At 39.4% G+C, this 72,089-nt stretch overlaps 1 protein-coding gene across 1 annotated transcript; it reads right to left on the bottom strand.

Annotated features, from left to right (window-relative positions):
- Positions 1–38,176: 38,176 nt before the first annotated feature.
- On the bottom strand, positions 38,177–45,113 carry FZD1 (frizzled class receptor 1). The gene has a single exon (XM_032252972.1). The coding sequence runs from the start codon at positions 44,637–44,639 to the stop codon at positions 42,687–42,689; it is 1,953 nt and encodes a 650-aa protein (XP_032108863.1). The 5' UTR covers positions 44,640–45,113; the 3' UTR covers positions 38,177–42,686.
- Positions 45,114–72,089: the final 26,976 nt, after the last annotated feature.

Below are 72,089 nucleotides of genomic sequence, written 5' to 3' on the forward strand. Positions count from 1 at the left end.
TTTCAAAGAAGTGTTAATAACACAGAAAAATTTATAATCAAATGTTGAGTGACAAAATATATAGAAATATGTATATATTTCCTGTTCTCTGGTATAGGTTTTATGTCCATGGGCCTAGAATAAAGATTGGAAGGGAATGTACCAAAATGTTAATGATGGATAACTACAGGTTGTGATATTTAAAATGCTTTTTGGCAATTTCAAATCTTCACATAGTGAACTAGTATTACTTTTTTAACCATAAAATAAAATTCAAAATGGTCTCTGTACTTATAAATTATAATAAGCTTTTCAAATGAAAACTTTCACTGTCTTTATAGAAAAATTACTAATTTTCTTAACCTTTGGATAATTATCTATTTTTGATTCTTTTTGTGTTAGGTTTAGTTTACTCTTCTTTGTCTAGTTTCTTAAGGTGGAAGGTAAGTTATCGATTTGAGATCTTTTTTCTCTTTAAATATAGGTTTTAGAGCTACACATTTTCTTTTAAGTACTGACTTAGCTGTATCCCATAATTTTTAATAAAGTGTGCACTTTCTCAAAGTACCTTCTTTTTAAAAAAATTTTCTTTTTCTTTTCTAAATTTATACTTTAAGTTCTGGGATACATGGCAGAATGTACAGGTTTGTTACATAGGTATACACATGCCATGGTGGTTTGCTGCACCCATCAACCCATCATCTACATTAGGTATTTCTCCTAATGCCATCTCTCCCCTACTTTCCAGTCCCCCAGCAGATCCTGGTGTGTGATGTTCCCCTCCCTGTGTCCATATGTTCTCATTGTTCAACTCCCACTTATGAGTGAGAACATGCAGTGTTTGTTTTTCTGTTCCTTTGTTAGTTTGCTGAGAATGACTTTCTAAATTCCTTTGTAATTTCTTGTTTAAAGTATTGGTTATTTGGTAGTGTATGTTTAAAATTTCCCCATAATTGTGAATTTTCAAATTTCCTTCTGGTATTTTAAATTAAATTCCCTTGTGGTCAAAGAATGTGCTCTACATGATTTCAGTCTTCTTAAAAGTCTCAGGACTTGTTTTATGGCTAACATACGGTCTATCTTGGAGACAGTTTCATGTAAATTTGAGAAGAATTTATATTTTGTTGCTGTTAATTGTTCAAAAAGTGTCTGTTAGGTCTATCTGGCTTATTGTATTGGTCAGGTTTTCTATTTCCATGTCGATCTTCTGACTATTCTATCTTTTACTGAAAGTAGGATACTGAATGCTGTTGAATTGCTTATTTCTCTCTAATTCTGTCAGTATTGTTTCACATGTTCAGTTCTGTTGTCAGGTGCATATATGTGTATAATTTCTATGTCTTCTTGATAGATTGATCCCTTTATCATTATAAAATGATCTGTCTATAGTAACAATTTTTGGCCTAAAGTCTGTTTTTTTCTGATATTAGTATAGCAAATCTAGTTATCTTTTGATTATTGCTTGCATGACATTTTTTCCATTATTTTAATTTCAACCTATTTGGATACAGTACTTGAATATAAAGTGTGTCTTTTGTAGATAGCAAATAGTCGAATCATTTTTAAATATCTATCCTGCCAATCTCTGGCTTTTAATTGGAGTGTTTAATCCATTTATATTTAATACTATTACTGATAAAGTAGGATTTACAACTGCCATTTTCTATTTGTTTTCTGTATGTCATGAATTTTTTATTCATTGATGCCTCCATTACTGCCTTTCCTTGTGCTGAATAGATATTTTCTAGTGTATCATTTTAATCTCCTTGTTTTACATTATCTTTTAGAGTTAAATTTTCTTAGTGATTACCCTGAAGATTAGAATATGATACAAAAACTTTGCTCCAATACCATTCCATATCAACTCTCAACCCTTGCCATGTGAGAGCAACATTTGGGATATATTCATTGTGTCAGTTCTCACTAGTAAGCACTGGTTATATCTCACTTTAATTAACAAGTATGTCTTGAAGAATTCCTAATTTCTATTTAGGAGTTAAATGAAGTGGTAAAGCAACCAGGCTAACTATTTAAGCAAGGAATATGGTAGCTCCATTTCACAAAGGAGATTTTGAAGGAGGCACCCCCATTCACTGAGTTTTACCAGTTTTGTTTGGCAGCTCATAAAGTGATTTTATATGCAACTGAAAAAATGTAAAACTGTTTCCCACAGTGCTTTAAACAAGTTATAATGCATTTTTGGATACAAAGGGCTATGAGGAGATTTCCTGACAAGCGTGAATAAAGGTGGAAATTTCATTTTTTGTTGAGATTATTTAAGCACTGACTTTAAGGCAGCAGCAGTAAGCTTATTCTTGCTGGCTATGAGCACACTGAAACTCCTAAGCTGAAGAGAGGTAAATCAACATTCCAGGGTGTGCAAAATGACAAAAATATGTGCACAGTTTGTGTAACACAGAAACAATTATTTTTTAAGTTTTATCCTTGGGAAGTGAAAAAGTCAAATTACCCTTTATATACCATTCACACACACACATTTCTATAATGTATAATATGTCACTTTGCATTGCATTGATTTATTTGACCACAGACTGGAATAAGAAGTAGGGCTAAAATATAGTCATTTCTATAAGATCTTTCCATTTTTTTATTTTCAGTCACTCCTTTATCAGAATATATGTATCGGTTTAGTTAAAAAGAGCATGGCATTGGTGTTAGGCAGATCTGAACTTGAGTCATGATGCTACCACTAGTGTGACTTGGTTCTTAACCTCTCCATCATTTAATCTCTCTAAGCCTCAGTTTCCTCAACTGAAAAGTAGACTTAAATTTGGTATCAACTTTACAGAGCAATTGAGATAATGAATCAATCTGATTAGCTATTACTAATGTAGCTATTGCTAATAATAAAACCATAAATAAAGATAATGTAACAGCAACTATTTTGAGTACTTGCTGCATGCAAATCAATCTACTAGAGCCTGAAGACAAATGGTAAATGAACATATGTTGAGCCCATTTGATTCAAATGTGCTTCAAGAAAAGTCTGAGAAATGAGGAATAATGACATATAAAATGCAATGCAGATCAAAGGAAATTTCAGAGACGTTTTTAGGGTAACTGGGGGTAATGGGATTAAGGTAGAAATGGAATTGGAGTTGCAAAATGTCTGCTTAACAGTTTTCAACATACTAATGAAAATAAAATATTTGGGCTTTTTTGTTTGTATGTACTTTCTTCAATGTCTTGAAAAAATATTATTAGTATTGGTTGGTTCAGCATAGATTAGCTTCATTATTTACAACAGATGTTCCTTGGACGTTACCATCAGCCCTCTTATCCATGGATTCTGCATCTGTGGATTCAATCAACCATGAATTGAATATATTTGAGGGGAAAAAAATGGTTGTGTTTTACCTAAATGTGTAGACCTTTTTCTTGTCCTTATTTCTAAAAAATACAGCATAACAACTATTTATATTGTATTTACACTGTATTAAGTATTATAACTAATATAGAGATGATTAAAGGTATGCAGAAGGATGTGCATAGATTGTATGTAAATACTACCCATTTTATTTCCAAGGCTTGAGGATCCACAGATTTGGGTATCTGCAGGGGGTCCTCTAACCAATCCTCCATGGATACTGAGGGATGACTGTACATGTAAAAATATTTGTAAAGTAAATCATGTTTGAAATTATTCCAAATGAGCTTTGTACTTTCTAGTCATTACATTTTGCTCATTTTACTCCCCACTTAAAGTACTTTCCCTCTCTTCTCTGTCAACTCCAATTCTATCCAATTTTCCTGGGCCACCACCAACACCACTTACTCTCTGAACCTCCTCTAAGGTCTTCCCAGTCCTTGTGGTTTTCCTACTCATGTGAATTACTACAGGATCTGCATTTAATTATATAGAAGCTCAACAAGCAACTGCTGACCAATTACAGAGAGCCAGGCCCTGGAACTTCTACTGGAGACATAAGATGAACAAGATGCAGTCCCTGCCCATTTTTATGGGACGTAGAATCCGGTGGCAGGAGACAGACATACTAAGAGAATCATTATTCCAAATAATATTTTTTTAAATAAAGAGCATATTTATAAAGAAATACTGCATCAAAAAGATCAGAAAGAAAACCAGTCACTCAATAATTTGCCTTTTTGGTAAATCTGGATTTTCATCTGGAACGCAATGTACATCTGGGCTTTAATACGTTTTTCAGAAATAAGGAAGTTGCCCTTTAAAAGTAGTTACAGATGTCCTATCTTCATAGATAGAGGAAAAATTCACCTTTATAAGAAGACTTCTTTTTTTATTATGAGAAAGAATTCTAACATGCATTTTCATTATGCCAAGTTAAAGCTAAAATGCTACTCTAGAATGGAGACAATTGGGACAAGTAGCTAAACTACTTTGCATAAAGATGTAAACATTTGACTTTACTGTGGTAAGAATTACATCTTGCAGAAATTAGCCTTTGCCACAATAGTGTATTACAAACAACTTCAAAATGCAGTGACTGAAAAAAATTATTTTATTTCCCCAGATCGGTGAGTCAGTTGGGCAGGTTTCGCTTCATATTGCATGTCTGCAGGTCTGTGTCTTCCCCACATGTCTTTCAACCTTTTTGGTCCCATTGAGCTATTCAGGGCACATTCTTCTCATGGCAACCGCAAAGGCACACCAAAGGGCAAGCCCAATCACACCAGCACTTTTCAAACTGCTTTTTGCATCACATCTGCTAACATTCTATTAGCCAAAGCAAACCACATGATCCAGCCCAAAGTCAAGAGGCTGGGAAGGACATTCCATCTTTAATAGCAGAAAATGCAAAACTACAAGGCAAAGAATGTAGATATAGGAAATGATAGAGTCAGATACAATAATTCAACCTATCAGACTCCATAAAGATATTGATTGAAATGTGTTTGAAACTGAAGGAAGGATATGGGCTTTGCAATTATTCTCTGTGGACCAGAGAAAGAAGAGATTTGAGGGTTCTCTGGGCAGCAGGCTATGAGATGGAGCAGATTAAACAGGGAGGGCTCTTGAAATCAATACCTGTGGAAAGGAGTGAAAGGAAGCAAAATTGGGCAAAGGGAAAAGTGGAGCTCTGACGTGGTCTCAATAAAGCGTTCAGGCAACTCCGTGGGAAATTTTGGAATTTGGGTGGTCCTTCAGAGTTGTCCCAAGTTGGAACATGGCATGCAGACTTGTATATCTCTGCTCAGTTTTCACAATACCTTTGCTTGATCTGGTCTTGTGTAATTTTGGCCATAGGCAATCTCCAGTGAGGGCTGATAAAAAGCAAAGACCCCGACACTGTGAAATCTAAGTTTGAGATAGGAATGCTGATAATAGACACAGCATAATAAATAAATAAATAATGTAGCTTGTTAGAAGCTTCTTGTACAATGCAAGAAGCGTTTCCATATTTATAATATGGAAATAATTATAAATAATATTTATAATATGGGTTAGAAAGAAGAAAGGTAAGGTAATAGGAAAGCAGGAGGTGTTGCAGTGCAATACAGCAGAGAGTGGCAGAGCAGGCTTATTGAGAAGGTGGTATTAGCATAAAGACTGAAGAGCTTTTCAGGCTAAAGTAACAGCCAATGCAAAGGCCCTGAGAGGGGAGTTTGCCTGGCATGTTTGAGAAGCAACAAGAAGGCCAATGTGGCTAGGGCAGGACAAACTGGGCAAAGAGAAAAAGGATCAGACAGATAACTGGGGTCAGAACACATAGGGCCTAGTAGACTATTGTAAGGACTTTGCTTTTAGTCTGAGTAAACTGGAGAGCCGTTAGAAAATTCTGAGCAGAGAAGCAAGGTATTTTTGTTTTGTTTGTTTGTTTGTTTGAGACTCTGTTGCCCAGATGGAGTGCGGTGGTATAATCCTAGCTCACTGTAGTCTAGAACTCCTGGGCACAGGTGATCCTCCTACCCCAGCCTCCTAACTTGCTGGAACTACAGGTGCACACTACCATGCCTGGCTAATTTTTAATTTTTTTTTGTAGATACAGGGTCTCCCTGTGTTACTCAGGCTGATCTCTAACTCCCGGCTTCGAGCAATCCTCCTGCCTCAGCCTCTGAAACTGTTGAGATTACAGGCATGAGCCACCCCACTGGGTCCATATTTAGGTTTAAAAGGGTCACTCTGGCTTCTGTACTGAGACTAGACGGTGGGTAGAACAAAGATAGAAACAGAAAGGTTAGGAAGCTGATGACGGTGGTGCAGACCAAGGCAGCAGCAGAGGTCGTATTGAGAAATAGTCATGCTGTGGATGTAGGATGAGGGTAGAGTAAGAGATTTTCTGATGAATTGGATGTGGAGCAGGAGAAAAATACGAGTCAAGAATGATGTCAGCGTTGTGACCTGAGCTCTGGGAAGATGGTGTTTCCATTAATTGAGATGGGGGTGCTGGCCAGAAGTACAAATGAGGGGGCCATATCGGGAGTTCTGTTTTTGACATATTCAATTGAGACAACCAAATCAACATGCTACTAGATAACTATATGTGAGTCTGGAGTCAGGAGAGAGGTTTGGGATGAAGAGGTAAATTTAGGAGTCTTAGACATTTAAGTGGTATTTAAAGCCATGGGATTAGATGAAATCACCAAGAAAGGAAGTGGAGATAGAGAATAAAAGAGAACGAAGAACTGAGCACTGGAGATCAACATTCAGAGGGCAGGTAGAAAAAAAAAGAAGCCAGCAAATGAGACAAAGAAGAAGCAACTAGGAAGATAGGAGGAAATTCAAGACAGTGTGTTGTCCCAGAGTCAAATGAAGAAGGGTCAAGTCAAATGAAAAGTGAGAGTTGGCCATTGCAGTTAGCAACATGGAAGTCACTAGTGATCTTTACAAGTGCAGTTTCAGTGAAGGAGTCGAGGGAAGCAAAAGTCTGACTGGGGAAGATTCAGAAGATAACAAAAGGAAGGGAATCAGAAATGGCAACTAGAGACATCCGTTTCAACAAGTTTTGAGGCAAGTAATCCAAAGAAATAGTGTTACAGCTTGCAGGGAAAGATGGGAGAATAACAGCGTGTCTTAAGCTACTGGGAATGATCCAGTAGAGAAGAAACATTTTGATAATATAGAAGTCAGAAAAGATAATTGCTAAAACAGTATCCCTGAGTAGGTAAGGGGGATGGGAAACTAGTCATGGCTGGAGGAACTGGGTTTTAATTAGCAGAATGGAGACCTCATCTATGATAGCAGGTGGGAATGCAGCAGATGAGGGAGATGGATTGAATGTGGAGATGTGATTGTAAGCATCAGGGGAGGCTCTCTTCAAATTGCTTCAGTTTTCTCAGTGAAGTATAATGCAATATCATCAGCTAAGACAATAGAGATGGGAGGAGGAACGTCAGAGAGTAAGAGAAAAAAGAGAGTATCAAATAATCAATGAATGGGTGAACAAATGGACTAGACAGGCATAGGATGGTTAATGGGATCAGGAAGGGTTCACTTGAGTTTGTGCTTATGAATTTAAAGTGAGATCAATCAGTATGGTTGTCTTCTTTTCTTCTCCATCTCCAGTAAGTTATCCAGGTGCAGATACAGAGAATACAGAGTTTAATTTAAAAAGCATTATCGGTTTGTTAAAAAACATTTAAAAAAGGTAGAAAAGCAGCAAGGAAATTGAAGGTGTGTGCAATTGAGAGTGATTATTGAGGATGGAATTCAGCTGGGTATGGAGGGAAGTGAGGATACGAAGTGGGTGAGGAGCAGTGAAAGGGTAGTAGAAGAATTGTAGGTCCCAGTAGGGTCAGAGTATTAGAGGGGGTGATGTGGAAAGTCAGGCGATGTTGGTCAGTGTGTAATATATGACACTGAGAGAATGAAATCACATGGTCTAGCAAGGCCAGCCCATGGGAGTGGGGACTGCAGAGGAGAGGACACACAATGAGGGAAAAAGAGGTTGGGCATCCGAGAACACCAGACACTGGAAAGATGATTCATGCATATTGAGGTCACCAATAAATTAAAACCCCAAATTGTAAATTAAGGAAAACAAAGTTATGGTACAACTGTGCAATGAAATATTATGCCGTCATCAAAAATAGAAGTTTGGGAAAAATATGTAAAGACATGAAAAAAAGACATAAAAAGTGCTAAGGGAGTAGGGAATCCAAGATATTTGATTTTAATTATATATGAAGTACAATTCCATTTTCTTAAATATATCTTTATGCATAGAGAAAAGACTTGAGGAAATAGAATGCCAGTGGTATTTATCTCTGGGTGAAATTTATTGTTTTCTATGTATCGTTTTTATTTTCTAAACTTCCTAAAAAAATAGAAAAAAAATCATTAACAAAAAACAACAAAAGAAAGTAAACATATTATCTCTGGTGCATTAAATTTTGTAAGGGCATTTTTAAAAATAAATAGTCACAACTTCCAGATTTCCCACTGTCTTCTGCATGATAGTTCACTTAGGTAATGTGAAATTTGACACAGTTTTATGGCCAAATTATGAATTTTCTTTCATCTTCAGATGGCATTTTTTCCATAAAACAGTTTTCTTTTCAATCAATTGAAACTCTAGGAAGTTGTGTTTCTGTCCAAAAGTTCTCCAAATGGAGATGTTCAAATTTGAAATAAGCTTTCCTTCTAGAGAGGACACATGTCCTTTACAGAAAATATGGGAAAACATTAGCTACATTTCTAAAGCTTAAGCATCTAGATCTGGTATGGAAAACTAGAATTATTATAACTTAGATTGCTTTAGTAGAGGCTGCTCCCACTCAGGGATAAGTTGGGTGAATAGGCTTCAACTGTGGGGTCTTTCTTTGTCTGTTGGTAAGATACACTGAAGTAAGCATATTTAAAGAGAATGCTAGTTAATTTAAATGTGTAAGTAAGGCTGGTTGAAAGTAAAAGTAAATACACACGCACACACACACACGTGCACACACATCCTTCTCTTCACCCCAGGAACAAAATACATGTTTGCGTTTATGAACCTAGTGGTAGTCTTATGTTTTACTTTTACTTTCAGCTTTTCCTAAAGATTTTTTTTCCCTGACCTATTAAGAGAAACTCTACAGAGGAAAAGACCTCTTCTTCACTCTCGATCAAATAGATTTCTGCCTGTCCTTATCTCTAACACCCTCTGTAGTCTCATGTCGACAATAAAGAACTAGGTTAGGGAAGATAATATAAGAAAAATTTTAAGACTGAATCATATGACATTTGATTTGAAATTGTACAAAATTGTGAAAGCATTAATCTCATACTCACTCGGTCTGAGGACAAAGTCCATTTATCATTTTGGAAAATTTTTATTTTTAAATTAAACCAATTTATAATACAATTGACAAGAGAAAATTAAAAAGAAAATATGGTTGAACTTTAACCATTTAAGTTCCTGCATCTAATCTCAGCAGGAAAGTCTGGAGTAATTTTGAGAGGAAAAAAACATTGTCTAAAAGTTAAAAAATATCATTTTAAGCATGAAATTTCCTAAGTCATGAGAGTCCGATATCACACTGCTATTTCCCTGGCTACTGACTTCAAATCCATGCCACCTTTGTCTGAAAATCTACTGCCTACAACCTGGCCAGAACACAGGGTGGGGATGCTCATCTGTAAAAGTTTGCCCATATCTTGCTTTACTATTGCCCCATCCCTAACCACAAAGCTGAGTGAAAAAAAAAAAGAAAAAAGTCCCCTGTATTTACATCTGATTTGCATTAGACCTTCAATTCAAAAATATAAAGTTTGCAGTGACTAGGAAACTTATAGCCCTTCTTATAATAAGAAACTATTCCACTTTTACAGTAGTATAACTAGCCTGAAGATAGGGAAAAGGCCTGAGAGGTCATCTAGAGCAGTGGTCCTCAACATTTTTGGTACCAGGGACTGGTTTCATGGAAGACAATTTTTCCATGGACTGGAGAGCAGAGGGTGGCAAAGGCGGAGTGGGAAAATGGTTTTGAGATGATTCAAGCACATTCCATTTATTGTACACTTTATGTCTACAATTATTACATTGTAATATATAGTGAAATAATTATACAACTCTCCATAATGTAGAATCAGTGGGACCCCTGAGCTTGTTTTCCTGCAGCTAGATGCTTCCATATGGGAGTGATAGGAGACAGTAACAGATCATCAGGCATTAGATTCTCATAAGGAGCATGTAGCCTAGATCTCTCACATGCACAATTTATAACAGGGTTTGCACTCCTATGAGATTCTAATGCCACTGCTCATCTGATAGGAGGTGGAGCTCAAACAGTAATGTGAGCAATGGGGAGTGCCTGTAAAAACAGATGAATCTTCTCTCACTCGCCACCCCCGCCCCTGCCCTGCTCCCCTCCTGTTGTGTGCCCCCAGGGTTTGGGGACCCCTGATCTAGAGCCTAATCTTGTAACTAGGAAGGTACATGACTCCCCTCAAGATCATGAGGCTGAATAAAAACGCTTAAATGAAGACTTCAAAATTAGATTCTCTTGTGTGCATGCATCTACTGTAGAGTGTCTACACACACACACCTATCTTCACATCACTCTTTCACTAAGAATTTAAAGAAGCAAATTTTCAAAACTTGGCTATAGTTACTGGCTAAATCATTTGCTTACTCTAAACTAGAATTCCTTTTTATTTAAATGTAACATTTCAATTGCAGGAGTTCAAATACATTGCATGCTGAATAATCCTAAAGGTACAAATATTTCAAAATAATACTTTAAATAGAAAAACTTGTCTTTGGTACATTAACACTGAATTTTTCCATTTCTTTCTAAGCCAGCCATGAAATATCTACCCTAAATGAAGTAAGAACTTGGTTGTGTGATTCAAAAATGTCAAGAACCTCTGGCCTACATGATCTAAGATAAATGGAAGTTTGTGCAACTAGCATGATTTTGGTAAAACGTATTTTTTTTAATTAAAAGAGTCATATAATTATATTAAAAAGCTGTTTATGGTAAAATCAAAATCAATACTAGTGATAATAACTAATACTTATGAAGTGATTACTAAGTGTTAGACATTGTGCCTAATGTTTTACTATATTATCATGTTTTATACTTCCAACAATCCCTTTGGGATAGCTATGGTTCTTAGGCTCATTTTACAGTTGGAGGAACTGAGCCCTAAAAAAATTATGGTATTTGATGAGATAATAAGCTAGCAAGTGGCAGAATTAATATTGGAACCCAGGTAGTTTTAACCACTCTGTCAACCAGATCACATAGAACAGTTATTAGCAAATAAGAAAAGAATGGCTTGTGTGAGTTTAGTTTTCAGTTAAATGGTGTGTTTCACGGATGGCTGATGTGATTAGCACTTTATAAACCTTGGAAATGTTGCTCGTCAAGCATGGAAAAGTAAAATAACTGTGCTTGCTTTCTGTTCCCAAGACTAACTTTTTAAAATTCCGTAATATGTTAAGGTAATAATAATGAAAAAATTAATTACATAAACAGGCCATTAGGTTAAAAGCCTACACAAGCATGACCTACCAATTTTCCAAACTGATGGTAGAAATTAGTATGTAGATGGACTTTAACCACAGTGTAAAAATAACCCAACATGCCCTTGTGAATCATTGTCGAACTCCTTACTCATTACAGATTGTACTTCTCATTATCATGCCACATGTAAAATCTTGACCAGATTTGTCTGACATCCAAACAAACTCTTATAACTAACTCAAGCAGCACGTTTCTATGGCATTTCGGCCTGCTGCAGGTGTTTCTCTATCACAATGAATGATTACATTAAACAAAGACAAGAAATATTCTAAAGCTGACAAAACCGCATATCTGAAATCTGTATTTTCTATCTCTCGGGAAATTAAAATCTACAAGTATAGGGGCTTCAGTGCCCATGTCTTGGGGCCATTCCAGGATTATAAAGAAGGATCTTTTTTTTTTTTTTTTTTTGCAAGCCCAAGGATTATGGTAATACAGGAAATTAAACTGTGTTTATAGACTGGACACCAGCATGCCAGCATGCTTTCTTAGCTTTCTTCCCAACAAAAATAAAAACACTAGCAATCAAACGAGTAAGCAAGAAATGACAAGTGTTTTGACAGCTCTAGAATACTTTGAGGTATTTTTAGCATATTTCTGAGTCGTATTAGCTTAACCTGTAATAGAATATAAATGAGCCCATATGGCACAGATGTAATTATGCTCCATGTGAGAAATCCCTGTGGTAGGTTGAGGAGGGGGCTGGGGAGGAAGAATACACCAGCCCCCACCTCCCTCCCCAACCTCTCCCCCTCACCACATGTGCCTTCTGGAGGGCATGATTTACACATCATTTGCATTGAGAAGAATATGAAGAAACACAATGCTAACAACACAGTACTGAAAAGGGCAAGCAAGAGATTGGGGATCCCTAAGGGTGCTGCTCTCTGTGACTGACAACCAGTTAGGAGTAGAGGCAGCTTCCCCTGGGGATCACATTTGATGAAGCAATCTTTGATTATGTGGGCACAGCAATCATAAGGCATAATTATTATTACTGCAAGAGAATGGGCAACAAATCTCAGGGGAAAGCCTCTCTGTCACAGACACTTTGCTGGCGCACACTGGAAGCAAATGTTCTCCCAAGGATCATTTTCATTCCAACCTGATATTTAGCTGAAGCTTCTTTGACTACCAGTCATGAAACATTAAATATAGATTAGAGCCAGAGAGATGTTGAAAGATGAAATTCACCGGAGGTGCATGCTTGTGTCCTTGAGAAACAACCTCGAATGCTGTCCAGATGTTGCAGCAGCAAAGCAGAATGGTCCCAAGCTGCAAGGAGGCTGCAACAGAGGAAAAAAGAGATGTTTAGCATTCCACCAGCCTTCTGTTTGGTTTATTTGTACTACATTAATTTAGCAGAGAATCCTAACAGGCTGTTAGTGGTAGATGTTGCAAACTGTTCACTATCCCGAAAGAATGAAGAAATGCTTTTGTGCCAAGAAGAAGAGTAATTCAAAGCACGTAGTTGATTTTTTACAGTTTCAAACTGTGATAAGACTAAGGTCTAGCAACAGAAACATATGTTAGCAGTTCTGTCTGTTTCTCGATGAATTAAAAAAGGGCACCCCTAAAACAAGTAGATGGTTAACTTACTTTGAACATCTCACTAGATATTAACAGATACGTGCAGTGGAATTTGGAATACCTTGGTTTGATTTGGAATGGTTTGCGGAGGGCAGCTGTGCTGTTGAAAGCAAAATTCGTTGCTCAGGTGTGTGATGGGAATATCTCTCCCATTTCCTCAATGAATTGAGTGCGCTGCATTTACATTCGAGATTCTCTCCTCTCCACTACCCTTATCTCACCCACTTTTGCAGAACATGAATCAGAGGGAGGCTCTCCTGGTATTAGTTAGCATGCAGCATGCTTTATCCAGGGAAGACTCTTGCTCACAATCATTCCCAGCAAACCGGAGATATTAAAGCAGTCACCCTAGAGGCAACTGACCAACTGTTCTTCTTGATAGGAAACAGAGACAGAGATGAGGAGGCGAGTACCAGGTAGGAATAGGAAGTGAGATCTAGAAACTCTTTGCCAATGAGGGCTGACAAATACTGGCGTGGATGGACAAAGACTTTTTATTCCCATAGACCTTTCAAAACAGGAGGTACTGCTTAGTTCCTCAGGTCTTTCTGGAAGCGAAGAGCTGGATTAGATGACATGCTGACCGCCCCCTCTTTTCCAGCTCTCTTTTACCTTGTATCGAACTAGCATACAAAAATTCTGAATCTCTCTCCCACCAAAAAAAAGAAGGAAAACCAAAAGCTGTGTCTGAAGTTGCATCAGTCACTGGGGGTCTCTCGTCATTGTGCTTCAGGGCCTAAGGTGATCATTAACAGTCAGCAAGGCAAGCGCCCTGAGGCTCGTGAGAGCAGGGAGACAGCAGAGTCAACTCTTACCTTTTAAGCATCCCTCCCCAGCTCTTGTTAGAGGCCCCTTCTAGAATGCCAATTCTGTGTTTATACTGATGGTGGAAATAGATATGTAGGGAATAATCCTAAAGTCATGTTAAACAAATACAATTCACCAAAAAGGAAGAGCCAGTCCCTGCCAATTTTCATCAGTCCTTGTTCCACTTATGTAAGAGCCCTGGCAGCCGGGCACAAAAGTAACCTCAAGAAATATCGTCATACTCTATCAATGGATAGTCCTCCCATGATAGGTTTGGAGTGGGGAGTGAAGGGTGAAATGGTAAATGTCTCACCAGGGAGGTGGCCCTTGAGTTGGCTCTTAAAGGATAATAAAGGATTTTGTTGGAGGTTCAGGGTGCTAAGGAGATTCCCGCAGCTGGATGGCACTCTTAAAAGCACAGAGACTTTGAAATTGCAAGCTGTCAGGGAACTGCAAATAGTGGGGTAACGCTAAAGGGTAGTAGGTAAGTGGGGAGAGAAAAATAAGCTAGATGGATAGAAGGTGGCCATCCTAAGTTTTCCTGAATTGAGTAAAGAAAGGATTGAGCAGATGTAGTCAAATCAGTTAGTATTACAGTGGTCCAGGTGTGAGAGGATGAGTTCCTGAACTAGGGCAGTGACAGTGGGGATAGGAACTACAGGATGGATAGGAGAGAAGTTAAGGTGGGATAACCCACTGGACTTAGTAGCTTTCACAATGTGAGGAATGAGGGCAAAAGGGAGCCTGGGATGATTCACAAGTAGAGTGAGCAAACAGAAAATACTGTCTGAATCATTGAATTTCATCTCCAAATTGATTCTTGTGTTACATGAGAAGCAAGTTCGTTTCTGTATTTGATTTTGATTTGATTTGGGGAGGCCTTATTTGGAATTTCCGGGTATCCCCTTTGTGCAGCAGTCCTTAACCTTTTTGGTAACAGGGACTGGTTTTGAGGAAGATAATTTTTCCACAGATTGGGGGTGGGGAGGATGGTTTTGGGACAATTCAAGTGCATTATATTTATTGTGAACTTTATTACTATTACATTGTAATATACAATGAAATATACAACTTATCATAATATAGAATCAATGGGAGCCCTGAACTTGTTTTCCTGCAACTAGATGGTCCCACCTGGGAGAGATGGGGGACATGACAGATCATCAGGCCTTAGATTCTCCTAAGGAGCATACAACCTAAATCCCTCACAGGAACAGTTCAAATAGGGTTCGAACTTCTCTGAGAATCTACTACCACCACTGATCTCATAGGAGGTGGAGCTCAGGTGGTAACGTGAGCAACAGGGAGCAGCTGTAAAAACAAATGAAACTTTGCTCACTTGCCTGCTGTTCTCCTGCTGTGCAGCCCGGTTCCTACCAGGCCACAGACCAGTACTGGTCCGTGCCCCAGGGCTTGGGGACTCCTGCCTTAGTGGACAGCAAAGAGAAAGCACCTGGATGAAGGAGAGGAAAGAAGGCATCTGTGCTGGTAGCCTTCAGATTGTGGACAGTGGAGACAAGGTGATGATGGTCACCAGGAGAACCTTGTGAAAAAGTAATATAACACGTTCTAAAAGCTTTTTAAAAAAATTATTATTTTATTTTTGAGACACAGTCTTGCTCTGCCACCCAGACTGGAGTGCAGTGGCAATCTCGGCTCACTGCACTATCCACTTCCCAGGTTCAAGAGATTCTCCTGCCTCAGCCTCACGAGTAGCTTGGACCACAGGCAGGTCTCACTGCCCCCGGCTAATTTTTGTATTTTTAGTACAGACAGGGTTTCGCCATGTTAGCCAGACTGGTCTCGAACTCCTGACCTCAAGTAATCCACCCTCCTCAGTCTTCCAAAGTGCTGGGATTACAGGCATAAGCCACCACGCCTGGCCCTAAAAGTTTTTTAAAATTATTATTCTGACCCAACAAGTTACACTTTTAGAAATCTATCTTAACAAAATGACCAAACTGCTTTTTTCCATTCAAATAATGTTGCAGTGAACATTAACGTTCACTGCAACATTATTAGAATGGAAAAAATTCTACATGATCAATAATTGAAGCTATCAAATAATTGCTCTAGAAGTAGTAGTTAATATGGTGATATAAGAAAACAAAATAAAAAGAATAAAAATCAGAAAGGAAGAGGCAAAATAGTCATTATTCACAAGTGAGATGGGTGTACCTGTGGAAACCCCAAGAGAATCATCAACTAAAAAATGATTATAAACAACAGAAAAATTCAAAAAATTGGCAGATTAAATGATTTGTAAAAGAAAATCAACAGCTTTCATACATACAATGTAGAATAAGTTTAAAAATAGAATGAAAAATCTTATTTGCCAAGGAAACATAAATGATTGAACAAATGGAAAGGTATATCCTAATTGAAAAAGATTTAAATATTCTATTTTAGGGGAAAAACTGACTCTATATTAAAAAGTCAGCTCCCCCTAAATCAATCTATAAATTTCATGAGTTTCCCAATAATGACACCAGTAGGCTTTTTGTTTGTGATGGTAGTTTTTGACGTTTTTGTTTTGTTTTACTTTGAAATAGGCAACATTATTTTTCCTAGTGGTGGGGTTTAAATTTTATAAGATTTAATGGTGACGAAGGGATACTAATCTTATTGGCCATAATATTTCAGTAAATAAAACCCTTAGGCACTGGTAATTAACTACGTGACTAAATTAATGGAAGAGAATGGCAAGTCCAGAAATAGAACCAAATATTTACTAGAATTTAGCATGTGATAAATAGTGCAACATTGGTCTGGTCTTAAATTCTGAGATGAAATTCCCTTTAGAAGAAAACTGGTAGTATTTCAAGAAATTCCATTTAAAAGAAAACTGGTAGTATTTCAAGATTCAGTGGATTTTGAGTAGGTAATAATTTACTTATTGCAGAATATTATAATTTTGTTCCATTCTTTACAACAGGCCAGGGTGGGTAGTATATTTGTTTCAATGCAATTACTTTTTTTCTCTAATTGATATATATAATTAAAAAGTTATAAATAGTCTCCACAGATACCCAGTGCACACGAATATGTGTGACATTTTTGCTTAATGTAGCATTCATGGGTGTCCAGAGAAACAAAACCATTACATTACCATCTTTTAAGGAGAGGTTGATAGGTGAGGCATTTAAAAGTTCTGGCCAAATAAGGTTTGGGGATTATTAACGGATTTAATTTCTGCAAACCAACTCCACGACACATTACCATTGCTAGCTAAGCATTAACTGGATTTTCCATCCATTTCTCATATTGTTGAGCTCAACCTTAACTTGTCAGCTTGGGCAAATCCCTTAACCCTAACCCCTGTACGCCTCAGTTTCTTCCCCTGTCAAATGAAGGGGTTAGGTGAGTTGATCCCCCCAGGCCTTCTCTCTCAAAGCTTTTGTTATTCTGGTACAGCAGCTCATTGCCACACTCTGTTGCACTAAACATAAGGTAAAACAAAAGGAGAAGTGTGCTTAGCTAAAAACAATGCAGATGTTTTAGATAGTTACCAGTTTGGAACAATGGTTGCCAGGCTTTCTTGAAACTGCAGCTCTGTGCCCGTAAAAAAGTATGCATGTCAGTATTTGTAAATACACTTACTTATAAATTCTGCACATGTATTGCTATATGTGCATATATATATGTATTAAGTTACATTATAATAATGAATTATGTTTATTTTAACACATCCAAAAGTATAAAACTGAAAGTCCTAGTATTTTCTTCCAACGCTTCACTGGGTCATCTTGCATATCTTCTAGAATGACTGGTTTAGAGATAGAATTAGTTTGCTATTCAGTTAGTGTATTTAATAGGGAGCAAATTGGTAGAGCCCAGAAGCTTTTTCAATTAATCTGTGGGTGAGGGGTAAGCATACTTAAGCCAAGTATGCTTAAAAAGAAAAAAACTTTTTTGAATGTGAAGTCAGAAAACCCTGCTCTAATTAGTAGAACACTAACAAAAATGCCATTTCCCACCCCCAGGAGCTTCAACCACTATCCTTGCCTCTTAATTCTTCGTGCCTTATTTTCTTCACATGTTAAATAGAGTTAATACTGCATGTGCTATAAACCTCACAGAGTTATTGTAACAAAAGAGATTTTATATGTAATGTATATAGATTATATATAGTGGCAAAGTAGATGAAATATATATATCTCCATATATAATGTAACCTGTGTATAATATAGGTTATTATCTGTATATAATATATATCATGCATTATACAAATGGGAAGTATAAGAATTATTGTTACCAAATGCACAAACAGTATACAATCCAGCCCAGTTTAACCCTCTACAACTGACCTGATTCTTACCTACATGTAAACCTAACCAAGGAGTACCATATACTGTATCCTAAATTGATTAAGGTTCTAATTAGGAAAAGGAACAAGGCAATTAAGTTGGAAAGCCTTCTGAGAATACTGTTGAGCTTCTCATCTTTGTAACACATTTTATTCCCGGGTAGGCAATAGATATTTTAGGGGGATGGCCCTCCCACCTATTCTGCTCACATCTTGTTCCCCCCGCTGCTCACTCTTAGCCACCCAGCCGCTCTCCTCCAAAGCACCCCACCCTGGCAGGACTGGGCTAGCCCTTCCTGGGCACTGTCCCATGCCCTGATGATCAAAACTTACCTGCTGTGTGACCCACTCTTTCAGAACTTTGCCATCTCCTCACTAAGAGAACAGTACCCATGTGCAGATGGCATAAATGCCATTTACTGATGACAGGTTAATGTATGACCTCTGACCAGGTGTAAGCCTCGGCCCATAAGCAAGGACTACAGCACTACAGCATCATTGGCAACTGTCCTTCCCAATAGTCAAGTAGAACCCAGCAGGAACCAGTTATTGCTTCTTGAACTCAGAAGTGCTCCTGCTTGGATCCTACATTGTTCACCATTCTTCCTGGGTGTCAACCTCTGTACCTTGAAATTGATGGGAGCTGACATTTATTGACCACTTAGTATAGTATGTGTCAGGTTTTATTAAAAGTGCTTTCCATGTTTTTTTTTTTTTTTTTTTTTTTTTTTGAGACGGAGTTTCGCTCTTGTTACCCAGGCTGGAGTGCAATGGCGCGATCTTGGCTCACCGCAACCTCCGCCTCCTGGGTTCAGGCAATTCTCCTGCCTCAGCCTCCTGAGTAGCTGGGATTACAGGCACGCGCCACCATGCCCAGCTAATTTTTTGTATTTTTAGAAGAGACGGGGTTTCACCGTGTTGACCAGGATGGTCTCGATCTCTTGACCTCGTGATCCACCCGCCTCGGCCTCCCAAAGTGCTGGGATTACAGGCTGTCCATGTTTTAATTTATGCAATCATCACAACAATCTTGTGACATTGAAATGATATATCAGAATGGAAATCAGCTGAATATCAGTCCTGGGTGCAGGTACTATTAATATCCCATCTTGATATTTTGAAGATGAAGAAATATTCTTTTATTCCACAAATATTTTTGAGCTCCTACTATATCCCAGGCACTGTTGTAGGCCCTGAGGATACTCCTACAAGCAAAACACAAAAACCCCTGCCTTCATAGAGCTTAGATAACTGTGAGGGTAAATGAAGAAAATTTTTTGGCAGTGATCTTAAATCAGACCAGACAGTCAGCTACTTACCCTGCTGGGCCTTGCCTGTCATGGCTGAAAGCTGCTTCTCAACTTGTGTGGAGCTATCCAAGTTATAGCCATTGGACTGGTAGCCCATCTGCTCTCATAGATGGCTTCAGCTCCAGCTTCATTTGCACCCCTGTGGGCACTGGGAGCTGAGTTGCCGAACTTCTTCTCTCATAAAGGCTCCAAGAAGTAGGCTGGGACAATGCCAGCAGAGTTCATAATTCTGTCTTTACCAGTTCTATGGACAGAAGAAGAGTGCCATTGCCGAAACATTAAAAAAGTTATAAAGTCACTTGGAAAGAGCTTAAAACAAAAGAAGTACACTTTGCAATGGAAATTTCCAGCTAGATGTAAGAATTTACTAAAGACAGAACCTCAATTTAGTTTTAAAAAAAGAAGGCAACTTCCCTTTGTGAATTAGGAACAAAGTAAATTAAGATCTTGATCTCATGGGTCCTCTATTTATAAATAAATATTCTACCATTAGCATTTTGACGGGACTGACCTGGCCAGCTGTGATGAGGAAGCACTGTGTTTGTAAACTTTACCTCCAGGCTTTTGACATTCAAATGTCCCTTTGAACCTTGGAGGGCTACTAGCTCAGAGAGAAAAAAAATCAAATAACTAAGGTGGGGGCACACCAGAACTGCTGGGACAGTATGCCCTTGCTAAGGAAGGTAGGCTGCTCTGGGATTGCCAGTGGATGCTGAATAATTTGCAGATGTAATTTTCTAAACTGTGATGTGGGGTCAGAAGAGGGCTGGAGCAGGAGCGGGAGACTAGAGTCACTTAACAATGTAAACATTATGCTGCTATCTTTGCCCTCATACTCGATTCTTATTTCTTCCTGTAAATTCCAGTATCTTCTATTTTTCTGATTTTAAAACAGTACATGTTTAGAATAAAACTGCAAGCATGGCAAAACTAACAGTTGAGGGTGACAGTCCCTCATAGTGTGACTATGCATTCCAGTTTGTCCAGGGCAGTCATAGTTTATATCTGTTGTCTTGGTGTAATTATTAGTAGCAAACCGTTCATTTTCAAAGGCATCCCTGTTTGTACAATAAATTACATGTTGCTCTGTTCATAACCCACACCCCAGGCTTAACTATGGTTAACTCTTTCAGTCTATTTTCAAAATTCACCCTTGCCTACTAAATTCAGGAGCTATGAAAGGTGTTTCACACATGCTCAGGAGCATAATCTTCACAATTATTGTATGATGCCCCATCTTCCCTTCCCTGAGATTTACTTTGGAAGTGTGCAGCATCTGTGGAGCATCTACGAAGGCACTCCTGCAGCCCCTCTGCTGGCCCTGCTGGCACTGGGCCACCTCCTTTTACTGTCAAAGCCGGTCAGCCCCACCTGCACTGATGATGCAGTAACATGATAGCTCCAGTGAACCAAATCCACACAAATTGCTGCCAATGAGCCAACTCTTTCTGTTCCATGAAGTCATAATGAATTCTCCAATGAAGTAGGGCACTTTTCATGGTGCACTTTGTCAATGCAGTGGCACAGCATGCCAAGGATTTTCATTAAAATAAAAAGTAAAAGAAAAAAGAAAAATCTCTTGCAGATTTTTTTATGAAAACAGCACTTTCAGTGTCACTTCTCAGGCTGCCTTCTTAGTTGGGTTTAAGGGTAGATCCACGGGTACTATTGGTGTACATCCCACTCCTGAATGTTGAACACTGATCTTCCACCAAACTGGGGATTTGACTGTGGCCTAAGGTAAGTTATTCCTCAGGAGATGCGTTGGTCTTCGTTAAAAGATAATTCTGGCAGTATTCTAAATACAAAGGCATGTTTGACTCATAGTGTGACCTCATTTGCTACATGTCATCATTTTTAAAATCTGTTCATATTAATGGTCCACTTTCTCTTTATCTTTTCCCCTCCCTCTTCCACATTTTCTTCACAGTTTTCCAGTCTCTGTGGTATTTTATTAGCGTAATGTTTGTTCATTTTCTTAATTCTTGTACTTTACTGTTTATCGTAGTGAGACAAGAAGGAAAAACATTTCACGCCTAATGGTGTCACTTTTCAACTTGCGACTTCTGGTGAACAAGACTGTGTCATAGCCCAGACGCAATGTCACGTGCCTGTGATCCTTAGTAATTGCTGCTGTGATTCAAAGGGGACAGCTCAGGACTTATAATAAATCCTTCATATTATTACCTTTTTGACAGAACATAAATATAGATGTCAAGATATTTAAAATATTGGGTGGGCTCAGTAAATAGAGACATATTTTATTTTTCATGGCATCCAATAGCTAACCAACAGGAAAGAAGGCAGACAGGCATGGTATTTTTGTCTCTTCAGCATTTGCTAACAGAAAACCTACTTTTCGTTGGAGCTGCTTAAGTGAATGTACATTAAGCAGCAAACTATCTCAGAAAAACTTAAGTGTTGATAATTTTCACTTCTTACATTTTTCTGTCTTGGTGTTCCAGAAGTTTCTCTTGACATTTAGCCAGTAGCTGACTATTACATCTCGGCAATATATTCAAACATAAGAATTCAGTGTAAGGTCAACAAAAAGCCTCTCTCAGATCCGGAGTAAGGGAGTTCTCAAAGCTGCCCACCTTCCTGCACACTACAGTGCCACATTTTCTAAGACCCTGGCTTAGTTTGCCAAATGGGACAAGTTAATTTTTAAGCAGCCCTAAATTGCACTGCAGCATTTTCCATGAAGGAACTGAAATTCTGTGCTAATTAGGAATATTTATATCATGGGGATGTATTGCAGAGTGGAATTTTTAAAAACCAAATTATACTGAAATCTCACCATAACCCTCCCCTTAGACTTCCTGCTGTAGAGCCTTCTTCAGGGTGTGAGTGGCTTCTAATAAGATCTTTTCAGTGCTTCAGGAATGAAACCACTTGCATAGTGCCTAAGATCCCCCAGTTGATTCATCATTGCAGCCTAGAGTTCTAAAGAAGTTTCAGGGCAACAAATACTAATAAACCTTGTAATTATTAAATTAATGCTGTTTATTGATGCATTATTACAGTCTATATTTTGGGAGATTTTAAATTTTGCTAAATGTAAGTCATTATTTGATTAGTGCTGTGGTTTAGTTGTGGCTTGTTTCCATGAAAACTCATGTCGAAATTTGGTGTCTAATGTAGTGATGGCAGGAGCTGGGGCTGATGGGAGAGGTTTGGGTCATGGGGGCAGATCCCTCATGAATGACTGGGGGCTGTTTTTGGGGTGAATTCTCACTTTTTTTTTTTGAGACTCAATTATTTCTCACAGGAATGGATTACTTCCTCAGAAAGTGGGTTGTTATAAAGCCAGGATGTCCCCAGGGTTTTGCCTCTTTGCATGTGTCCATTTCCTCTTTAACTTTCTGCCATGTTGTCATACAGCATAAAAAGCCCTCAACAGAAGCTAGCAGGTGCAGGTGCCGTGCTTCTTGAACTTCCCAGGCTGCAGACTGTGAGCGAAATAAACCTCTTTTCTTTATGAATTAACCAGCCTCAGATATTCCATTACAGCAACACAAAGTGGACTAAGGCAATTAGTTTATGGTAAGCTTGAAATGGCCCTATCAGACAGATAATGTAATCTGCTGACTACCTCAGCTGTCTCTGAAATAATGTCTCTGGCTACTTTGAAATATCAGGATCCCTCTTTTTAGTTGCTGATTCAGTGTTGAACCACACAAAATAAGATAGTATTTATACATATTATACTATTGATCTAAAGTAGATTTGACTCAAATAAAATTTTAACCAGGCAGAGTACTAAGCTTTTGGGATATTGAGTAAAACAGATATAGTAGACTAGAAAGGAGGAGAGACAATTATATAAGCTATTACATAAACTGTGACAAGTTTTATGATAATGAAGGTACAGGATGCTACATGAGTGCATAGAAGGGGCACATAAGAGGCTCTGTGGGGGTAAGAAACGTATCAGGCAGAGACACATATATTTAATGATGACATGTTTTCCCCAAAGCTATCTAAAGAACATCTCCATATATCTTTGGAAATTTTGATGGTGATTGGGAGGACGAATATGATATTTTAGAATCTTGAATTAAGTACAACAAAAATTTCCCAATAAATAGATGTACTGGATATTTTTTCTTTGTTTACTAAACACTTAATAATTACCTTAAGAAGGCAAATGCACATATTTTACATTATCTTTCCATACACAGGTGATATCAAACTGGAAGACAGAGCAGTTATAACAGATGATGGAATTAAAACTAAAATTTACTGTTTTAGTTCAAAAGGATGAAGTTACCTTTTTTAGTGGGAAAGAAGATTAAATGTATCAAGGATACATATGAAGAATTACATTTAGATGAGAAAGTAGAAGCAAAGGAAAATCTGGTCTGACAGTGGTTTGCCTGGGGGCAGGGGGTGCAGGGCAGGAAACGGTATTCAGCAAAGTTTTCTGGGATGCTACAGTGAATGTGTCTATGAACAAAACCCATGTAGCCTGAGAGGACATTAATAGAAATATCTAATTTCCAGAGAAGATGGCTGTTTAGCATAGTGGTGGGCTAACATCTGAAAAATGATTTTTTCTTCTGGGGGTCACTTTTAAAGAGGGACAGTGACAGACCCATGTGTGTTTACAGTAGAGTGAGAAGTCAGGAAGGATTTATTAAGTCAATTTGATGCAACTACCCTTTGTTGAGTATTTGCTTTGTGCTGGCACTGAGGATATAAAAAAAGACAGTTTCCTCCTGTGAAACTGATCAGGGTCTAGTGGGGAAGACGGACACATGAACAAATCACTATGATAAATTCATACTATTGCTGCTTTAAAAGTGCTATGGGAACACAGAAAAAATTAATTCTGCCTGGGAGTATTAAGAACCTACTAAGAAAAGATGACTTATGAATTCGGCCCTTGAAGAGTGGTGTTCAAATTTCCTCAGTGGTAAGGGGACAGGGAATGGAGGAGACAAGGTCTTGCCAGGCAGAATGAACAATGAGTCCAGTGTGCCTGGATTTCATCAGAGGCTGAGGGGACATGGGGCTAGAGAGCCCAGCAGGGGCCAGCAAGTTTGGACCTAAATCTTTAGAAAATTGGGAGCTATCTGATGCTTCTCATATGAAAAGTGAGTGTTCAGCTTGAACACTGGAGAAGCAACAGTTAAGGTTTTACATGTGCTTTACACCTTCAAACAACTTCACTGCTGCTGATAGAAAGTAGGGGAATAAAAGAAATAAAGGGTATTCAATTAGGAAAAGAGGAAGTCAAACTGTCTCTATTTGCAGACAACATGATTGTATATCTAGAAGACCCCATCATTTCAGCCCAAAATCTCAAACTGATAAGCAACTTCAGCAAAGTCTCAGGAAACAAAATCAATGTGTAGAAATCACAAGCATTTCTATATATCAATAGCAGACAAACAGAGAGCCAAATCAAGAGCAAACTCCCATTCACAATTGCTATGAAGAGAATAAAATACCTAGGAATACAACTAACAAAGGATGTAAAGGACCTCTTTGAGGAGAACTACAAACCACTGCTCAACAAAATAAGAGAGGACACAAACAGATGGAAAAACATTCCATGCTCATGGTTAGGAAGAGTCAATATCATGAAAATGGCCATACTGCCCAAAGTAATCTATAGATTCAACACTATCCCCATCAAGCTACCAATGACCATCACAGAACTGGAAAAAACGACTTTAAACTTCATATGGAATCACAAGAGAGCCCACATAGCCAAGAAAATCCTAAGCAAAAAGAACAAAGCCAGAGGCATCACACTGCCAGACTTCAAACTATGCTACAAGGCTACAGTCATCAAAACAGCATGGTACTGGTACCAAAACAGAGACATAGACCAATGGAACAGAACAGAGGCCCCAGAAGCAACACCACACATCTACAACCATCTGATATTTGACAAACCTGACAAAAACAAGCAATGGGGAAAGGACTCCATGTTTAATAAATGGTGTTGGGAAAACTGGCTGGCAATGTGCAGAAAGCAGAAACTGGACCCCTACCTGTCACCTTACACTAAAATTAACTCCAGATGGATTAAAGATTTAAACATAAAACCTAACACCATAAAAACACTAGAAGAAAATGTAGGCAAAACCATCCAGGACATAGGCATAGGCAAGGACTTCATGACTAAAATACCAAAAGTAATGGCAATAAAAGCTAAGATAGACAAATGGGATCTAATTAAAATTCAGAGCTTCTGTACAGCAAAAGAAACCACCATTAGAGTGAACCAGCCACCAACAGAATGGGAAAAAATTGTTGCAATTTACCCATCTGACAAAGGGCTAATATCCAAAATCTACAAAGAACTAAAACAGATATACAAGGAAAAAACAAACAGGCCCATTCAAAATTGGTGAAGGATACGAACAGACACTTTTCAAAAGAAGACAAATATGAGGCCAACAAACATATGAAAAAATGCTCATCACTGGTCATCAGAGAAATGCAAATCAAAACCACATTGAGATTCTATCTCATGCCAGTTAGAATAACAATCATTAAAAAATCTGGAGATAACAGATGCTGGAGAGGATGTGGAGAAACAAGAAAACTCTTACACAGTTGGTGGGAGTGTAAATTAGTTCAACCAATGTGGAAGGCAGTGTGGCAATTTTTCAAGGATCTAGAAATAGAAATTCCATTTGACCCAACAATCCCATTACTGGGTATATACCCAAAGAACTATAAATCATTCTGCTATAAAGACACATGCACTTGTATGTTAATTGCAGCCCTGTGTACAATAGCAAAGACCTGGAACCAACCCAAATGCCCATCAATGATAGACTGGACAAAGAAAATGTAGTACATATACATCATGGAATACTATACAGCCATAAAAAACGATGAGTTCATGTCCTTTATAGGGACTTGGATAAATCTGGAAACCATCATTCTCAACAAACTGACAGAAGAACAGAAAGACAAACACCACATGTTCTCACTTATAGGTTGATGTTGAACAATGAGAACAGGTGGACTCAGGGAGAGGAGCATCACATACTGGGGGCAGTTGGGGGTGTAGGGGAGAGACAGCAGGGGGTGGGGAGGGTGGGGAGAGATAACATGGGGAAAAATTGCAGATATAGTGTGCACCTAAAGTAAAACAAAACAAAACAAAACAAAACAAAAAGTAACAACTTCTTTTGGTGGCATCTCTAAATGGAACTTTTTAAAAATCAAACTACTATAAACCCATGAAAAAAAAAAAAAAAAAAAAAAAAAAAAAGGAAAGTAGGGGAACACATTTATTGAGAAAGGTTCCAAACAGCAGACATGGTACTAATAGACGGATATTTTAACTGGGGTGATTTTAACTCTTCTATCAATCAGAATAGTCAGCAATGGGAAGAGATGTGTCAAGATTCAGAATCCCCTTGATATTGGTGGGATCATGCAAAGAATAGAACAGAAAATGGCTCCACAATAGTCAGCGAGGGATTCTAAGTTATTTTTAATCTTATGAACTCTGTGGATTTTTCAATTTATCATTTCACTTTGGCTCCTAGGAAGTTCAGAGATAAAATTTTAGCCCACCTCTGCCTAGTATACAAAAACCTTATGATATGCCCATTGCATATTACAGGTTACCTTGCCTATATTTTCTACTCTGCTAATACTCTAATGTTTTTCTACAGTTATGTTATACTATGCATTATGATGAACCATATGAACCCTTTTTAATGGAGTGGTATATAAATATATAGGTAAGCTATGAGTCTAATTAATTCTAGAATCACTGCTTTTTCAGTCTATTCAGAGGTATAAAACCATCATGAACTTCCCTCCTTTTCTATCATAGAATCAATTTCAGAATATTGACAAGAAGCAAACTGCAAAGGAAAACCACAGTGAGATACCATTTCCTGCTCATTAAAACAGCAATAATCACAAAGACAGACAATAACAAGCATTGGCAAGGACGTAGAGAAATTGGAGACCTCATACATTGTTGATGGGGAATATAAAAAAACTGAAGCCACTTTGTTAAAACAGTTTAGCAATTCCTCAAAAAATTAAACATAGAGTTACCATATGACCCAGTACCACTCCTAAGTGTATATGTGAGAGAATTAAAAGAATATATTCACACAAAAACTTGTACATAATGTTCATGGCAGCACTATTAATAATAGCTCAAAATGGTAACAATCCAAGTATCTATTAACAAATAAGTAGATAAGCAATGTACTATATTTACACAATGGAGTATTAATTAGCCATAAAAAGGAATGAAGTACTGACACATACTAAAACCTGCATGAGCCTGGCAAACATTCTGATAAGTGAAAGAAGTCAGGCACAAAAACCACATGTATGACTCTCTTTATGTGATATATCCAGAACAGTCACATCCACACTGACAAAAACTACATCAGTAGTTGCCAGAGGCTGGGGGAGGGAGAAATGAGGAATGCTTGCTAATGGCTCAGGGTTCCTTTTTAGTGTGATAAAATATTCTGGAGTTAGGTAGTTGTGACTATTGTACAACTTTTTGGAATACTAAAAACTACTAAATCTTATTTTTAAATTTTATGGTATATGAATTATATCTCAGTATAAAAAATATTTTAAAAAACTAGTTGGGGTAGGTGGAATGTGTGTGGGATGGGTCAATTTTATTTTTTTGAAAAAGGTTTTACTTGATTATCACTTCAACCACCTCTATCTAATTCAAGTGCTGTTTTAGCTTCCTTTAAAAATCTCATTTAAGAATGCATGTGCTTTAGCCTTGAAATTAACATAATTTGCTATTTGGAGGGAATTGCTACTAAATGACCATCTAATAGCTAATGACTTTTTTTTTATTAATCATGAACTGCCCTCCGAATTAAGACTATGTACAAATAATTAATTACATAGTATATTTATCTTTAAAATTCAACATCCATCTTTCATAGACTAATGTTATTAAAATGTTTATATAATACTATGCTATTAAAATGTTTATATAAATATTATATTAAAAAAATCATAAATTGTTATATTTTTTATGTTATCATAAAATGTTAGAGCCTAGCTAGAGTCCCTAGCTAGGCTCTAACATGGCATCCTACATACCTGGAGGAGATATTTCTTTCCAGCATATTCCACAGTACAAAGGAAGGGGCTGCTTGAAACTTTCCAAGCCACAGTAAGTTCTAGAATAAAATTATTTTATTCTAAAAAGATTTGGCTGCCTTTTCCTCTGTGCTGTGATTCTTTCCTATGAAGAATTAACATTCTTTACATTCTTAACGTGCTTAAGACAACATGAGTTTAGATATCTTAGATTTTGTTTTAATCTTGTAAAATCAGTTGGGATATATTTCAGTCCTGTCTTACTCACATTTCCCAGTTATCTGGATTAATTGATGTGAACAACAATGGTGCTTTGAAACTCTCGGGTACAACAGTGGAAATGATCACATTTCTTGGTTAATAAATGAATTGTTCTTTCATAAGGATTTGTTTATGGAAATAAATAGAGTAGTACCTTGATTAGTGAATTCCCTGGGAAGGAAGGGCCTTTTAAGAAGTCAGATGTATTAAAAACCTAAACAAACAAAACACTCAGAAAGGTTGGGAAGCTGAGCTGCCTGAGAAGTCTCCATGCGTAGCTTCTGCAAATGGCAGCCTTACTGAAAGCAAAGAGGCCCACCCTAGGGAATACCAGGAGCCTTTTAAGTCCCTCCTCTGCCTGCCCATCAAGTTGCCACCAGCTGCACTATCTCCCTCTCTGTGGTTGTTGTCAGAAGCCCTATCTAAAGAAAAGAAAACCTGTATCCTTCTCCTTCCCTGTTTAGTGATCAGTTAACTGATTCTACTCTGAAAGTCTTCTTACTAAAGAGATAACTCTAAGTTAATCTCTAGTTGTGGAATTCAACTTCCCCTCTTTTTAAAAAATAATAATTTTAAAAGAATTTTAGAGCTGGGTAAAACGGTCAGTGGCCTTAGACACTTGACTCTTCCTGATTTAGACCTTTAGGGACAAAAGACCATGCGGACAGAACAGGCCTGCTTCTTACTGAGGATTCTGTAAAGCTGGTTCTCATAGCTTCGCTTCACTGGTGAAGTTCCACAACGTGTTTATAACAGCGTGGTTGCTGGTGAGATGAATCACTCACTAGGGGTTTATCCTGAAGTTGTATTTTAATCCAGTGTTTCAAAGAGAACTCAAAAATATCCAGCGTCAGAACCACCAGAACGGAGGTTCCTGAACCTTCTCCCTAGCCAACAAAATCAGCATCTCTGGAAATGAGGCCAGAAATCTTCATTGTTAACACACTTTCTGAGTGATTCTTATGCACATTCAATTTTAAGAATTCCTAGTAACCCATCGTAACTTCTGATAAATACTGTATATTTTGAGATTATTTGACTTTATTTTAGTTAGCATTGAATAAGGACCCATCATAACCTGTCTTATCTGAGGTCTTCAAACACACCCTACAACTCCTACGTTAATTCAGTTTGTCTCTAATGAAGCTGTGTATTATTAAAATATATATTCTTTATTTATAGAGCCATTACTACATTCAAGCAACGTCTGGTATATTCCTGAATTATCCCTTCTTGAAAAAAAAGAGCTGTAAAGAAGATGAATGATGTAAAATTGTAAACAAAGATAAAGGATGGTATTATTAGAAGATAACTGCATATCCTAACTTATTATTGATTTATAGAAATTTTGCTGTATTTCTATATAATTTCTCCAAATTTCTCACATCCTTAAAAATAATGTATATTTGGGGATAACTATGAACATTTGAAATTCTTCTTCTTAAATAATTGCTTTAAAAGTCATATATTTTCAGATAAATTTATATATATATGTGTGTGTGTATATACATATATATGGAGGAAAATATACACTTCTAGCCATAACAGTATAGATAGAAGAAAAAATCTTGCAGTTGGTTTTTATTATGGATTAAAAATTACATTTTAGAGAACATTTTAAGGATATATTTGTAATGATAGGAAAATTTCTTCTCCAAAAATGTCACCATAACATTTTAAACTAGGGCAGGCATATTCATTATCTGAATTTGTATAAAACGCAACCCAGGCAAGGAAGATTTCTTTTCTTTTTTGACAAAATATTTAAATTAAAGATCGTGAGAAAAAGATTGTCTCTATAAATATGATGATGACTTCATAAAGAATTAAAATCTATAATCACAGCTAGAGATACATACTAGATTAAATCAGAGATGAGATGAACTATGTTGACTCTCTCTTCCAACCAGCCCCTCACTAAAGAGTAAAAATGTAATCACTTGACAGATGTGTTTCTGATGAAAGCCATACAATTATATCACCTGTAGTTTAAAAACAAACAGTGGGATTATATGTGTTCACTTGGGAGAAAAGGGTTGACATTAGTCAATCTCCATCTTTTTCTGTTCTATTTCTGGGACAGACACAAAACATGAAAAAGAGAAATGTGTATTGAAAAGACATATAGAGTAACAAAAAGGGTAGCAAGCCAGAGGATATGTGCAAAGACGAGGAAGAAAGATGACATCTGAAATACAAAGAAATCAGGTAGAGTTAGAGCATTAGGACTGATCTGCAGACCCTTTAACAGAAATTGGGGTAAAAGGAGAGGTGAAATCAATGGGGAATTGACCGCTGACAGAAACATACCTTGAGAGAATGAAATGGGGAACAGAAGAAATTCAGGAATCCACCAAAAAAAAAAAAAAAAAAAAAAACGGAATTGTAAAGAATGAGAATGTGGAAGGAATACTTCTAAGAGAAAAATCTTCTAGCTCCAACAGCTAAGCATAGATGTGGCAGGTAGAATAATGGTCCCCCAGCAATACGTATGCCCTCGTCTTTGGAATCTATGAATACATTACCTTACATGGAAAGAGGTACTTTGCAGATGTCATTAAGGTTAGGAACCTTGAGGTGGGAAAATTATACTGTATTGATTTAATCATGAGTCCTTAAAAGCAGGGAACTATTTCCAAATGGAGAGAATCAGACAGAAAGAATTCAAACCAATGATGCTGGCTTTGAAGATAGGAAACGTGTGCCATGAGCTATGGAATAAGCCTCTAGAATAGAGGAAATAAAGCTGGAAAAAATAAGGAATAGACTCTCCCTTAGAGCCTCCAGAAAGAAACAACAATGCAACACCTTGATTCTAGCCCAATGAGACAGGTGTCAGGCTTCTCACCTACAGAACTGTACAGTGATAAATTTGTGTTTTTCAAGTTTTTAGTAATTTGTTACAGGCGCAATAGAAAACTAAAACACTAGATCACAGAGGTGACCAAGGTACCAAAATGGCTAGCTACTCTTATATAAGGAAAAATACAATTACCAATCAATCTCTTTGATAGAAGTGCTCAATCCTTCTCAACTTCATGCATCAAAATATGTTCAGTCCATATCAGTTGTATCAAAGGAACATTTCATAATTGCTATGGAGTAAGTTCTCTTTGGCAATATAATCAACAAGGACAAACAAAGGACTCCTATAATTGTTCATTTTGTCATCAATCTAGTAGAGGAGTATATTTCTAAAGGGAAATTATCATTCTCTTTCTGGTCATGATTTAGAGTGGCCTCAGAGCTGTTGCCATGTTACCCAAGTATAAAACCTACCAATTAGGTCAATTGTAAAGAAATTAAATTGAAATTTAATTAGTAGTTCCCCCTTATCCGGAGGGGATACACTCCAAGGCTCCCAGTGAAAACTTGAAATGGTGTACTTCTGTATATATTATGTTATTTTCTATGTGTATCTATGATGAAGTTTAATTTATAAATTAGGCACAAAAACATATAAACAACAATGACTAATAATAAAATAGAACAATTAGAACAATACACTATAAAGTTATATGAATGTGGTCTCTCTCTCACAAAATATCTTATAGTACTGACCTCTTTTAAGATTGTGGTTGACTTTGGGCAACTGAAACCTCAGAAAGCAAAACCACAGATAAGGAGAGAAATACTATATAGTCATGCATTGCTTAATGATGGGGATATGTGCTGTGAAATGCATCATTAGCAATTTCAACATAGTGAGAACATCATAGAGTGTACTTACATCAACCTAGATGGCATAGCCTCCTGCACACCTAGGCTATATGGAATAGCCTATTGCTCCTAGGCTACCAACCTGTACAGCATGTTACTGTACTGTACTGAATACCATAACACAATGGTATTTTTATATCTTAAAGTAGAAAAGGAACAGCAAAAATACTGTACTATAATCTTATGGGACCACCATCATATGTGGTCTGTCATTGATTGAAACATCCTGAAGCATACATTAATGCATAGAGATGCACTTAAGCTTTAAAAGCATCATAGCTTTAAAAGATTGATTAATAAAGTACATTTGTGTCACTTAACCTTAAGGTTGCTCATTATCTTAATATTTTGTGTAAATAAGTCTTGTAAAACATGCTTAGCCTGAAAAGAAGCAGGAAAAATGTGGCATTAGTTTGCCTTATGCCGTTTCAATTCCCATCAGCAGTAAGGGTAAATGATAGAAGCAGGAGGAGTGAGGAGAGAGGGAGGTGGAGGAAAGAAGAGACAAGAAAAGAGGAAGGGAGGAGAAGAGGAAGAAAGAAAAGATATATGCAAGGTGAAGAAGACGAAGATGTGTAGCTAATCCTAGTGCTAAAAGTACCATTATATACTTCATTTCTTTGATTCCCCCAGCAGATGTGAATTAGTGAAAAATGATTATTTTAGGTAAATGGATCTGAGGCTAAAAGCTGGTTGGGATTCAAGCCAGTTCTTGCAAGTTTAAGATCCTTTCCAAGATGGCATTCGACTTCTCTGTCCAATCCTCTATTATCTTGAAATTGATTTTCTTTTTAGAGGAGAAGGAAAGGTCATATTTAAAATCCAGGGTTATGTCCCTGTTTGAGAGATCTTTCCATTCAATTCCTCTACTTACTCCCACCGGGGCTAGCCCCAGGAAAGAGTAGTTGGCTTTCATTTTCATTATATCCCTTTCCTTTTTCCCCCTTCCAATTCAAAATGACCCCAACTTGTCTACCTGTAGGATATGAGCCTTCCCTCTCCCAGCAAGATGCTCACATCTACCCAACTTGTCAACGAACAAATGGCCAACACAGCTCCTGGGTACTGTCCAACTGTGAGGGCTCTCAACCCAGAATGTCTGTCTGTGAATTTGCCACATTTGGACCTGAAACACACTCTTAAGCCCCGCTCTCCTCTGACCTCAGAACACTCCTGTAACAATTATTACTCTACTCCAGCCCTCTCAGAAGAGGGTCTTCTTTCTCCTAACTAGGACTTAGCCACTCTTCAAATGTCATTGCAGCTGCACTGCAGACTAATTCATATGAAATTTACCAGGTCTGGAAAAAATTCAAACAGAAAACATCCTGGGTGTACACAGGAGAACCCAAGTGTAGTGATAACATCAGAAGAGAGGTGACCAGGAGGATAACAGAAAGATCTCCGGTCATCTTGGAGATGACCAGAACATCCTTTTATAAAGGGGAGGCAGTCAATGCTAGGCAGAAGCCTTCAGACCCTCAACTTCCTCCTTAATTAGCTTAACATGAATGATGATTCTCACATTTTTACAGAGCTTCACCATTTATAATGGGGCTTTCATATCTATATTTCATTATTATCTCTATTTGATTCATTAGGTCCTGTGGGTCAGACTCACTCAAGGTCCCTTAAGCAAATAAGTTGAGACTAGAGCCCAGGTTTTCTGTCTCCCAGGCCAGAGTTCTTCCCCATACCATAACACCTGTAATTAAGCAGAGAAATATGTAAATGAAAATGGAAGTGTGGGGTATGAAGTATAACAGTGTAATACTAATAAACACCTTTCAGATATTTTTAGAAATTAAACTTGCTCAATGTTATTTACAGATTTTTTTCCACTAAAATTATGATACTACATGTCCCTGTCTAGATTTGAATAATAAAAGTTTTATTTTATTGACTGCTGTGAGTTGAACATTTATATACCCCCAAACGCATGTTAAAGCCGTAACCCTCAATATGATAGTGTTTGGAGACAGGGACTTTGGAAGGTAATTCATCTGAGATGAGGTCATGAGGGTGGAACTATCATGATGGGATTAGTGTCCTTATAAGGAAAGGAAGACAATGGTGGTCTTCTCTCTCCACCTGCATGCACTGAGGAAAGGCCATGGGAACACAAAGCAATAAGACAACTGTCTGCAAGCCAGGAAGCAGGCCCTCACCAGGAACTAAATCTGTCGGCTTCTTGATCTTGGACTTCTCAGCCTCCAGGACTGTGAAAATTAAATGTCGGTTGTTTAGGCCACCAAGTCTACAGTATTTTGTTACAACAGGCCAAAAGAGTTTGGACACTATGCAATATTATCAGGCTATTTTCATCAATCTACAAGAAAATTTGCAGGTCAAAAATAAAGCCTACCAGGCATGGTGGCTCAATCCTATAATATCAGGATTATGAGGCCAAGGCAGGAAAATCACTTGAGACCAGGAGTTTAAGACCAGCCTTGGCAATACAGTGAGACCTGATCTCTACAAAAAGTTTAAAAAATTAGCCGAATGTGGTGATGCACACTTGTAGACCAAGCTACTCAGAAGGCTGAGGTGGGAGGATCCCTTGAGCCTGGGAGGCAGGTGGCGGTGAGTTGTGATAGTACTGTTGCACTCCAGCCTGAGGGGCAGAGAGAGACCCTGTCTCAAAAAAATAAAAATAAAGTCCATGTTGTATACACAGTAAATCCATATTTTTCTCAATTGTACTTTACAAATTCAACATATTTCAGTATTTTAAAATGTATATTTGCAATTGTAATCATTCCTCCAAAGCAGGGCCTCTCAACTTTGGCACTTCGGATAAGATAATTCTTCATGGTCATGGCCTGTCCTGCTCATTCTAGAATGTTTAGCAGCACTCTTGGCCTCTATGCATTAAATGCCCATAACACTTGATATAGTTTGGGTGTTTGTCCCCCAAAAAATCTCATGCTGAAATGTGATCCCCAGTGTTAGAGGTGGGGTCTGGTGGGTGGTGTTAGGGTAATGCAGGTGGATCCTCCATGAATGGCTTGGTGCCCTTCTCTGGTAATGCACCAGTGTTCACTCTGTTGTTACCAGGAGATCTGGCTGTTTAAAAGAGTTTGGCACCTCCCACTCTCTTGTTCCCTCTCACCAGGTGATAGGTCTGCACCTGCTTTGCCTTCCACCATGAGTAAAACCTTCCTGAGGTCTGGACTAGAAGCAGATGTTAGCACCATGCTTCTTATGCAGGCTGCAGAAATGTGAGCCAAATAAATCTCTTTACTTTGTAAATTACACCTGGTTAGAGGCATTTCTTTATAGCTATGCAAAGCAAACTAAAACAGCACCCTTCAGTGCCCAGTTATGACTGTCCAATTTGTGCCCCACTATTGCCAAACGTCTCCTAGGTAACAACATTGTCCCATATTGAGAATTAGCTCTAGAGCCTAATGTGTAGTTACCTTTTGCAATAATTACATTATCTATGTGTCTTTTAAAATTCATTTTCATTGAGTTTAATTAAGAGATAGCAAGAATAGTACTGTGGTTTCAGCAATAAAGGCAGTGAAATTTCATGTGCATTTACAAGAAGGATGGCATTAAGTTCAAGAAAGAAGTAGATTAATTCTCATGGAAGAATTTCACATAGAAACGTGAAGGTCTACATTCACATTTCCAGGGAAACCCATTGTGAAATCCATTGTGAAGGATTGCATGGTCCACACCTTGCATTCTACAATTTTCAATAATCACAGTATAATTTTTAAGACTTAGTTTACTTCTTTTTTCTTCTTGTAGATACAACTTTCAATTTGGGGAAAGATATGGGTGTTAATCCTACTTACCTTTGAGAAAAAGTATGACAATTAAATAAACTGTTGATGTACAGCCATTTGGGGAAATCTCTGCTTGAGTTTATAATCTCATCCCAATGTACTATTTTATAATACATATATATATATACACACACATACACATATGCATATATATATACACATACACAAATATGTATATATATATATATATATATATATATATATATGCACACACACACACATGCAGAAGCCTGATAGTTCCTTACAATCTGATAAACTTTAACATCAAGTAAAAAAAAACAGTGATTTATTCCAAGGAAATACTTTCTGAGAGCCCTTTCTAAAAGCAGCTAGTTAACCTGATTTCATGAACGGGTTCAGTGGCTAGTTAGAAGCCTATATCTATGCCCCATTTCTTAGGGAGGCAAAGGCTAAAGGTGGAATGGCAAGATAATCAAGGTGGTTTGTTCCATTTTATCTTCATGTTCAACTCAGCTTCTGTTGACTGTTACTCACTGTGAAGACCAGTTACAAAGGGCTGTGTTAATTGACTTTTAATCTGGTAATTTAAAAGGTTACAGCCACCATGGAGGACTCCCAATGCTGGACCAGTGACCAACATGTAACCTTTTACTCTATCTTGTGAGAGCACAAGTTAATCCGTGGAATAGGGTTCCCAATCATCCTAGTTTGCCCAGGACTTTCTTGGGTTTACCACTTAAAATTCCCACATGCCAAGAAAACTTCCAGCCCTGGGTAAACCTGGACAGTTGGTCATTCTAACTGAGGGGCTTAGAGTTTTTGACAGAATATTTGGTGAAGTTAACTTTTTAAAATATTTCCAAGAGTTGGAAAGATAAGGTCAAGAAAAGTTCCCAAATCTGCTTTTTAAGAAAAAAATCTTTATAATGATCGCGTAGCACATGATATTTGGAATATGTATCTAACTAGCCTGTATGACTGCCAGGTATTTGCTACTGCAATTGTGAAGACAAGCATTTCCAAGGGCAAGAGAACAGTCTGTCTCAGAGTGCTTCATTTAAGCAAGGACACGCTGCCAACTTGAAAGGAAATAAAGGCCACACTTTTGTCTATGGGGGGATCCTGCAGTTATTCCCCTGCAAATTTAATTCAAACAGGTATTGAGATCTGAAACATGGAGATATCCACAAATTAGAGGATACTTGGTTTTTAAAAAGGAAAGAAAGAAAACCCAGGCCACAGAGAACTATATCAAAGCAGCAATAGTGGTTCCTTTTCATGTTAATCACTGTATTGCTATGAACATGTTTTGAAAGTCTATACTATGAATGAAATTTCTTGAGATCTTTTTTATAAAATACACAAAAATTTTAAAGCAAAAAATATTGTTTTCAGGTAAGTCAATTTCATCTTTTAAAAATGTGTGTGTAAAATGTACAAATCAGTGCTATTTTAATACTTTGCTTTTAGAATTATTAGTTATACGAATATGTCATTCAACTAATGTATTAATGATACTTTAAGAAAATGTAGTGCTATTTAAATTTTATCATTCACAAATATACCTCTTTCGAATACCAATGAAATAATTTATTTAAAGTAATCTCTATTGGAAAATTGTATTTTATTTTTTCAAGCAGTTTAAGGATCTGCTTGACTAATAACTGACAATGACCCACAAAATACTTTTTATATGTTCATTGTGAGATGTACTTATAAATTGTACTTGAACTTATCCATTACAATACATGAGAAATATTTCTTTGAGAAATGCTTTTGTTTGACCTCTTATTATGGTCCCAAACCAACCTATAAACAAATATCCCTAGAGGAGGTGTTATATTTGAATAGCAACCTGATTCTGTAATGGAGTAGAGACATTTGTTACCACAAATCATGATACAACTTAGAAAAATTAGTCTAGAGATTGTGTTTTAATTGCCGAGTTCTAAGCAAGCTGCTTTGTCACCATAATTGTTAAAGTTTAACATGTCCATTGTCAAAGGTATGACCAAGGTGAATAAAAATATGTAAGCTCCTAAAGTTTAAGGGCACTCTGAGACATAATTGATGTTCAAGTACCGTTTTTCAAATTTTAAGAGCTATTGGCATCTGCCAACATTCAAAACATAGATATATATCTTGGGAGTTATCAAAATAAACTTTACTTTGTTTGGTACTTCCCTTATAAGATCCCACTTCAAATGTAAGGACACTGAAATAAAAGCCTTGAATTTAAGATAGTATTGCAATTCCTTTTTAGTCATGTAACTAGAGAATTCTTGTGTATATTCCATGTCTTATTTTGGTTTGTATACATTAATCCTGCAAGCCTTTGACATTAGTGTATTCTGCAAAGTATTCAATGACTATATCACCAGTGTCCACCTCTAGACATACATATGACTCCATTTTGTTTCTAATCTCTCAGAGCCCAGTTACATAGACTATTATAATAAGAAATGTATCAGGGATATTCCATGCCATGACACTGGTTTCAATTAATTGTATGTGCATTAATTATATAAGTTGTGGCCAACAGCCAATAGATTAGAAAGCAATAAAAGAGTAGCTGAAATTGAACACAAACACACACACAGTAAATATGGCATCTTAAAAAAAAATTTATAATACCAAGGTTGAAACATGCTATTAGGGAAAGTGATCTGCCACCACCCAAGTCCTGAAATGATTTGTGATATAGTCTATTGTTTTTCTTAATTGGCCACCAACTCTTCACTATAGTCTCCTTTCCTACTTAAATGCTGGACATTAAGAGTGATACAACTATATCAGAAGGCTTCAGTACTTACACTAAATACAAAAGGACCAGGCCAGTAAACTCAGGCTGACAAATGACTACCATAGGACAAGCTGAAAAATCCAGACTGGCTCTTTTGCCTGTTTGACACTGGCTGACTCTGAAATAAAAAATATGACTCTCTGTCCTCACAAATTTTAAGTGAAAAACACTTTTTTAGAAAAAAGAGCTTCAGAAGTCTTTCATACTACTTATATATTTACTCCAAAAGCTAAATTAAGTACACTGTGAGGGGGGAAATGGACTCCATTTATAGCTGGTTTTTTAAAAAAATAGGCAAATCAAACCATCTGAAAATAGGGTTTGTCATGGAAACAGCATGCTAATGGGACAATATCCCAAGTAGCCTTATGGTTTTCCAGACAAGTCCTATTTTGCCACCAGCATTAAAAGAAACAAAAGAATACACTGGTTTTCTATATGCTACATCATTTAAAATAAAATTGTTTTCTAAAAACAAAGGCTGGGAGTGACTTAAAAATGCCTTCTAAAGCTATTTAGCCATAGCATGTAAAACCTTTCTGCATCAAATTTATAGTTATATCATGTTAAGGAAACCTACAATAAGACTGATTTAAAATATATTTTTGGATAGTAATTAATAATGTCAAAAACATGTTTTTCCAGAAATTATCTAATTGAACTACGTAGTGAGGAGGTATGTGTGAATTTGGCCTGAGAATTACTATTTTTTTTGTGTGTGTCTACACAATAAAATCTTCTCAGATATCTACTATATTATGTTAATGTAACAAAGAAAAAAGGAACACAAAATTGCATCTTGCAACTTAAAATCAGATCCTACATTTTTAGTAAGATTTAACTTTTTTTCATTTGCCTTAAAATGAATGATAACTTATAAGACAATTGCATTATAATCAGGAAAGTAACTCTATTGTATCAATGATCTTCATTTTGGTCCCTTGTTATTTTATCACAAAATGTTTTCATGGGAAAATTAATAAAGATATTTTTAACCCGTAAAGGTATTTGAGGTTTTCCATCTAGCATTTCCATTTCTCAAAACTGTATTTCCATATTATGAAATGTACAAGTAAACTTTACATCTCTATTTTATAAAATTAATGCAGATATACTTATGTGTATACTTATCTATATATACACATATATACACATACATAAATTCTGACTAAGAGTAGATCAACTAGATAATTTATCTGGAAAAGGTTCCTTGAACAATTTTAAAAAGGGGTCTTCAGAAGCAAACAAAAAAACAGCCTTATAAACCCAATTGCTGTTTAAAATGTTTATGAACATGTAGCCAGTTAACCACTTATTGATTGCCTATTTATGGTTCTGTAATATCCAAGATTATGGAAGAAGTAAAACAATATCTCAAAAATTATGAGAAAGGTGATGATTTAAAAATAAACCTCCATAATATAAAAAGTCATGTAAATTTATCCCTTGAAAGAAAAGAAAGCTTTAATATTAAAATTAGAATTCTCTTTTAATTCTCTGAGTAAAGAAATAATGTGCAAACTTCTATTTTCTACTGTCATGAAAACAGGTCTTTTCTTGGGACTTCACAAATGTCAATCATAACAATGCAAATAGAGTAATTCTTTGGAAAGACTAATCTGAGGGCTTAAGGGTAGACTTTTTTCATTGAATTCCTGCATTTTTATACTGTGGGATTGGCTATGAGACACTATAAAATGTAAAATAGTTCAGACAGTTCAAGCTCTATTATTTTCAGGCACAAAAACCATAATTTTGTACAAAACTTTGAATTTTTTATTTGCGAAATTAAAAATATGGTATTATATATATATAAACTTCTATTCCTCTATAAATATAGATGATTTTGTGATAGTGAACAGAATAAATGTATACCAAATTCAAAGACCAATATCATTTTTGGGTATGACAGACATAGATAAATTTAGGTCCTAAGTACCGGCATTTTGATAAATTCTTAAAGTTTTAAACAATACAGTCAGAGGACTGCTTTTCTCCTCTTTTTCACAGAGAACTAAAGTGAGTATTTTTAAATGGCTTTGAAAGATTTACATTTGACATATTTCTGTAAATCCAAAAGAGGAGCACACAGGATTTAATGCAGTACACCTGCACACATTTTCCCTTTAGCATGCATGCCCATATTTTATTTCAGGCGCTACTTCCCCATCAATTATTCCACCTTCTTTACCTCCTGAAATCTTACCAGGTTATTACTGGTGCTGTGGATTGTTCCTCCCTCAGAATGTGTTGCTGAATAATAATCGTAATAAAATGTTGAAAGTGTACAACTTTTACATTTTAAAGTTTCTGATATATGCCTCGTTATTTGATTAAAAATAATAAAACAGCACTTCATTTTGAGGAAGTCCATGACACTGAAATCTCCTTCAAGTTTTCAATTTCTGTTTACGTTTTGCTGTCTTGTTAAGGAAAGCAAAGATCGTCAACTCCTTAACAAAGCTTTCCAGGTGACCTCAACATTTCCACTTTACGGACCGACCGGTAAAAATCTAGGCGCAGGCTGTCCCATTCCTAAAGGCAGGTTGCCAGGCATCCGTATGCAATTAGAATTAACATTTTACAACCCCTATCTTCAGTTTCTTCCAACCCTCACAAAGCGTCATGCTTCTTCCCAAATCTCAGTAACCACATCTTTCCGTGACGCTGGCCAAACCCACACTAGGTTTTAGACGCTAGAGAATGAAATGAGCTCACCCCTCAAAAATCAGACTTCAAAAAGTTTGGCATTGGTTATCTCACTCACACTGTAACCAACTAAGGTGGGAGTAGGGAGTGTCTGGGCGTTGGAGGTGACCGTGGAGGGAGGCTGAGACTATCAGCGCCCACACCCGTGCGCCCCCACGAAGTTGGAGGAAAGTTCTGGACAGTTAAAAATCCGCTTCAGGAAGTCAAAGGGCTGGGCCTTCGCAATCCACCGCTGAGCAAGGGAGGAACTGGAATGTACCCAGGCCCACCTCCAGATTTGGAAGCTTTGTGGAGTTCTGTACCGTAAGATCCTACCTCGAGCCAGGAAAGGAAGGGAGGGGGCAGAAGGAGGAGGCGGGAAGTGACCCCGGCAGCGCAGCCTAGTTGCACCCCGCAGTGCTGAACTGGCCCTGGAGCTGGCGCCCAGCGGGCGAGCACCCGCGGCAGGGCGGGAGGGGCACGCGAGGACGACCGGGAGCGCTGGGCGGTTGCACTCCAGTTTTAGCTCCTCTGCAATACTCCGAAAAGAGCAAGAAGGAAAAGCCTCACATGGTTAAACCACCCTAAATAATTAAAAACTTCTGAAAAAGAAAAACGCGTGATCGGTCGTCACTTAAATACAAATATACTTACAAAAATCTTACACAGGCTATTTACAATCATAAAAGCGAACAGTCCTGGTACCAGAGTGTGAGGGCAAGAGTTCTGTCCATCCTCCCTCTGGCAGTCGGGCCCTTGTGTTCTTTTGCTTCAGGGACGGAAGCTTTTGCAGGAGCTGAGTTATTCAAGGGAGCCTGCGAAACAGCTGTCTAGTGAGGAAGCCTCGAGATGTCCGGCTTGGCACGAACTCCACGGGGCTGGCTTTGAGGGGTGGCTGCGCCCTGGCGGAGGCCTGGGCATGGGCTGAGCTCCGAGTCTCAGACGGTAGTCTCCCCCTGTTTGCTGTTGGTGAGCCTCGTGTAGAACTTCCTCCAGGAGTTAAGGGTCTTGCCGGACCAGATCCAGAAACCCGACGTGATGCCCACGATCAGCGTCATAAGGTACTTGATCATGAAGACCGTGAAGTCCGGGCTCATGGGCGGGTGCGGTGGGGCGCCTCCGCCCGCCTGGAGGTGAGGGCAGGGGATAGCGTAGCTTTTGCAGCTCTGGGCCACCCAGCTGCGTTCCCACTGGTCCCGGAAGGCCTGCTCGTAGAAGTAGCAGGCGATGACGATGGTGGCTGGCACAGTGTACAGCACGCTGAAGACGCCAATGCGCACCATGAGCTTCTCCAGCTTCTCGGTCTTGGTGCCATCGTGCTTCATGATGGTGCGGATGCGGAAGAGCGACACAAAACCGGCCAGCAGAAAGGACGTGCCGATGAACAGGTACACGAAGAGGGGCGCCAGCACGAAGCCACGCAGCGCGTCCACGTTGTTGAGCCCCACGAAGCACACTCCGCTCAGCACATCGCCGTCCACTTGGCCCAGCGCCAGGATGGTGATGGTCTTGATGGCCGGCACAGCCCAGGCGGCCAGGTGAAAATACTGTGAGTTGGCCTCAATGGCCTCATGGCCCCACTTCATGCCAGCCGCCAGGAACCAGGTGAGCGACAGGATCACCCACCAGATGGAGCTGGCCATGCTGAAAAAGTAGAGCATCATGAAGAGGATGGTGCAGCCCTCCTTCTTGGTGCCCTGCGCCACCGTGCGTGCCCCGTCCTCGGCGAATTTGTCGTTACACACCACCCGGTCCTCCAGCAGGAAACCGGCGATGTAGGCCACGGCCACGGCCGTGTAACAGCCGGACAGGAAGATAATGGGCCGCTCCGGGTAGCTGAAGCGCCGCATGTCCACCAGGTACGTGAGCACCGTGAAGAGAGTGGAGGCACAGCACAGCACTGACCAGATGCCAATCCAGGTGCGCGAGAAGCGCAGCTCCTCGGGCCCAAAGTACATGAGCCCGTACACCTTGGTCGGTTCACAGGGCGCGCCGCAGTCCTTCTCCCCCAGGAAGTGGTAGTTGAGATAGGAGGGCACCTTGAGGGCGCGCGGGCAGGAGAACTTGCCTCGCTCCGACGCGCCGGCGCCCCCCGGGAAGCCGCCACGGTGCCCTCCGCCGCCGTGCTGGGGGTTGCTGGTCCAGAATTCTGGAAGCAGCGAGGGCGTCGGGGTGCCCTTGTCGGACGTGTTCTGGCCCACACACAGCTCGCCGGCGCCGTGCACCGGGAACTTCTCGCACTTGAGCGTGTCTGGCCACTGGAAGCCGAACTTGTTCATGAGCGCCTCGCAGCCCTGGCGCGCGCGCTCGCACAGGGAGCGGCAGGGCGGCAGCGCCTGCTCCAGCACAGTGCACACGGGCGCGTACATGGAACATAGGAAGAACTTGAGCTCAGCGGAGCACTGCACTTTCACCAGCGGGTAGAACTGGTGCACCTCGAGGCCCGCATCCTCCTGGTTCGTGTGGCCCAGCAGATTGGGCATGATGGTCTGGTTGTACGCGATGTCCGTGCACAGCGGGATGGAGATGGGCTGGCAATAGCCGTGGTCCGGGATGGAGATGCCCCGCTCGCCGTTGTACTGCTGCCCGCTCTGCTGCTGCTGAGGCGGCGGCGGCGGCGGCGGCGGTTGCTGCCCTGGCCCGGGCCCCTGGCCTGGCCCCTGGCCCGCCGCCTGCGCCCGGACCCCCAGCAGCAGCGGAGCCTCCAGCAGCCAAAGCAGCAACAGCAGCTGGCGCGCCAACCGCCGGGGGTCAGCTGGGGGGCGGCGGTGGCCACCGGCGTCCCCGCTCCCCTCCTCCGCCAGCCGGGTGGAGAGCGCCCCGGCACAAAGTTCCCAGCTCGCGCCGCCGCCGGCGGCCCGGGACTTCTTAGGCGCCTCCTCCTCAGCCATACTTTCTCTGCTCGTCTCTTGGCGCCGCTCCGCTGGGGCTGGCAGGGGCACGGCCGGCGGCGGCTCCCCCTGCGGCCAGGGAGACCACTGCGCCGGTGCCCTCCGTCGAGCCCAAGCCTCGTTCGGCCCGCTCCCCCGGCTCCTGTTCTGCGTACCGCAGCCGCCGCCGGCGCGGAAACTTGCGATTCATGAAGCGAGGGCGGCGGGGAGAACCCGGGTGGCTCGGGCGCGCCGGGGTCGTGTCCCGCCTTCCTGGCCCTCGGCTCGGTGACTCCCGGCTGGCGGCGCCGCGCTAGTGGTCGCGGCCCCGTAGAGCGCGCAACTCTCCGCAGCCCAGCGGGCTCGGCTCCCCCCTGCGCCTCCGCCTCCTTCTCCGCCGCCGCCGCCTGACCATTTGTGTCAATCCCTCAACTCGCTCCCTCTCCTCTCCGTCGCGCGCCCTCGGACCGGTTTCCAGGCGCCCCGCAGTCTGTCTTTCACCAGGAGGGAGGAGCCTTGAAACCGACGCAGAACAGGAGGCTCAGGGACCGTCGCCCAATCGCGGCACCGGCTTCCCAACGCAAAGGGAGCCGGCCGCCTCCTTGCCAGAGCGAAAGCCAGCGGCGGGCTGGCGGGCGGGGTAGGAGGAGGCGGGAGGAGGAGGAAGTAGTGGTGGTGGCACTACTCAGGCACAAAGAGTAGGATTGCTATGAAGCGGGACAGGCTTGGTTGCTTTTGCTTTTTCAGAAGAAAAGGGCGAGGACAAGTAGGAGAATGGTCCCATATGCTGCTGGAGATAATGAATAGGAGTCGGAGGACTGCGGAACTTAGCTTTTCTTTTCTTTTATCCATTATCATGTTTAAAAATCCTGCTCTTAACGCTAGTTACCAACCCCAAACCGGGTGCTGCTTCCAGAACAGATGTCTTTGACTTAAGGAGCGCACGGTTTCCTTTGAGTTTGTGTCTGTCGAGGTTTTGTTTAAAATATTACACTAATAAATCCTCCAGTTCGCAGGCTGGGTTTGGCGGGCTTTGGTAGCGCCATTTCCCCAGCGGAGACGTTCACGGGATCGCTGTCAAATGAAACAAAACACAAACTTTGATGGAATTTAGAAAGTAAAGCCAGATGCGCCTTCTGCTACTATCATTCTTCTCGTAGCCAAACTCCTTTTTTTTCCCGCCTCCTTAATCAAGACAGAAAGAGAGGCAAAGGAAAACTATCCATTAAATTTTTGGAGAGAAAAACTTAAGAACCCGACGACCGAGGCGGCGGGGGCGCCTCTCCGGGATCGTCCTCGCCGCTCCAGACCGCAGAGGTGGCGCCGGCGGGAGCTGCAATTGCCGGCGCTGGGCCCGTGGGGAGCCTTTCTAAACCCTGGGGACGCCCAAGGCTCTGCTGGGAACTCCTGGGACCTGGGCCATTTAGGTTCCACAGGCTGGGCTGCAGAGCTGGAGACGCCAGTTTAACAAAACAAACAAACAATCTGAAAGCAAACAGCAAACTACACATTCTCTTCCTAATTCCCAAACAACATAATCCATCTCAGCAGACGCACATTAATGTTGTTTTCCTTGTAAGATTATTTTAAATGATGATTTGACTATGTGACTAAATCAGCTTTATCAGAAAATTGCCACTGGATTATTAATTTTTCGAAAGATTTTTTTTTTTTTTTTGGCCTGTGATCAGCTTCAATCTCAGTATACTCTTCTCCAATTATTTTCTGTCATTCATTTACACATTCATTTGTTTAATAGATACCAACCATCCATTGTGCTATAAGCACTCTTAGGTCATAGAGTATAAAATGAAGGAGACCTGGGCCAGCCCTAGAGGAGGGCACAGTACAATGGGGCACAGAAATGTGAATCACTTGTCACAGTGTCCACCCCAAAGCCAAAAGGGCACAAGGAGAGCAACCAGCCCAGATGAAATGGGGTTCTGACAGAGAGGTAGGTGTAAGGTGCAAAAGATTAAAGCTCAAATTCGCTTGAATTGCTGAAGGGGGCCAGAGAGGTGAGTGTAGCTGAGTCATTTTGAGGGGAGAAAAGGTTTTAGTCCAGACTAAAACGTTTGGGCCAAATTATACAGAAAATAGAGAACTATTGAAGTTCACTTTCCCCACATAGGCAGGGAGTGATTTCAGGGTGACTGAAAGAGGGCACCTGAGGCAGGCTGTCATTAGGAAGCTTTATTGATATATACATAAAGATTACTACTTAGGTGGGTGTTACTTGTACTACATACTAACACATCTCTGAGAATTTCACTACCTAGCATGTTGGTGTCTCTAAAGAAGGTGCAATCATATTGTTACCTGTTAAAGCAAAATGACATCTATTTGTCTCAGATACATATATTACTGTTTTTCAAATGTTTATAGAAGCAGTACATTCATAAAATGCATATTTGCTTTAAAGTATTTCTGATTGCTAGCATTTTTTTAAGCAACAGGTACTAAATGCACAATTATGTGAGCACATGTATGTGGGTTGACTAATTTATGACACATTTTGATATTGAAAAAGAGGTTGGGAAGCACAGGTCTCTTAGGTCCTTTGAACACTCACCATTCAATAAGTGTTCATTTTACCTCTGGCATCCTGGCCCCCAGGCTCCCAGGGACACTTTTTCTCTAGCCTTTCCACTCTGATGCTTATTCCTCTGCTAATGGTATCCCATGTTTAGGAACTTTATCAAGCCATCTCTCTCCTATCACTCCTCTCTTGGAAAGACTTATCTGTCTTGTGTTCCATTCCCTCAAGGTCATTCAAGCTGACTGGGCTGAGTGAAAAGTGAATTTATTCTGATGTGTTAATTACCAAGAAGCATCACATGTGTTAAGCATCCATCACCACCATCACTCCAAATCCTTCTCCTGCTCCCCTAAACAGTTAAGGCACAGAGAATATGGCAGAACACTCAGTTCTGTTTCTCAGAGTAGAAGACACTGTCTTGCTTCAAAAGTTGTTCTACTGAAATTCTTGAACTTGTTTTATATTCGACCTGACAGTGAAGTTTACTATGAGGAGGCTCAGAAGTACAGCCAGCTTCAAAAAGAGACATAGAAAGAGAAACTGTCATTCTTACCAGATTTTGAAACTACAGGGAACCAAAGATGTCATCTAGGAATGAGTTAATTTTCTGCAATCTACAATTAAGAATATTGGGCCCAGAAACATTAAGGGATGTGCGTCAGGTTAAATGGCCATTTTGGCTTGAATTTCATTAGAAGCTTATTTTAATCCTTCCTATATTTTTTGAGTAGCTATAGTTCTTTTTATCTTTTTTAAAAGTTAGTTTTCTGTGGAAGTTCTCCCTCAGTAGAATGTGTAAATGAAAGACCTTGTAAAATTTTTTAAAAATCATTTTCTGAGAGTTGTCTTCCAAAGTTAAAAAACCCAACAAACTGGATTTTTATTTATTATAGAAATATAATATTTAATTTATCAAAACTATGTAATACAGAGGAAGGTATTAAAATCAGAAACAATTCAGAGTTTTAGTAATAACAAAGGTCATGAAAGGAGGTCTTTTGGGGGCGGTAATGAAGGCAATGGGTAGCAAAATATTAGAAGAGAAATATGAGCAGTATATTTTAATAGAGTATAAAATGTACTATTTTCTCAAGATGTGGAAAAGTTTGAGATCCACAGATAAAAATTACTAAGTAAATATGAAATATTATGAACTTGGTAACAAAAATATTTCAGTTAGGGTCAAAACTATAAACATAACCCAATTCCTCCTTGATAATGTTTGGTCAAGCATCAGACTCAGTCAAGTTTTCTTATATCAAAGATCTTGTTTTATCAAGACTTTCCCAAATCTTCTGAAGTTTCTCCAGACTGCTTCTGTCAGGTTGAATGTGGATAATTAGCAGGGAGATCCAGTTCCAATTACATATAGTTGAGTGTACACAAACACACAAGCAGTTAGGTAAATGCTCCATGCGCAACCTGAAGGATCTTAAGCTTTTAGGTGAGTTGTTTTATTGCTGGCTTGTGGGTGGCAGGGTTGAATTGTCTGTGTTGAATAATAGAGGTTAACACAGGTTAAGACTATATTTTTGAACACCTACTGTGTATACTTGGTATTGTTTTGCACGATGTATTCATATATCGTGTTGCTTAAACTTTGAGGAAGATGCTAATTATCTTACCCTTTTTTTTTCTTTTTCTTTTTTTTTTAGAGATAGGGTCTTACTCTGTCTCCCAAGCTGGTATGATCAGAGGATCATAGTTTGCTGCAGTCTCAGACTCCTGGGCTTGAGCAATCCTCCCACTTTAACTTCTCTAGTAGCTGGGACTACAGGTATGCACCATCATGCCCATCTAATTTTTAATTTTTTTGTGGAGACAGGATCTTGCTATGTTGCCCAGGCTTATCTCAAACTCCTGGGCTCAAGCTGTCCTCTCACTCAGCCTCCCTATGTTATCTCCTTTTAATAGATGAAGAATCTAAGGCTCAAAGCAATTAGGTAATTTGTTTAAGGTCCCATAGCCAGAAAGAGCCAGAGTGGGGCTTGTGTCTGACCAAAGTCCATGGACTTCCAGTGAGTAACACTATGTAATCATGCCCACTCAAAAAATTATAGAAGAAAATGTGGTTTCTGGGAGTACATCAGGTGATTGCTCAGTATTTAACATGGTTTTCTATTCTAGGATATATAGGCTAGGGGCTTAAATGCTGGGATACACTAATGAGTCAGAGCAGCATTTTCTAAGCTATGTTCTGTGAAATACAATATCTTCTCCAAAGGTGTTTTTAAAATAAATTTGTTCAAATACGTTTGGAAAAAGGCCATATTCTATGTCCTTATCGGAGATTCAAATTAGCCTAATATAATCTCTGAGAAGTGCTGAGTTTAAGAACACTTTCAAGCTTTTGTCTGATTTAGTATTTCCCACATTTGGAATAAACACACACACACACACACACTTGGAATACAAACATATATATATACATACACACATACATAGGCACACATATATATTATACTGCATCATTATTTTGCTTGACATTAATGCTCTGTGAGATTCAACTTGGAAAAATGCTGAATTAGGCCTATATTTTGAATTTTTATTTTATAAGGTTGGACTCACCTCTGTATTACTTTTGTGTGTCAAGTGTAGAAAGTGAGAACTTGGCCTGCTATGCTTTTATTTCTTGATTCTTCTTGAATTCCTAGTGAAGGGATGTTGATTTGTTAGGGGGCTGATGTGATAGAGAAAACTCAGGCCATCCTATTCCCTTCTTTCGGGGTGGCACCGCCTAGGCATCTATTATATTGTCTCTGTCCCAGGGACACATTAGGTATAACCCTACTCAAGCTTTCAGCATAGTTCTCTGTCTTCTTTCTTCTTGAATTTCCAACCCAGAAATTACTACATAAGCTATTTCTTATCTTCCAAAACATCTGTATTCTTCTGCAACAATTTTAAAAATGAATGTCTTTTCTTTCTTTGTTTCTTCTTTCATTCTCATACAAATCTGCTCTTGACATTGGTAAAATAGTTCTTGAATTCATTCACACACAGAGGCTCAATTTGTAGACTCTCTTTTATATATATACACACATATATATACACGTATATATATGTATATATATACGTGTATATATATATATATTTATCTTTCCCTAAAACCACTTATCAAAAGAAATTTTCTGTGTGATTATCTTGACTTTTATCTTATAGGGTACTTACAGCTGATTGATATTAAGTTCCTAAACTAACATCATTTGAAAGTCAGCCATAATTTGTTAGAATTTACCTTCTAAACATGGAAAGATGCAAAGGTTTAATATAAACGGGTGTGTTCAGTAGTTCTAAATATGAATCATAGATTATTTGTACACAAATCTCACAAAACACATTTTTTATTAAAAAAAAATGAAAAGTATGAAAGGGGAAAAAAACACCATCACTGAATTTTCATCAAGGTAGGATAATAACCCCAATTTTTTTAATAAAAGGATTAAACTATAATAGAAAATTTTGCTAAATACATTACTTACCATGAGTTTCACGCAAAGACTGCATATAAAGAATGTGTCATTACTCTGCTTTAATTAGTGCTGTTGTCATTGTCATTGTGCAATTGGAAATAGTGCATACTATCTGGGGAAACTTCTGCAAAACATACAGGCATTTGTATTAGATTTACAATGCAGTCATTCTTCAAGGCCCTGGGAAAGAAATATAGATGAGCCCTAGTAAATTAAAACCTTGTGCCTCATGTGCTTAAAAAGGCCTCTCTGATTGGCTAAGATGTGGGGAGCTGAGTTTGCAATCATTTTGGTGCAGAAATAAATTTTAGGTGAATAAGTAAAAATTGTGCTTCTGTAAGTGAACACTTCTTTCTTCTAGATGATTTGCTTGTGTATGGGGGAAATAATGTTATGCATTTTTAAAAATTGTTATAGTCTGATCAAATTGTTTTCTTCTTGTTTGATTCTTGCTTTAACCTAATATCCCCTGGCTGAAGGTAACAGGGAAGTCAATTTATGATTTCTAAAGTGCGTGTACAAATATTTCTTAAAATAACATCTTTGGTGTGGGGTCTGGTAAGATGGCAAAATAGGAACAGCTCTGGTCTGCAGCTCCCAGTGAGATCAATGCAGAAGGCATATAATTTCTGCATTTCTAACTGAGGTACCTAGCTCATGTCATTGGGACTGGTTAGACAGTGGGTGTAGCCCACGGAGGGTGAGCCGAAGCAGGGTGGGGTGTTGCCTCACCTGGGAAGCACAAGGGGTTGGGGAACTCCCTCCCCTAGGCAACGGAAGCCCTGAGGGACTCTGCCTGAAAAACGTTGCACTCCGGCCCAGATACTAGCTTTTCCCATGGTCTTCACAACCCGCAGACCAGGAGATTCCTTCTGGTGCCTACGCCACTAGGGCCCTGGGTTTCAAGCATAAAACTGGGCAGCCATTTGGGCAGATACATAACTAATGGCAGGAATTTTTTTATATATACCCTAGTGGAGCCTGGAATGCCAGGGAGACAGAACCATTCACTGCCCTGAAAAGCAGGCTGCAGCCAGAGAGCCAAGTGGTCTAGCTCAGTGGATCCCACCCCCATGGAGCCCAGCAAGCTAAGATCCACTGGCTTAAAATTCTTGCTGCCAGCACAGCAGTCTGAGATCGACCTGGGGTGCTTGAACTTGGTGGGAACAGGGGCATCTGCCATTACAGAGGCTTGAGAAGGTGGTTTTCCTCTCACACTGTAGACAAAGCTGCCTGGAAGTTCGAAGTTGGCAGAGTCCACCACAGCATGGCAAAGCTGCAGTAGCCAGGCTGCCTCTCTATAGATTCCCCCTCTTTGGGCAAGAAATCTCTGAAAGAAAGGAAGCAGTCCGAGTCAGGGGCTTATAGATCAAACTCCCATCTCCCTCGGACAGAGCAACTGGGGAAAGGGATGGCAATGGTTGCAGCTTAAACAGGCTTAAAATGTTCTTGCCTGCTGGCTCTGAAGAGAGCAATGGGTCTCCCAGCATTGCACTGGAGCTCTGCTAAGGGGCAGACTGCCTCCTCAAGTGGGTCTCTAACCCCCGTGCCTCCTCACTGGGAGAAACCTCCCAGCAGGGGTCGACAGACACCTCATACTGGAGAGCTCTGGCAGGCATCTGACAGGTGTCCCTCTGGGACAAAGCTTCCAGAGGAAAGAACAGACAGCAATCTTTGCTGTTCTGCAGCTTCTGCTGGTGATACCCAGGGAAACAGGGTCTGGAGTGGACCTCCAGCAAACTCCAACAGACCTGCAGCAGAGGGGCCTGACTGTTAGAAGGAAAACTAATAAACAGAAAGGAATAGCATCACCATCAACAAAAAGGATGTCCACACAGAAACCTCATCCAAAGGTCACCAACATCAAAGAGCAAAAGTACATAAATCTATGAAGATGAGGAAAAAACAGAACAAAAAGGCTGAAAATTCCAAAAACCAGAATGCCTCTTCTCCTCCAAGGGATCACAACTCCTTGCCAGCAAGGGAACAAAACTGGACAGAGAATGAGTTAAGAATTGACACAAGTAGGCTTCAGAAGGTGGGCAGTAACAAACTCTTCTGAGCTAAAGGAGCATGTTCTAACCCAATGCAAGGAAGCTAAGAACCTTGAAAAAAAGTTAGATGAATTGCTAACTAGAATAACGAGTTCAGAGAAGAACATAAATAACCAGATGGAGCTAAAAAACACAGCATGAGAACTTCATGAAGCATATACAAGTATCTATAGCGAAATCATCAAGCGGAAGAAAGGATATCAGAGACTGAAGATCAACTTAATGAAATAAAGCGTAAAGACAAGATTACAAAAAAAAAAAAAAAAAAAAAAGAATGAAAAGGAACTAACAAAGCCTCCAAGAAATATGGACTATGTGAAAAGACCAAACGTACATTTGATTGGTGTACCTGACAGTGACGGGGAGAATGGAACCAAGTTGGAAGACACTCTTCATGATATTATCCAGGAGAACTTCCCCAACCTGGCAAGACAGGCCAACATTCAAATTAGGAAATACAGAGAACATCACAAAGATATTCCTTGAGAAGAGCAACCCCAAGACACATAATTGTCATATTCACCAGGGTTGAAATGAAGGAAACAATGTTAAGGGCAGCAAGAGAAAAAGGTCAGGTTACCCACAAAGGGAAGCCCATCAGACTAACAGTGGATCTCTCTTTAGAAACCCTACAAGCCAGAAGAGAGTGGGGGCCAATATTGAACATTCTTAAAGAAAAGGAGTTTCAACCGAGAATTTCACATCCAGCCAAACTAAGCTTCATAAGCGAAGGAGAAATAAAATCCTTTACAGACAAGCAAATGCTGGGAGATTTTTGTCACCACCAAGCCTGCCTTACAAGAGCTCCTGAAGGAAGCATTAAATATGGAAAGGAAAAATCAATATTAACCACTGCAAAAACATACCAAATTGTAAAAACCGTTGTCACTATGAAGAAACTGCATCAACTAATGGGCAAAATAACCAGTTAGCATCATAATGGCAGGATCAAATTCACACATAACAATATTAACCTAAAATGTAAATGGGCAATTAAAAGATACAGACTGGCAAATTGGATAAAGAGTCAAGACCAATCAGGTGCTGTATTCAGAAGACCCATCTCACATACAAAGACACATAGGCTCAAAATAAAGGGATGGAGGAATATTTACCAAGCAAGTGGAAAGCAAAAACAAAAACCAAACAAAACAAAAAAAGCAGGGCCTACAATCCTAGTCTCTGATAAAACAGACCCTAAACCAACAAAGATCAAAAAAGGCAAAACAACAACAACAACAACAACAACAACAACAAAACATTACATAATGGTAAAGGGATCAATATATGCACCTAATACAGGAGCACCCAGATTCATAAAGCAAGTTCTTAGAGACCTGAATCCCATGCAATAATAGTGGAAGACTTTAACACCCCACTGTCAATATTAGACAGATCAATGAAACAGAAAATTAACAAGGATATTTGAGACTTCAAGACTTGAACTCAGCTCTGGACCAAGCAGACCTAATAGACATCTATAGAACTCTCCACCCCAAATCAACAGAATATACATTCTTCTCAGCACCATATGGCACTTATTCTAAAATTGACCACATAATTGGAAGTAAAACACTTCTCAGCAAATGCAAAAGAACAGAAATCATAACAATCTCTCAGACCACAGTACAATCAAATTAGTACTCAGTATTAAGACGCTCACTCCAAACCGCACAACTACATGAAAACTGAACAACCTGCTCCTGAATGACTACAGAAATAAATAATTTCTTTGAAACAAATGAGAAAAAAGATACAATGTACCACAATCTCTGGGACACATTTAAAGCAGTGTTTAGAGGGAAATTTATAGCCTAAAGGCCCACAGGAGAAAGCAGGAAAGATCTAAAATTGACACCCCAACATCACAAGTAAAAGAACTAGAGAAGCAAGAGCAAAGACATTCAAAAGCTAGAAGAAGAGAAGAAATAACTAAGATCAGAGCAGAATTTAAGGAGATAGAGATGCAAAAAAAAAACCCTTCAAAAAAAAAAAAAAATCAGTGAATCCAGGAGCTGGTGTTTTGAAAAGATTAACAAAATAGATTGACCGCTAGCCAGACTAATAGAGAAGAAAAGAGAGAAGAATCAAATAGACACAGCAAAAATTGATAAAGGGGATATCACCACTGACCTTTCAGAAATACAAACTACCATCAGAGAATTCTATAAACACCTCTACACAAATAAACTAGAAGAAATTGATAAATTCCTGGACACGTACACCCTCCCAAGACTAAACAAGGAAGAAGTCAAATCCCTGAAGAGTCCAATAACAAGTTCTAAAACTGAGGCAGTAATTAATAGCCTACCAACAACAACAAAAAAAAAAAACAAAAAACAAACAAAAAAACAGCCCAGGACCAGATGGATTCACAGCCAAGTTCTACCAGACATGCAAAGAGGAGCTGGTAGCATTCCTGCTGAAACTATTCCAAAAAATAGAAAAAGATTGACTCCTCCATAACCCATTTTATAAGGCCAGCATCATTCTGATACCAAAACCTGGCAAAGGCACAACAAAAAGAGAAAATTTCAGGCCAATATCCCTGATGAACATAGATGTGAAAATACTCAACAAAATACTGGCAAACCAAATCCAGCAGCATATCAAAAAGCTTATCCACCACGATCAAGTCAGCTTCATCTCTGGGATGCAAGCCTGGCTCAACATACACAAATTAATAAATGTAATCCATCACATAAACAGAACTAATGACAAAACCACATGATTATCTCAACAGATGCAGAAAAGGCCTTTGATAAAATTCAACACCACTTCATGCTAAAAACTCTCAATAAACTAGGTATTAATGGAACATATCTCAAAATAATAAGAATTATATATGACAGACCCACAGCTAATATCATACTGAATGGGCAAAGCTGGAAGCATTCCCTTTGAAAACCAGCACAAGACAAGGATGTTCTCTCTCACCACTCCTATTCGACATAGTACTGAAAGCTCTGGCCAGGGCAATCAGGCAAGAGAAAGAAATAAAAGTATTCAAATTAAGAAGAAAGGAAGTCAAATTGTCTCTGTTTGCGGATGACATGATTGTATATTTAGAAAACCCCATCGTCTCAGCACCAAATCTCCTTAAGCTAATAAGCAACTTCAGCAAAATCTCAGGATACGAAATCAATATGCAAAAATCACAAGCATTCCTACACGCCAATAACAGACAAGCAGAGAGCCAAATCATGAGTAAACTCCCATTCACAATTGCTACTAAGAGAATAAAATATCTAGGAATACAACTTACAAGGGATGTGAAGGACCTCTTCAAGGAGAACTACAAACCACTGCTCAAGGAAATAAGAGAGGACACAAACAAATGGAAAAACATTCCATGCTCATGGATAGGAAAAATCAATATTGTAAAAATGGCCATACTGCCCAAAGTAATTTATAGAGTCAGTGCTATCCCCATCAATCTACCACTGACTTTCTTCACAGAATTAGGAAAAACTACCTTAAATTTCATATGGAACCAAAAAAGAGGTCGTATAGCCAAGACAATCCTAAGCAAAACAAAAACAAAAACAAAATCAAAACAAAGCTGGAGGCATCATGTTACCCGACTTCAAACTATACTACAAGGCTACAGTAACCAAAACAGAATGGTACTGGTACCAAAACAGATATATAGACCAATGGAAGAGGGCAGAGGGCTCAGAAATAATGCCACACATCCATAACCATCTTATCTTTGACAAACCTGACAAAAACAAGCAACAGGGAAAGGATTCCTTATTTAATAAATGGTATTGGGGAAATTAGCTTGCAATATGCAAAAAACCTGAAACTGGACCCCTTCCTTATAACTTATACAAAAGTTAACTAATGATGGATTAAAGACCTAAATGTAAGACTTAAAACCATAAAAACCCTAGAAGAAAACCTAAGCAATATCATTCAGGACAGAGGCATGGGCAAAGACTTCATGACTAAAATGCCAAAAGCAATGTCAACAAGTCAAAACTGACAAATGGGATCTAATTAAACTAAAGAGCTCTGCAGAGCAAAAGAAACTATCATCAGAAAGAACAAACAACCTACAGAATGAGAGAAAATTTTTGCAATCTATCCATCTGACAAGGGGCTAATATCCAGAATCTACACAGAACTTAAACAAATTTACAAGAGAAAAACAAACAATCCCATCAAAAAGTAGGGGAAGTATATGAACAGACATTTCTCAAAAAAAGACATTTATGTAGCCAACAAACATGAAAAAAAGCTCATCATCACTGGTCATTAGAAAAATGCAAATCAAAACCACACTGAGATACCATCTTACGTCAGTTAGAGTGGCGATCATTAAAAACTCAGGAAACAGCAGATGCTGGAGAGGATGTGGAGAAATAGGAATGCTTTTACACTGTTGGTGGGAGAATAAATTAGTTCAACTGTTATGGAAGACAGTATGGCAATTCCTCAAGGATCTGGAACCAGAAATATCATTTGACCCAGCAATCCTATTACTGGGTACCTACTCAAAGGATTATAAATCATTCTATTATAAAGACACGTGCACACATATGTTTATTGCAGCACTGTTCACAATAGCAAAGTCTTGGAACCAACCCAAATGCCCATTAATGATAGACTGGATAAAGAAAATGTGGCACATATACACCATGGAATACTATGCAGCCATAAAAAAGGATGAGTTCATGTCTTTTGCAGGGACATAGATGAAGCTGGAAACCATCATTCTCAAAAAACTAACACAGGAACAGAAAACCAAATACTGCATGTTCTCACTCATAAGTCGGAGTTGAACAATAAGAACACATGGACACAAAAAGGGGAACATCATACACCAGGGCCCATTATGGGGTGGAGGGCTAGAGGAGGGATAGCATTAGGACAAATACCTAATGTAGATGACGGGTTCATGGATACAGCAAACCTCCATGGCACGTTTATACTTATGTAACAAACCTGCACGGTCTGCATGGGTATTTCAGAACTTAAAGTATAAAACAAAATAACATCTTTGTAATTATGAGTAAAAACAAATGAGCTCGGTGCTATTAGTCATGCCTGATTCCCAGCACTTTGGGAGGCCAAGGTGGGAGGTTCACTTGAAGCCAGGAGTTCAAGACTAGCCTGGTCAATATAGAGAGACCCTGCCTCTACAAAAAAAAAAAAAAAAAAAAATTAAAAATTAGCTGGACATGGTGGCGCATGTCTGTAGTTCCTGCTATTTGGGAGGGAGAGGTGGGAGCATCGCTTGAACTCAGAAGTTTGAGGCTATAGTGAGTTGTGATCACACCACTGCACTCCAGCCTGGATGACAAAGCAAGATCCTGCCTTAAAAAAAGAACAAAATTGGGCATGTACCCAGCTATTTTTGCTTCAGATATGACAATAATTTTTTGGTCAGGGTAAAGGAAAGCACTCAACTATTTGTACTGTATTAGAAATCAAGCTGAAAAGATCCTAATACTTTTTTAAAAGGAGAAAAATATTTTTAAAAAAGCATTTTCCCATGTGGAATTTGCCATCATGTCATAGTACCTGATTGAACCTTCACAACAACTCTGGTGCAGGCTGCAGGATAATCACCCTCATTCAAGATACAGAAATGGAGCCTTAGGAAGGTGGTTTGCTCCCACAGCCTGTCAATGGAAGAAAGAGGAACCACATGTGGTTACCACATGCATTACCACAGCTGCATGCCAAGGGAAACAAGATCCATTCCATAGCTTTTGTAATATAATTAGATCAAGGTCATTAGGAAATACAAAATTCTTCTATGAACCTAGCTTTAAGACAGCCATTTGGATCTTTTAGTGTGAAGTATATTAAACCCCATACAGGCAGGGTCAGAAGGCCATTTCTTTCACCTAATCATGATAAAAACTGAACTGCAATGGTGAATCCATCTTAGATCAGGGAAGGTGTTTCTGTAGGGAAGTAAAACAATAAATTCAATATGTAGCTTTCCTGTGATTTGAGTTGAACCAGTAGGTAGACCTTCAGGGGAGGTACTCAGCATTTTCACATTTATTTCTGTATCCAAAGAAAGGCCTGGATATTGTCATATTCTTTGGTACTGGGTAAAAGACATTGTTATGTCTTTTATCATGGCAAGTTTTTCTTGCTTTACTGAACCTCAGTTTCCTCATTTATAAAATGGAACTGATAACCTAATGGGCACTGTTTATCTTGCTGTCTTTAATATACTTTAATTCTGATCACAACAAAGAGGTGTGTGTGTTTGTATTTAAAAGTCAGAACATTAATGAACAGGCAAGTGTATTTGTTAAAACTGCCTCAGCACATTGATTTTCAGAATCTCTGCATTATTGATCTGATAGGATGGAATGCAATCTGGGTCCGTTTAAACCAAAGGCTTTTATTTTTAGCTTCCATTCCTCCTCAGTTCTCTCAAGAATAGAAGCAAGGGGAATCTCTATCCACATGGGCTAGTGTGCTTCCCCTTGGGCCCTTTCAGACTGTGGAGTTCGTATGGCATTCTGTTTGCTGCAGGTCCTGCAGATTAACACAGAACTTTTAGCTTTGAAAGTGAACTTTGCAGTCATTAGATACTACATATGTGTTTGAAAAATGTACACATAGATGAAGATGCGATCTGATGATTTTGATATGGTTAAATTTCGCTTTTATCCCATTCTTACTGCTGCTATATCCATTATTTCTTAAATGTTCCATATTTCTATTGTTGTGTAACAAAGCACCCCAACTTTAGTAGCATAAAATTATAACCATTCCATTATGCTTATGATTCAGGGGGTTAGGTTTGTGTATGGGGTCAGTGGGAATGACTTGTCCGTACTCCGCAGTCTGAGAACTCAGCTGGGAGGACTCCGACAGCTGTTGGGGAGTGGGGGTAGCTAGAGCAGTTGAGGGCTGCAACAGCTGAGGTTGGAAGATCCACTTCTGGATGGCGGGACTCTGATGTGACTGTTAGAGTGCTTACTAGTGGCCTCTGCAGCATGGAATCCTTAGGGTAGTCAAAGGCTCCTTACCTGGTGGCTCAGTGTTTCAGCAAACAAGGCACAAGCTGCATGTTCCCTTATGACAGAGACTCGGACATTACGTACTGCCACTTCCGACAGATTCTAATGATCAAAGCAGTCACAAGCCTGACCAGATGTGAGTGGAGGGCACAGACACTGCCTCAAGGGGAGCAGTGTCAGAGAATTTGTAGCAGTTTTTATAAACTGCCACATGAAGAAATATGAATTTATACAATAATTTTCTATTACATTAAGGGATTAAAGATAGCTGGAGTAATAATATTTATTAAGCACCTACTATGTGCCAGTTAATTAATTTTATGAGGGATGTCCTATTATTATCTCCAGCTTACTGAAGAGGAAAATTAGGTGTAGAGAGGTTAAGGAACTGGTCACATCCTAATGAACATGAGAATGGACATTTGAACCAAGGCTGTCTGACAACAGCATGTAGGAGCGTAGCCACTAGGCTATAGAAATCCCCCTCAGCTAACTAGAGGAAGGCCTTTTAAGAACTGTTAAACAAGGCCAGGCACAGTGGCTCATGCCTGTAGTCCCAGCACTTTGGGAGACTGAGGTGGGCGGATCACCTGAGGTCAGGAGTTCGAGACCAGCTTAACCAACATGGAGAAACCCCATATTTACAAAAAATACAAAATTAGCCTGGCATTGTGGCACATGTCTGTAATCCTAGCTACTCGGGAGGCTGAGGCAGGAGAATCACTTGAACTCGGGAGGTGGAGGTTGCAGTGAGCCATTACCTTCCAGCCTCACACAAGAGTGAAACTCCATCAAAAAAAAGAACTGTTGAACAAACATTTTAAAGCCATGGGCCATCACCAAATAGTAAGAAATGTTTTGAATAAAATTGTTACTAAAATGTATTTGGTGGTCTTGAACCCATGGCAATTGAAAAAAGTGTCTCACCTCTACATAGACACATGTACATTGGCAGAGTATTTTCTTGACAGGATTGGGCAAGCTTGAACTGACAGAGCTGGAACCCTCCCCATGAAAAATGAAGTGAGTCACTAGGCCTGAGGGTTGCTAAATTGTTGGTAAATCAGACATTCATCCTTGGCTCTCTCTCTCTTTCTTTTTTTTTTTTTCTTTAAGAGAGACAGGGTCTCACAGTCTCTCTCTGTCACCCAGGTTGGAGTGCAGTGGTGTGATCATAGCTCACTGCAACCTCCAACTGCTGGGCTCAAGCAATCCTCTGGCTTTGGCGAGAAAGGAGCTAGGACTACAAGCACACACCACCACATCTGCTTATTTTTATAAAATTTTGTAGAGATAGGATCTTGCTATGTTGCCCAGGCTGGTCTTGAACTCCTGGCCTCAAGAGATCATCCCATCTAGGCCTCCCAAAGTTCTGGGATTACAGGTGTGAGCCACTGTGCCTGCCCCAGCCTGTCCTTGACTCTTAGTTGGATATCATTCCATAGTTTAGAAATGGTTTTTCATCCACAATTTGGGTGTTATAAAGACATATTCTAATGTAAAGTTGCTTCATCTTTCAGGGCAATTAGAAAGTAGATAGCTAAAACATAAAAATGTAAAGTTCCCATTTCCCGAAGTCAATTTTCATAATCAGACCAAGTTATCTGGTGGGCTCATGTGCTACAAAAAATATAAAATTACAAAGAGACACACTTCTGTGATGAATTAAAAACCTGTGTCCTGCAGGAGCCCTGCTTTTTACTAAAATACCTCAGCATGCAGCTGAGAATGTAACCCTTGGAATGCCAGCCATGAAGTGCTAATGGCTTGGAGAGCAGGGGGCAACCCCAGAGCTCTGTGGCTCCAGAATCAATTTGGATACTGAACTGTTATCTCTGCCAGCCCTGTTTCCAGTTTGCCTCAAACGTGGGGATTGGTGAAGACAGGAAATGGGGTTTTCCCCATCCGCTCACTCCCATCCACCCACCAACAGCTCTCCCAGCTAAAAATGACTGTGATGCTGCTCTGTCCTTACACAGCAACCACGAGAGGCTACATCGGGGTTTTTCGTGCTGCACAGCTGCCCTCTCAGGAATCGGTCTATGATGTGACACACAGTCCTGCAGTGTCCTCTGCTTCCCAGAGCATCTTCCCCTCCTGCACTGCCCCCATTTTGAGAGATTTTCCTGTCCAAAGTGAGAAAGCTCCTTCAGCCAATCTTGGCATTCAAATGTAGTCAAGTCTTTGTACCTTGCTTCTCCTCCTACAAAATAATATAGGATATTTTCCAAACGTTGAGCTAAGAGACTACCCTAGCAACTCAATCAAAGGTTTAAATTCAAAGTATTTTTTAAAAACATGGAATCCAAATCCACAGAGGCACCATAAACCTCCCATCCAGCCAAGCAAAGTCATTCTTTCCCAGGCACTTCCCAAAGAGGTGCATCAGTCTTATGTTTCCATTGATTCGTTCATTGAACAAATATTTGTTAAGTGCTGACTGTGTGCCAGGCACTCTGCTAGGTGCTCAAGATGCAACACCAAACGAGGCAGACACCTTCCCTGTCCTCACAGAACTTTTATTCTAGCTCCAAGAAAGGACACAGACCAAACACTTAAACCATTCAATCATGCATGCATGTATGAGTTCATGCCAGTTGGTATAAATTGTGTTAAAACTTTTGGCCGGGGGTTACAGACAACTCTGGATAACTTCATGAAAGAAATGAATGCATAGGAAAGACATGGAGAAGTATAACAGAATCCAAGGAACAGATCAACAAGTGCAGGAACCAAATTAGTGCCACCACTTTGACAACAGTTTATGAATCTTCTATTATGTTTCATTAGTGTGACTTAGTTATCAACAACTGTAATTATTTCAGTTAAAAAGGGAATGTCATTGGTCCACCCTGCATTTAGTGTCTGCCTTTGTGCTAACTGGACTGAGCTAGGGATGTTCGTGTTAGAGGACAGACATAGCTGTTGAGGGCCACCTCTGAGCAGCAGGTGAATGCCCCAGAAAAGAGGTCAGGCAGTTTCTGCAAAATTATCTATAAAACAGAAGTGGGAATTGTCCCAAGAGCATCTGAATTAATTTTGGGATGGGGATGGGATCAAAGAAAGCTTCACTGTGGATGAGAAATATAATCCCGTCACCTGAAGAATGAAGGAGTTAGGTAAGTCAAAATGAAAAACAAAAACATGGGGAGGAGAGAGAATGGGACATCATGATACACAGAAAATGTAACTGCAAAAACTCAGAGGCAAGAAGAAATAAGACATATCTGAGGACTGCTGAGAAGGCTGAATTACAGCCCACAGGGCACTTTAACGCTGGTGGATCTCAAGCCCTACATCCTTTTCATCAGCTTTTCTTGTAAAGTCAGTGGGACTCCTGGTGGCCAGCAAGGAGTTTCTGGGTGGGGCTTTCAGAGCAGGCTCTTCACTAGTGTTAGTAATAACGCTAGTTGACACCTCGGATTTATGGTTGTTTTTGCCTTCCAGAAATACAAATCTTTTTTGCAGAAACATATTAGCTTTTTTTTTTCTAGAAAAAAACCCCAGTTGATTAAAATTCACTTCACCCAATTTCACTAGATTTCATAGATATGTCACCTGATCTTTGTATCTATAAAAGAGACCTATATAAATTCTAACTGAATTTTAAATGGTTTTTAAAGCAGGTCTTGAATTTTAAGAGACTATAAATTATTTTTCTATTAATCTAAGGCCAGAAATTGAGCTGTTTTGTTCTTTTGGAGAACAGTAGCTATTACAAGCTGCATAAGATGAGATTCTGACACAGATTTATTAACACTTTATGAAATAATTCCAAATAATATTGTGATAACTGTAGTGATTTGAGCTGAGCAAATATGGAGATCTGTGGTGCATTAAAGATGGGTGCAAATTCCTTGGCATTCCTCTCAACAAAAGATGGGGTTTATTTCCCCATCCCTTGCATCTGGGTTGGCCTTCGAGTAGTAGAAGAATGAGGAGAGAGTGACAACGTGCTGGCTCCAGGCCTAAGACTTCAAAAGGCAGGCAGCTACCATGTTTGTGCTCTTGGAAGCCATGCCATGCTGTTGAGCAGCTCCAGTAGACCACTGAACAGTGAGAAGGCATGGAAAGATTTTGGAGGTTGAGGCACCATCTTGTGAGTACCAGCGCCAGCCAAGCTCCCCACTGAGTGCAGTTCCTGAGTGATCTCAGCTATGCCCTGTGGAGCAGAACTGTCCAGCTGAGCCAAGTCAACTCGCAGAATTTTAAGACATAGTACATGTTTGTTATTTTCAGCTATTCAGTTTTGGGGTGGTTTATTATACAGCAATACATATTGAAGCAGGTTCCATGTGGATATCTTTTCCATTTCTTTAGGAGAAAGTGGATTTCTTGGTCTTTTGCTTATTTATCTTGGTTCTTAGTATTTTTTGTTTTACTAATACTTTAAAAACTGTTTTACTAATAATTTATACCAAAAACAATAGCAAAATAATAAATCCTTCTCACTCTTTTAGTCACCCAGTTTCACTCCCAGAGGAAACCACTTTTGGTAGTTTCTTAGGTATTTACATATCAGCACAAACATGTGTATTGTCTTTTTAAATTTCTTTCTTTTTACATACAGATGGAAAGTTACTTTACATGTGGTTTTAGACCTTCCTCTCATCACTTATCAATGCATTATGGAAATAGTTAAAACCAATACTAAACACCCCAAAAGCTGCCTTTTTAAAAATGACTGCATAATATTCTATGACATGATATAGTATAATTTGTCTAACCAGTCTCCTATTCGTTGGCATTTGCTTCTAATCATTTATTTAAAATAAAGCTGCAACAAATATCATTATAACTATATCATTTTGTACATGTGTGTGCGCATGCATATATTCCTAGAAATGAAATTGTTAAGCCAAAAGTTCTGTACATTTTACATTTGATAGGCGATATCAAATTATCCTCCATACAAGTGGTATCAAATTATACTTTTACCAGCAAAAAATGAGAATGTCTGTATCTCTACACACTGAATAACACATCTAGACCAAATTCTTATATTGTTATCATTTTACAATTGATTCTCTAAAATTTTCTGATAATTATAATTTTGCCTCTTTTCCTTTGCTGTTTTGTATTTTATTTCTTTCTCTTGTCAAATTATAGCGGCTTGTACTTTCAGAATCATATTAAATAATACTGGAACTGTCTTATTCTTTTTTGTTGTTGTTGCTGTTGTTTTGAGATAGGGTCTTGCACTTTCACCCAGGCTGAAATGCAGTGTAACTATCTTGGCTCACTGCAGCCTGACCTCTGAGGTTCAAGCAATTCTCCCACCTTAGCCTCTTAAGTAGCTAGGACTACAGGCCTGTGCTACCATTTCTGGCTAATTTTTTGTGTGTTTTTTGGGTATATGTGGGGGTCTCACTATGTTGCCCAGGCTAGTCTCGCACTCCTGGGCTCTGCCACCCTCCTGCCTTGGTCTCCCAGAGTGTTGGGATTAGATTACAGGCATGAGCTACTGCACATAGCCAACTGTCCTATTCTTGCTCGAATGAGAACACTTCTACTGTTTTCCCATTAAGAATAAACCTGAGAAAAAGAATAAAGCTGACATTTAAGACGAGACATTTACTTTATCATTTTAAAGAAAGAGTGTCCATCTATTCCCATCTTTGAGAGCTGTTATCAAAAAGGATGTTACATTTTAGCAAATTTCAACATCTATGAGTTTTGTCTCCTTCAATTCATAAATATGGTGAATTACATTAATAGGTTTTCTGATGCTGGGGTATGCTTACATTCTTAGAGTCATCATATACTTGGTCGTGGTATATTAATCTTGATATTTTTCTGGTTCCTTGTTGTTCAAATTTTTATTTAGGACATATCTATCTACCTATATCTATCAATCTAGACAGAGTCTCAGTCTGTCACCCAGGCTGGAGTGCAATGGTGTGATCTCGGCTCAGTACAACCCTGCTTCCTTGGTTCAAGTGATTCTTGTGCCTCAGCCTCCCAAATATCTGGGACTACAGGCATGTGCCACTGTGTCTGGCTAATTTTTGTATTTTTTGTAGAGATGGAAGTTTACCATGTTGGCCAGGCTGATCTCGAACTCCGGACCTTAAGTAATCTGCCCACCTTGGCCTCCCAAAGTTCTGGGACTATAGGCATGAACCACCACACCTGGCCTGCATTTTAATTTATAAATGAAATTGGTTAGTTGTTTTAAAGGATACTTGACAGGGAAAATTCTATCAGACACAAAAATTATAATAGTGTGAATGGGTAAATCACCAAATGAGAAATTCTAGACAACGGAGAGGACGCTGAGGAGAAGAGAGGGGGGCCACCTCTCCTATGAAAGAGGGTCTGGGGGAGACAGTTCAGGAGATCCTCAGGCAGCAGGGAGGAAAAACCAAAGAGACTCATCAGACAACTGGATCCCTGTCAACTGGAGGTAAAGATCTTATGCCGAGGAAGGGTAAAGTCAGTGCTTGGAATACTGACCCATTATCCATTAGAAAACATTGAATCACATGTGTAAAAAATAGGCAGACTAAGTATCAAAATACCTTAAATCACAAATGATAATTCACTGCAATTGTTCCAGTGACTGGAAGAGAAAAACAATGAATTTTCTATGGAAAACATGTAATAGGAAAAGTAAAAGCAGATTTGACCTCCTGGGTTCAACTCCTAGCCCGTACATTACTCATCCCAGTGAATTGCCTTTGCATTCCTTCTTTAGTGGAATGAATTCTTCAGCACAGTGCCTGCAGTGGAGGAGGGACACATTTCTGGAACAAGGGAGATAGCTCTTCTCAGGACTAGGGCTTCCCTTCATTCAGGCAGTGGGCAGTGTCTGGGCAAACAAGCAAGTACATGACCCAGGTTTGGTAGAAGTGGCCATCTGGAAGCCCTTCTCCTTTCCATGACCCTGAAAAGTCTGTTTTATATTCTCTCATCGAAGAAGGGAGCTGAAGCTGGAAACCATTAAATGTTCTCAAGTGTCCTGAATGTCTGCAACCCTGAAGATAAATCCCTCTGACTTATTTGTTTAAATGTCTGATTTTAGCAATGATATCACCAGAAGCTATTAAGCTTAATATAAGGTGAGATAATTTACAGAGCTCATTAACACATGTGACACTGGGTATACTCTGCTCCTGCAGCTCATTAGCTGTGAATTTGGACAAGTTTATTCAATGACGCAGAGCCTCAGTTTTCTCATCTGTCAAATGGCTATTATAAAAAATAGCTTCCCTGATTACCTCACTGGGGTGTTGTGTAAGGATCAAATGAGATAATAAATGTGTATAGCACTTTGAAAGCAAACCTAATGTATATTGCATAAATCACTTGTGAAAAATATCTTTGCTTACTCTAACAACGCACCCCAATTCTGGGACAAACTAGTGGGATAATTTTACTCTTTTTCTTTTACCAAAGAACAAATGAAGAAAGAATTTCCGTTCTTCTATACTTTTAAGAGGTGCCTTGTTGGACTCTGAATGAGATGAGCTGAGTAGCTGAGCTTCTGATATCCTTTTCTGACACCTTTTCCACTCACTCTGCCAGAATACCAGCTAGCCATCACCTAGATTACAAACACAATCAGAGGGGGCAGGGTCATTGGCCTTTATAGGAGAATTCTCTTGAAATACGGTTAAGTGGCTAACCACTGCCATAGGGGAAAAACCTTTGACTGGCATGAGAAAATGAGAAACGGAACGTTTTAAACAAATAACTATTGTAAGCCTAATAACTGCAGAATGCTCCATCAAAAGAATCAGATTGTGTGGATTCAAATCCCGGCTCTGCCACTTACCAGCTGTGGGATTTTAGGCAAGTTACTAACTTCTCTGTGCTTAAGTTTTCTTACCTGTATTATGAGGAGTATAAATGGAGTCTCCTTCACAGAGTCATTATGAGGATTAAATATGTTAATATTTAGAGAGCACTTTGAACAGTGCCTGGTGCATGCAAGTGCTACATAAAGATTTATTATGTTATCTGGCAGTTGGCATTTAGTATGTTAGACTCTGTAATTAAACCTCAATGTTCGTTTGCTAATTAGAGAAGGTGCATGCCATTAACACCACATTGAATACAAGGTTTAAAGAGTCTATGAGTGTACAGACCTAAACGTAAATATTTTCAGAGACATTTTCAGCATTTAGCATTAACCCCCCACACAAACACATTACAAATACTTTCTTTAGACAACATCAAACCAGGTTTGATATCTCTGATTTCAGATCAGGCAATCCATTTAACCTCTTTACCCCCCAGCTGCTCTCTCTGTAGAATTGCAATTAAAAAAAAAAAAAGGTTGCTTCACAAGGGTGCCATGAAGATGAAAATGAGATAACGTTTGTAAAACTCTCAGTGCTTGCCAGGAGGCGCCACCTAAATGCAGATTGCAATTATTAACATCATCTCATATCCGACTGGAGACCAGTTTGAATGCCATTATGTTATAAAATGACTAAAGTCAATCTTAGAAATTACAGTGTTGGGGGGCTTGGTTAGGAACATAGTGGCAGACAGCTTCCTGCATAAAAGCAGTTGAGAAGGTGCCACCAGACTCTGCTGGGTTAAAACTCACTTGTGATATTACCTAGAGTCCCCTAGGGAAAAGGCTGAGAGATCTTAGGCACTTTGCATATATGGCTCTCTAAGGCTTACCCTCTGTGACTCACTAGCATTACCAAACCCACAGAAATCTGGAGCAGGAAGATTTGGAGCATTTCCTACTGAAGTTCATTAGCTGCATTAACTTTCAAAGCTCTTTAGAGGGGTTTAAAATGTTGGGGAACTTGATGACTTTAATTTTCTCCTGCCTGTTCTAGGTTTACATGGGATAGACAGTAGCTGACAAATGTTCAAAAAGTATATTGATAAACTGAGGCAGAAAACTTTTTTTCTATGAAGTTTTACTCTTTCTAGTGAGGCAGAATATACAAAAGGGGACACTCATAAAATTGTTGATAAGCAAGGTGATTTTAGGTGGTACACAGATGCATATTCTATGCATACACAGACATACATATACACACATATGTATGTATTTACACACATATGCACATACATATATGTGTGTATATATGTCTGTGTGTCTGTAAGTGTGTAAAAGTTAAATATAGGGCATGAAACCTGTGGATTTACAGATATTATTGCTTAGGACAAAGATAAAATTGGTGATTGAAGGCCAGGTGCGGTGACTCACGCCTGTAATCCCAGCACTTTGGGAGGCCGAGGTGGGCAGATCACCTGAGATCTAAAGTTCAAGACCAGCCTGGCCAACATGGTGAAACCTCATCTCTACTAAAAATACAAAAAGCCGGGTGTGGTGGCACATGCTGTAATCCCAGCTACTCGGGAAGCTGAGGCAGGGCAATTGCTTGAACCCGGGAGGCGAAGGTTGCAGTGAGCTGAGATTGTGCCAATGTGGTCCAGCCTGGGCGACAGAGCAAGACTGTCTCAACCAAAAACAAAACAAAAAAATTGGTAGTTGAGGCTGGGTGCAGTGGTTCACGCCTGTAATCCCAGCACTTTGGGAGGCAGATGAGGCCTCAAAAAAAATGTTGTTAGTATCACCTGAGGTCAGGAGTTCGAGACCAGCCTGGCCAACATGGTGAAACCTTGTCTCTACTAAAAATTACAAAATTAGCCAGACATGTGGCATGCATCTGTAATCTCAGCTACTTGGGTGGCTAAGGCAGGAGAATCACTTGAACCCAGGAAGCAGAGGTTGCAGTGAGCCAAGATTGTGCCACCATACTCCAGCCTGGGCAACTGAGATGCTGCCTCAAAGAAAAAAAAACTGTATTTGAAAAAAATGGCTGGTAGTGAGGAAAAGAATGTATTTGATTTAAAGAAAAAGCTAATTAATAGTAAAAGAAAATAATGCCATTTTTAAAGCAAAAATCTCAACTAAAGTTAAGGAAACACTATGTTAGAAGAAGAAAGATGAAAACCTCCGTTCCTTGTTTTAAAATTTCTGAGTATGGGAATTAGATTCCATGGCAGAATTTAGAGAACAATGATTTCTTCCATCTGGATTGATCACCACTATTTGTAAAGAACTTTTACATGCTTTCACTTATTTTCAGGTCAGGCATAATTGTTTCCGTTTAATACATGAGTAAATAGACTCAGTGTCCTTGAAAAGTTGTGCAATAGCAAGCTGGCAACTGAATAAAAATCTGCATATGTTGTAATACTGTTTAGGGAAAAGAATCATATGCTAGGTGATTTTTACAAAGTAGAGCGCTATTTACTGAAACCAGCAGTCATTTATTTAACTCCTTGGAAACACACATTTCTAATGATGGTCCTGTTTATCCAGAGCCTTTCATCTGCCTTATTCTGAGTGTTGTGCTGAATGTTGAGGCCTCAGTGGGGACCATCCGATCTGTTCTTTCAGAGGCCAAAATTTGGACAGACGTAACACACTGCTAGCTCAGTTAGGCCCCCAGTCATATGCTGCTTGAATAGTAGGGTGTTAAAATTGTTTAAAAGTCTATTATTAGGAGCTAGGCACAGTGGCTCATGCCTGTGATCCCACTACTTCGGGAGGCCAGGCCAGGAGGATTCCGTGAGCCCAGGAGTTTAAGACAGTCTGGGCAACATAGCAAGACCCTGTTTCCACAAAAAAATAAAATAAATAAAAATGAGCTGGGTGTGGTTGCACACATCTATAGTTCTACCTACTCAGGATGCTGAGGTGGGAGGGTTGATTGAGCTCAGGAGTTTGAGGCTGTAATGAACTTCAGCCTGGGTGGAGTTCTCAAAAAAAACATTGTTAGTATTCAAGAATCTGGAGATTTCGTTTAAAAATCTGGTGCCTAGCTTCACTTAAAACCCTCTAAATATCAGGCAGGACCAGGTCTGGGTTCCTGCTTATTTAGCCTTTGGCTGGGGCTGTGTGCTCTCTAGCCTGACACGGCCTTTCACTGGACTCACGTCTCCTTCACTCATTTACCTTGCAGAGCCCAGGTGCAGAGAGCAAAGCAGACAGGGCAGTAACTCTTGCAAACCAGCTCTTCCTGGGGAATGATTAAATGAGCACAGTAGACATTAGCCTAAAGTATGAAAACCCAAGTTGGGGGAAGTCTGCTATATTTTCATCAAAGCTAAAGTTAAATATTCACATAAACAGTATTTACCATGTTGCCTATGAAATATTTTTACATCTTTGGTTGCTAACAAAATCGTTGCACATTATCTGACATTTGTACCAAAACTTTAAAAAATAGACTAAGCAAAAAGTATTATCCCATGTTTTACTGATTAGGATATTGGATATCCCAAACTGAAAGAAGTTGCTTAGAGCAGAGCCTGAGACAGGAATTGGGTGTGTGTGTGATTTATTGAGAAAGTGCTCCACAGGAAAATCCCACTAAGGATAGAGTGAAGCCAGAGAGGGAAGGGGAAGGATGTGGTCTCATAGAAATTCCAACCTTGGTCTGGTTCATGGTGGAGGGCTCTGAAATATGGACCACACCACAGAATTGCTTCCTCTTGAGGCCAAGGTGCTGGACTTCTGTGCCCTTATCCACTAGTCACTGGCTGTGGCCTTCTTTCACTAACTTCCTGGATGATGTGGCTCTCCTACTAGCCCAGGGCAATTTCCTCAGAAGTAAAGACATTAGTGGGTCTTCAGGAGCTAACACCCAAAGCAGCTGTGGTGGCGTCACTAGCTCAGAAAATGGGATCTGGGAGGGGCCACCACAGCAGCATCTTCCATTTTCCCAATACAAAGCACACAGTTACTCCCAGTGAGATCCAAATAACAGCACTCTCTATTGCAGTCTAGTGCACACACACACACATACACACACCATACACACTGTGTTTCAGGAGGTGGCAATGGCAGAAAATACACAAGCATTTCTTCCCACAACGGCAAGGTCTCAGGATACATTTTTAGAATTAGTGAGGAAATGGTCCTACCTTTATAAAACGGAATTTCACAGATAATTCTGTGCAAACTATGAAAATAATTGAAAATTAAAGTTTAGGCTGGGCATGGTGGCTTATGCCTGTAATCCCAGCACTCTGGGAGGCTGAGGCCAGTGGATCACCTAAGGTCAGGAGTTTGAGACCGGCCTGGCCAACATGGTGAAACTCTGTCTCTCTTAAAGATACAAAAGTTAGTTGAGCATGGTGGCGGGCACCTGCAGTCCCAGCTATAAAGGATTTTAGACTTTAATTTTTTTTTTTTGAGATGAAGTCTCGCCCTGTCACCCAGGCTGGAGTGCAGTGGCATGATCTCTGCTCACTGCAACTTCTGCCTCCTGGATTCAAGCTATTCTTCTGCCTCAGCCTCCCAAGTAGCTGGGATTACAGGCATGCGCCACCATGCCTGGCTTGTATCTTTAGTAGAGACGGGGTTTCACCATGTTGGCCAGGTTGGTCTCAAACTCCTGACCTCATGATCCGCCCACCTCAACCTC

Source organism: Sapajus apella, unplaced genomic scaffold, assembly GCF_009761245.1.
Source record: "Sapajus apella isolate SASKATOON/1434 unplaced genomic scaffold, GSC_monkey_1.0 scaffold81, whole genome shotgun sequence".
Taxonomy (NCBI): domain Eukaryota; kingdom Metazoa; phylum Chordata; class Mammalia; order Primates; family Cebidae; genus Sapajus; species Sapajus apella.

What these genes read in the sequence shown, in the direction of transcription:
- FZD1 (XM_032252972.1), bottom strand. Translation starts at nt 44,639, where the DNA reads ATGGCTGAGGAGGAGGCGCCTAAGAAGTCCCGGGCCGCCGGCGGCGGC.